This window comes from Carassius carassius, chromosome 9 (assembly GCF_963082965.1).
Source record: "Carassius carassius chromosome 9, fCarCar2.1, whole genome shotgun sequence".
Taxonomy (NCBI): Eukaryota; Metazoa; Chordata; class Actinopteri; order Cypriniformes; family Cyprinidae; genus Carassius; species Carassius carassius.
Window position 1 is genome coordinate 3,160,841 of NC_081763.1, and position 72,089 is coordinate 3,232,929.

Consider the following 72,089-nt stretch of genomic DNA (forward strand, 5'->3'; position numbering starts at 1 on the left):
AGGGAAAATTCAAAATAATCGACTTCCTGTTGGGATTAGGATTTCGTAGCAAGATACTTTTTTGTAGGTATTGGCGTTTTACATGTGTGTACCAATTTTTGTACATGTACGTGAAACATAGATCGAGGCGCACTCCGTTGAAAGTGTATAGGTGGCGCTATCGAGCCATTTTGCCACACCCGATGGAATATTGGCCTTCAGATCTGTTCAGGCCAGGACTTTTATCAAACATGTGAAGTTTGGGGAAGATCGGACATTTTATGCCTGAGTTATAACATCTTTTATTCCCATGGCGAGACTTTGAATTTTGTCACGGCGCCATGGACACGCCCCTTAACGAAAACTCAAGATCTTCACAACTTAACATCGCACAGGCCTTTAGATTAGACTGACCACAAAAAAGACATTGATGTCATAAAATTTCTAGGAGTAGTTAGTCGCAGTGTAAAATATGTCACTTCCTGTTGGCAATAGGTGGCGCTATGACTATAACTGAATATGGGCATGTCAATCTGTTCAGGTTCGGAGTCTCATCAAACATGTGAAGTTTGGGGCAGATTGGACATTGTATGTCTGAGTTATAGCAACTTCATTTTTCATGGCGAATCATCGAAATTCGCCAGGCCGCCACGGACACGCCCTTTAACGAAAACTCAAAATCTTCGCAATTTAACATCGCAAAGGCCTTTAGATTAGGCATACCAACTTTGGTGTTGATCTGAATTAATCTCTAGAAGGAGTTTGTTAAAATGCAACGCATGGAAAGGACAAAAATGACACAAAATTTGCTCATAAAATTTAAAATAACCGACTTCCTGTTGGGTTTCGGATTTTGCTCCAAGAGACTTTTTTGTAGGTATTGGAGAGATACATGTGTATACCAATTTTCATACATGTACGTGAAACGTAGCTCGAGGCGCACACCGTTGAACGTGTATAGGTGGTGCTGTCGAGCCATTTTGCCACACCCACTTCTGAAACCCATATCAGACGTAAATTTTCGCCAGTTCTGAGGTGTGTGCAAAGTTTCATGACTTTTCGAGCATGTTTAGGCTCTCAAAAATGGGATTCATCTTAGAGAAGAAGAATAATAATAATAATTAAAGCTGCAAGCAGCGATGAACAGGCCCTCGCACCCGGGCTCACCGGCAGCGAGTGGCTTTAGTAAATAGGTGAACGGTGAGAAATATGCATTTAAACTCATAAATATAAGTGGAATATATCAATGTTTATTCCATATATGTGCCAATCTTTCTGTTGCCAGCAGGTGGCGCTATCATTATAGTGGAAAATTGGCCTTCAGATGTGTTCAGCCCAGGACTCTTATCGAACATGCGAAGTCTGGGGAAGATCGAACATTTTATGCCTGAGTTACAACAACTTCTCTTGCTGTGGCGAGACATCAAATTTTGTCATGGCGCCATGGAAACGCCCTTTAACAAAAACTGAAGATCTCCGCAATTTAACATTGCACAGGCCTTTAGATTAGACTGACCACAAAAAAATACATTAATGTCAAAAGATTTCTAGGAGTAGTTTGTCGCAGCGTAAAACATGTCACTTCCTGTTGCCAGCAGGTGGCACTATGACTATAACTGAATATGGGCATGTAGATCTGTTAAGGGCAGAAGTCTTATCTAACATGTGAAGTTTGGGGCAGATTGGACATTGTATGTCTGAGTTACAGCAACTTCCTTTTCACGGCGAAACATCGAAATTTGCCAGGCCGCCATGGACACGCCCTTTAACGAAACCTCAAGATCTTCGCAATTTAACATCGCAAAGGCCTTTAGATTTAACTGACCAAGTTTGGTGTTGATCTGAATAAATCTCTAGGAGGAGTTTGTTAAAGTACAACCCCTGAAAATGGCAAAAACAACGCCAATTTTGCAGAGAAAATTCTAAATAACCGACTTCCTGTTGGGATTCGGATTTCATACCAAGAGACTTTTTTGTAGGTATTGGTGTGTTACATGTGTGTACCGATTTTTGTACATGTACGTGATACATAGCTTGAGGCGCACTCCGTTGAAAGTGTATATGCACTCAGTTGAAAGTGTATAGGTGGCGCTATCGAGCCATTTTGCCACACCCAATGGAATATTGGCCTTCAGATCTGTTCAGGCCAGGACCCTTATCACACATGTGAAGTTTGGGCAAGATCGGACATTTTATGCCTGAGTTATAACATCTTTTATTCCCATGGCGACACATCGAAATTCGTCACGGCGCCATGGACACGCCTTTTAACGAACACTCAAGATCTTCACAACTACACATCACACAGGTCTTTAGATTAGACTGACCACAAAAATAACATTGATGTCATAAAATTTCTAGGAGTAGTTTGTCACAGTGTAAAATATTTCACTTCCTGTTGCCAATAGGTGGCGCTATGACTATAACTAAATATTGGCATGTAGATCTGTTCAGGTCAAGAGTCTTATCCAACATGTGAAGTTTGGGGCAGATTGGACATTGTATGTCTGAGTTACAGCAACTTCCTTTTTCATGGGGAAACATCGAAATTTGTCAGGCCGCCATGGACACGCCCTTTAACGAAACCTCAAGTCCTTCGCAATTTAACATCGCAAAGGGGTTTAGATTACACTGACCAAGTTTGGTGTTCATCTGAATAAATCTCTAGGAGGAGTTTGTTAAAGTACAACCCCTGAAAATGGCAAAAACAACACCAATTTTGCAGGGTAAATTCAAAATAATCGACTTCCTGTTGGGATTAGGATTTCGTACCAAGATAATTTTTTGTAGGTATTGGTGTGTTACATGTGTGTACCAATTTTTGTACATGTACGTGAAACATAGATCGAGGCGCACTCCGTTGAAAGTGTATAGGTGGCGCTATCGAGCCATTTTGCCACACCCGATGGAATATTGGCCTTCAGATCTGTTCAGGCCAGGACTTTTATCAAACATGTGAAGTTTGGGGAAGATCGGACATTTTATGCCTGAGTTATAACATCTTTTATTCCCATGGCAAGACTTTGAATTTTGTCACGGCGCCATGGACACGCCCCTTAACGAAAACTCAAGATCTTCACAACTTAACATCGCACAGGCCTTTAGATTAGACTGACCACAAAAAAGACATTGATGTCAAAAAATTTCTAGGAGTAGTGTGTCGAAGTGTAAAATATGTCACTTCCTGTTGCCTATAGGTGGCGCTATGACTATAACTGAATATGGGCATGTAAATATGTTCAGGTTCGGAGTCTCATCAAACATGTGAAGTTTGGGGCAGATTGGACATTGTATGTCTGAGTTATAGCAACTTCATTTTTCATGGCGAATCATCGAAATTCGCCAGGCCGCCACGGACACGCCCTTTAACGAAAACTCAAAATCTTCGCAATTTAACATCGCAAAGGCCTTTAGATTAGGCATACCAACTTTGGTGTTGATCTGAATTAATCTCTAGGAGGAGTTCGTTAAAATACAACACATGGAACTGACAAAAATGACACAAAATTTGCTCATAAAATTAAAAATAACCGACTTCCTGTTGAGTTTCGGATTTTGCTCCAAGAGACTTTTTTGTAGGTATTGGAGAGATACATGTGTATACCAATTTTCATACATGTACGTGAAACGTAGCTCGAGGCGCACACCGTTGAACGTGTATAGGTGGCGCTGTCGAGCCATTTTGCCACACCCACTTCTGAAACCCATATCAGACGTAAATTTTCGCCAGTTCTGAGGTGTGTGCAAAGTTTCATGACTTTTCGAGCATGTTTAGGCTCTCAAAAATGCGATTCATCTTAGAGAATAATAATAATAATAATAATAAACGGAGCAATTCCAAGAGGGTCCTCACACCATCGGTGCTCGGGCCCTAATTAAAGCTGCAGGCAGCGATGAACGGGCCCTTGCACCCGGGCTCACCGGCAGCGAGTGGCTTTAGTAAATAGGTGAACGGTGAGAAATATGCGTTTAAACTCATAAATATAAGTAGAATATATCAATGTTTATTCCATATATGTGCAAATCTTCCTGTTGCCAGCAGGTGGCGCTATCACTATAATGGAATATTGGCCTTCAGAAGTGTTCAGGGCTGCACTTTTATCGAACATGTGAAGTTTGGGGAAGATCAAACATTTTATGCCCGAGTTACAACAACTTCTCTTGCTGTGGCGAGACATCAAATTTTGTCATTTTTGCCATGGACACGCTCTTTAACAAAAACTCAAGATTGCCACAATTTAACAGTACACAGGCCTTTAGATTAGACTGACCACAAAAATACATTAATGTCAAAAAATCTCTAGGAGTAGTTTGTCTCAGCGTAAAATATGTCACTTCCTGTTGCCCGCAGGTGGCGCTATGACTATAACTGAATATGGGCATGTAGATCTGTTAAGGGCAGAAGTCGTATCTAACATTCAAAGTTAGGGGCAGATTGGACATTGTATGTCTGAGTTACAGCAACTTCCTTTTTCATGGCGAAACATCGAAATTTGTCAGGCCGCCATGGACACGTCCTTTAACGAAACCTCAAGTCCTTCGCAATTTAACATCGCAAATGGCTTTAGATTACACTGACCAAGTTTGGTGTTCATCCGAATAAATCTCTAGGAGGAGTTCGTTAAAGTACAACCCCTGAAAATGGCAAAAACAACACCAATTTTGCAGGGAAAATTCAAAATAATCGACTTCCTGTTGGGATTAGGATTTCGTAGCAAGATACTTTTTTGTAGGTATTGGCGTTTTACATGTGTGTACCAATTTTTGTACATGTACGTGAAACATAGATCGAGGCGCACTCCGTTGAAAGTGTATAGGTGGCGCTATCGAGCCATTTTGCCACACCCGATGGAATATTGGCCTTCAGATCTGTTCAGGCCAGGACTTTTATCAAACATGTGAAGTTTGGGGAAGATCGGACATTTTATGCCTGAGTTATAACATCTTTTATTCCCATGGCGAGACTTTGAATTTTGTCACGGCGCCATGGACACGCCCCTTAACGAAAACTCAAGATCTTCACAACTTAACATCGCACAGGCCTTTAGATTAGACTGACCACAAAAAAGACATTGATGTCATAAAATTTCTAGGAGTAGTTAGTCGCAGTGTAAAATATGTCACTTCCTGTTGGCAATAGGTGGCGCTATGACTATAACTGAATATGGGCATGTCAATCTGTTCAGGTTCGGAGTCTCATCAAACATGTGAAGTTTGGGGCAGATTGGACATTGTATGTCTGAGTTATAGCAACTTCATTTTTCATGGCGAATCATCGAAATTCGCCAGGCCGCCACGGACACGCCCTTTAACGAAAACTCAATATCTTCGCAATTTAACATCGCAAAGGCCTTTAGATTAGGCATACCAACTTTGGTGTTGATCTGAATTAATCTCTAGGAGGAGTTCGTTAAAATACAACGCATGGAAATGACAAAAATGACACAAAATTTGCTCATAAAATTAAAAATAACTGACTTCCTGTTGGGTTTCGGATTTTATTCCAAGAGACTTTTTTGTAGGTATTGGAGAGATACATGTGTATACCAATTTTCATACATGTACGTGAAACGTAGCTCGAGGCGCACACCGTTGAACGTGTATAGGTGGCGCTGTCGAGCCATTTTGCCACACCCACTTCTGAAACCCATATCAGACGTAAATTTTCGCCAGTTCTGAGGTGTGTGCAAAGTTTCATGACTTTTCGAGCATGCTTAGGCCCTCAAAAATGCGATTCATCTTAGAGAATAATAATAATAATAATAATAATAATAAACGGATCAATTCCAAGAGGGTCCTCACACCATCGGTGCTCGGGCCCTAATTAAAGCTGCAAGCAGCGATGAACGGGCCCTCGCACCCGGGCTCACCGGCAGCGAGTGGCTTTAGTAAATAGGTGAACGGTGGGAAATATGCGTTTAAACTCATAAATATAAGTAGAAAATATCAATGTTTATTCCATATATGTTCCAATCTTCCTGTTGCCAGCAGATGGCGCTATCATTATAATGGAATATTGGCCTTCAGATGTGTTCAGGGCTGCACTCTTATCGAACATGTGAAGTTTGGGGAAGATCAAACATTTTATGCCTGAGTTACAACAACTTCTCTTGCTGTGGCGAGACATAAAATTTTGTCATTTTTGCCATGGACACGCTCTTTAACAAAAACTCAAGATTGCCACAATTTAACATTACACAGGCCTTTAGATTAGACTGACCACAAAAATACATTAATGTCAAAAAATCTCTAGGAGTAGTTTGTCTCAGCGTAAAATGTGTCACTTCTTGTTGCCAATAGGTGGCGCTATGACTATAACTGAATATGGGCATGTAGATCTGTAAAGGGCAGAAGTCTTATCCAACATGTGAAGTTTGGAGCAGATTGGACATTGTATGTCTGAGTTACAGCAACTTCCTTTTTCATGGCGAAACATCGAAATTTGTCACGCCGCCATGGACACGCCCTTTAACGAAACCTCAAGTCCTTCGCAATTTAACATCACAAATGGCTTTAGATTACACGGACCAAGTTTGGTGTTCATCTGAATAAATCTCTAGGAGGAGTTCGTTAAAGTACAACCCCTGAAAATGGCAAAAACAGCGCCAATTATGCAGAGAAAATTCTAAATAACCGACTTCCTGTTGGGATTCGGATTTCGTACCAAGAGACTTTTTTGTAGGTATTGGTGTGTTACATGTGTGTACCGATTTTTGTACATGTACGTGAAACATAGCTTGAGGCGCACTCCGTTGAAAGTGTATATGCACTCAGTTGAAAGTGTATAGGTGGCGCTATCGAGCAATTTTGCCACACCCAATGGAATATTGGCTTTCAGATCTGTTCAGGCCAGGACTCTTATCACACATGTGAAGTTTCGGGAGGATCGGACATTTTATGCCTGAGTTATAACATATTTTATTCCCTTGGCGAGACATCGAACTTCGTCATGGCGCCATGGACACGCCTTTTAACGAAAACTCAAGATCTTCACAATTTAACATCGCACAGGCCTTTAGATTAGACTGACCACAACAAAGACATTGATGTCATAAAATTTCTAGGAGTAGTTAGTCACAGTGTAAAATATGTCACTTCCTGTTGCCTATAGGTGGCGCTATGACTATAACTGAATATGGGCATGTCAATCTGTTCAGGTCAGGAGTCTTATTAAACATGTGAAGTTTTGGACACATTGGACATTGTATGTCTGAGTTATAGCAACTTCATTTTTCATGGCGAATCATCGAAATTCGCCAGGCCGCCACGGACACGCCCTTTAACGAAAACTCAAAATCTTCGCAATTTAACATCGCAAAGGCCTTAAGATTAGGCATACCAACTTTGGTGTTGATCTGAAATAATCTCTAGGAGGAGTTCGTTAAAATACAACGCATGGAAATGACAAAAATGACACAAAATTTGCTCATAAAATTAAAAATAACCGACCTCCTGTTGGGTTTCGGATTTTGCTCCAAGAGACTTTTTTGTAGGTATTGGAGAGATACATGTGTATACCAATTTTCATACATGTACGTGAAACGTAGCTCGAGGCGCACACCGTTGAACGTGTATAGGTGGCGCTGTCGAGCCATTTTGCCACACCCACTTCTGAAACCCATATCAGACGTAAATTTTCGCCAGTTCTGAGGTGTGTGCAAAGTTTCATGACTTTTCGAGCATGTTTAGTCTCTCAAAAATGCGATTCATCTTAGAGAATAATAATAATAATAATAATAATAATAATAATAATAAACGGAGCAATTCCAAGAGGGTCCTCACACCATCGGTGCTCGGGCCCTAATTAAAGCTGCAAGCAACGATGAACGGGCCCTCGCACCCGGGCTCACCGCCAACGAGAGTCTTTAGTAAATTGGCGAACGGCGAGATATATGCATTTAAAGTCGTAAATATAAGTGGAATATGTCAAAATCATTTATATGTGCCAGTCGTCCTGTTGCCAGCAGGTGGCGCTATCATTATAATGGAATATTGGCCTTCAGATGTGTTCAGGCCAGGACTCTTATCACAAATGTGAAGTTTGGGGAAGATCGGACATTTTATGCCTGAGTTACAACAACTTCTTTTCCTGTGGCGAGACATCAAATTTTGTCATGGTGCCATGGACACACCCTTTAATAAAAACTCAAGATCTCCATAATTTAACATTGCGCAGGCCTTAAGATTAGACTTACCACAAAAATACATTAATGTCAAAAAATCTCTAGGAGTAGTTTGTCTCAGCGTAAAATATGTCACTCCCTGTTGCCAGCAGGTGGCGCTATGACTATAATTGAATATGGGCATGTAGATCTGTTAAGGGCAGAAGTCTTATCTAACATGCAAAATTTGGGGCACATTGGACATTGTATGTCTGAGTTACAGCAACTTCCTTTTTCATGGCGAAACATCGAAATTTGTCAGGTCGCCATGGACACGCTCTTTAATGAAACCTCAAGTCTTTCGCAATTTAAATTCGCAAAGGCCTTTAGATTTAACTGACCAAGTTTGATGTTGATCTGAATAAATCTCTAGGAGGAGTTCGTTAAAGAACAACCCCTGAAAATGCCAAAAACAACACCAATTTTGCAGAGAACATTCGAAATAACTGACTTTCTGTTTGGATTCGGATTTCATACCAAGAGACTTTTTCGTAGATATTGGTGTGTTACATGTGTGTACCGATTTTTGTACATGTACGTGAAACATAGCTTGAGGCGCACTCCGTTGAAAGTGTATATGCACTCAGTTGAAAGTGTATAGGTGGCGCTATCGAGCCATTTTGCCACACCCAATGGAATATTGGCCTTCAAATCTGTTCAGGCCAGGACCCTTATCACACATGTGAAGTTTGGGCAAGATCGGACATTTTATGCCTGAGTAATAACATCTTTTATTCCCATGGCGACACATCGAACTTCGTCACGGCGCCATGGACATGCCTTTTAACGAAAACTCAAGATCTTCACAACTAAACATCACACAGGTCTTTAGATTAGACTGACCACAAAAATAACATTGAAGTCATAACATTTCTAAGAGTAGTTTGTCGCAGTGTAAAATATTTCACTTCCTGTTGCCAATAGGTGGCGCTATGACTATAACTGAAAATTGGCATGTAGATCTGTTCAGGTCAAGAGTCTTATCCAACATGTGAAGTTTGGGGCAGATTGGACATTGTATGTCTGAGTTACAGCAACTTCCTTTTTCATGGCGAAACATCGAAATTTGTCAGGCCGCCATGGACACGCCCTTTAACGAAACCTCAAGTCCTTCGCAATTTAACATCGCAAAGGGCTTTAGATTACACTGACCAAGTTTGGTGTTCATCTGAATAAATCTCTAGGAGGAGTTCGTTAAAGTACAACCCCTGAAAATGGCAAAAACAACACCAATTTTGCAGGGAAAATTCAAAATAATCGACTTCCTGTTGGGATTAGGATTTCGTACCAAGATTCTTTTTTGTAGATATTGGTGTGTTACATGTGTGTACCAATTTTTGTACATGTACGTGAAACATAGATCGAGGCGCACTCCGTTGAAAGTGTATAGGTGGCGCTATCGAGCCATTTTGCCACACCCGATGGAATATTGGCCTTCAGATCTGTTCAGGCCAGGACTCTTATCAATCATGTGAAGTTTGGGGAAGATTGAACATTTTATGCCTGAGTTACAACAACTTCTCTTGCTGTGGCGAGACATCAAATTTTGTCATGGCGCCATGGACACGTCCTTAATGATAAATCCCCTGTGATGTTTGTACTGGCTACTGTATACAGGCCACCAGGGCACCATACAGACTTTATTAAAGAGTTCGGTGATTTTACATCCGAGTTAGTTCTGGCTGGAGATAAAGGTTTAATAGTTGGTGTTTTTAATATCCATGTTGATAATGAAAAAGATGCATTGGGATCATTCTGAACTCTATTGGGGTTAGACAACACGTTTCAGGACCTACTCATTGTCGAAATCATACTCTCGATTTAATACTGTCAAATGCAATTGATGTTGATAGTGTTGAAATGATTCAGCCAAGTGATATCTCTGATCATTATTTAGTTCTGTGCAAACTTCATATAGCCAAAATTGTAAATTCTACTTCTTGTTACAAGTATGGAAGAACCATCACTTCTAACACAAAAGACTGCTTTTTAAGTTATCTTCCTGATGTATCCAAATTCCTTAGCATATCCAAAACCTCAGAACAACTTGATGATGTAACAGAAACTATGGACTCTCTCTTTTCTAGCACTTTAAATAAAGTTGCTCCTCTACGCTTAAGGAAGGATAAGGAAAACAGTCTGACACCATGGTATAATGAGCATACTCGCACCCTAAAGAGAGCAGCCCGAAAAATGGAGCGCAGCTGGAGGAAAACAAAACTAGAGGTATTTCGTATTGCTTGGCAGGAAAGTAACATATCCTACAGAAAAGCATTAAAAACTGCTAGATCTGATTACTTTTCTTCTCTTTTAGAAGAAAACAAACATAACCCCAGGTATTTATTCAATACAGTGGCTAAATTAACGAAAAATAAAGCCTCAACAAGTGTTGACATTTCCCAACACCACAGCAGTAATGACTTTATGAACTACTTTACTTCTAAAATCTATACTATTAGAGATAAAATTGCAACCATTCAGCCGTCAGCTACAGTATCACATCAGACAGTGCACTATAGACCCCCTGAGGAACAGTTCCACTCATTCTCTACTATAGGAGAGGAAGAATTGTATAAACTTGTTAAATCATCTAAACCAACATGTATGTTAGACCCTATACCATCTAAGCTCCTAAAAAAGGTGCTTCCAGAAGTCATAGATCCTCTTCTGACTATTATTAATTCCTCATTGTCATTAGGATATGTCCCCAAAACCTTCAAACTGGCTGTTATTAAGCCTCTCATCAAAAAACCACAACTTGACCCCAAAGAACTAGTTAATTATAGACCAATCTGGAATCTCCCTTTTCTGTCCAAGATACTAGAAAAGGTGGTATCCACACAATTATATTCCTTCTTAGAGAAAAATGGTATATGTGAGGATTTCCAGTCAGGATTTAGACCGTATCATAGTACTGAGACTGCTCTCCTTAGAGTTACAAATGATCTGCTCTTATCATCTGATCGTGGGTCTATCTCTCTATTACTTTTATTGGATCTTAGTGCTGCGTTTGACACAATTGACCACAACATTCTTTTGCATAGACTTGAACACTTTGTTGGAATTAATGGAAGTGCATTAGCATGGTTTAAATCGTAATTATATGACCGCCATCAGTTCGTAGCAGTGAATGAAGATGTATCATATCGATCAAAAGTGCATTATGGAGTACTCAAGGCTCAGGACAAGGGCCGCTACTCTTCATGCTTTATATGTTACCCTTGGGAGATATCATCAGGAAACATGGTGTTAGCTTTCACTGTTATGCTGATGATACTCAGCTCTATATTTCTTCGCAGCCCGGTGAAACACACCAATTTGAAAAACTAATGGATTGCACAGTTGATATAAAAAACTGGATGACGAGTAATTTCTTACTGCTAAATTCTGAAAAAACAGAGGTGTTAATTATAGGACCTAAAAACTCTGCTTGTAATAACCTAGAACACTGTCTAAGACTTGATGGTTGCTCTGTCAATTCTTCGTCATCAGTTAGGAACCTAGGTGTGCTATTTGATCGCAATCTTTCCATAGAAAGCCACGTTTCTAGCATTTGTAAAACTGCATTTTTCCATCTCAAAAATATATCTAAATTATGGCCTATGCTCTCAATGTCAAATGCAGAAATGTTAATCCATGCATTTATGACCTCAAGGTTAGATTATTGTAATGCTTTATTGGGTGGTTGTTCTGCACGCTTAGTAAACAAACTACAGCTAGTCCAAAATGCAGCAGCAAGAGTTCTTACTAGAACCGGGAAGTATGACCATATTAGGGATATGCCAGTATCTAATTTTCCTGTTGCGGTTAATTGATAATGCTTTTATCACGGTATACGGTATTAACACGGTATTTAAATTTAGTTTTAAAAAAGTGGTCATAATACAGTATAACAGGTTAAATTACTTTTTTTCTTATAACAACAAAAACTAAACATTTAAAACAAAGCAATACAGAAAAATATATAAAAGTTAAATGTTTTACACATTAAAGTGCAAAAGAACAATAAAAAGCAATAGGTATCATTTTACAGTAAGACCTCATTAGTTAACCTTAGTTGATGCATTAACATTCAAGGCAAGGCAAGTTTATTTAAAGCACATTTCGTACACAATGGTAATTCAAAAAGAAAGTTAAAAAAAAAGTCATGAAGAAAAATAATCACAAAAATAAAACAAGCAATTTAAGAACATGAAAATGATTTAAAAATTGACTTAAAATGAACTTAAAACAGTTTAAAAATAGAAAATGATTTTACATAAAATACAGTGCAATACATCAAATATAGTGTAATCAGTTCAGACATCGCATAGTGCTCATTCAATAAATGCACAGCTAAACAATGAGCAATAGCTACATTTACTATAGAAGTTACTAATCTTAGTTAAAAAATACAAGTCTTAGTTCATGTTAGCTCATTAAATAACACAGTTGCAACTCTCAATTTTAACAATGTGTTATTACATATTGGAATACCTAAGATTAATGAATGTTCAGAAAAATTTTTTTCATTGGCAGTTTATGTTAATTAATGAAGCCATAATGTAAAGTGTGAATGAACAATAAAAGATCAAAACACTTTCAAACAATATCTAGGGCATTTGTAGTCCAGATAAAAAAAAAAGAATGTTTTGAAGGTAAATAGCCTATTAAGTCAAAATATTTCAGTAGCTCTGTAATGGCTCTGGAGCGGAGTGATTCTGACTGGAGCGAGGAGCGAGTCTGACACAGAGACGTGCTGCCGAGCAGAGTATGAGCCCAGTGGTGCGATTCTGACTGTAGCGAGGAGCGAGTCTGACACAGAGACGTGCTGCTGAGCAGAGTATGAGCGGAGCGGTGTGATTCTGACTGGAGCGAGGAGTGAGTCTGACACAGAGACCTGCTGCCGAGCAGAGTATGAGCGGAGCGGAGCAGAGCAGAGTATGAGCGGAGCGGAGTGATTCTGACTGGAGCGAGTCTGACACGGAGACGTGCTGCAGAGCAGAATATGAGCGGAGTGGAGTGATTCTGACTGGAGCGAGTCTGCCACAGAGACGTGCTGCCGAGCAGAGTATGAGCGGAGCGGAGTGATTCTGACTGGAGTGAGGAGCGAGTCTGCCACAGAGACGTGCTGCCGAGCAGAGTATGAGCGGAGCGGTGTGATTCTGACTGAAGCGAGGAGCGAGTCTGACACAGAGACGTGCTGCCGGGCAGAGTATGAGCGGAGCGGAGTGATTCTGACTGGAGCGAGGAGCGATTCTGACACAGAGACGTGCTGCTGAGCAGAGTATGAGCGGAGCGGAGCGGAGCAGAGCGGAGTATGAGCGGAGCGGAGTGATTCTGACTGGAGCGAGGAGCGAGTCTGACACGGAGACGTGCTGCCGAGCAGAGTATGAGCGGAGCGGAGTGATTCTGACTGGAGTGAGGAGCGAGTCTGCCACAGAGACGTGCTGCCGAGCAGAGTATGAACGGAGCGGAGTGATTCTGACTGGAGCGAGGAGCGAGTTTGCCACAGAGACGTGCTGCCGAGCAGAGTATGAGCGGAGCGGTGTGATTCTGACTGAAGCGAGGAGCGAGTTTGCCACAGAGACGTGCTGCCGAGCAGAGTATGAGCGGAGCGGAGTGATTCTGACTGGAGCGAGGAGCGAGTCTGACACGGAGACGTGCTGCAGAGCAGAATATGAGCGGAGTGGAGTGATTCTGACTGGAGCGAGTCTGCCACAGAGACGTGCTGCCGAGCAGAGTATGAACGGAGCGGAGTGATTCTGACTGGAGCGAGGAGCGAGTTTGCCACAGAGACGTGCTGCCGAGCAGAGTATGAGCGGAGCGGTGTGATTCTGACTGAAGCGAGGAGCGAGTTTTCCACAGAGACGTGCTGCCGAGCAGAGTATGAGCGGAGCGGAGTGATTCTGACTGGAGCGAGGAGCGAGTTTGCCACAGAGACGTGCTGCCGAGCAGAGTATGAGCGGAGCGGTGTGATTCTGACTGGAGCGAGGAGCGAGTCTGAGACTGAGACGTGCTGCCGAGCAGAGTATGAGTGGAGTGGTGTGATTCTGACTGGAGCGAGGAGCGAGTTTGCCACAGAGACGTGCTGCCGAGCAGAGTATGAGCAGAGCGGTGTGATTCTGACTGGAGTGAGGAGCGAGTCTGACACAGAGACGTGCTGCAGAGCAGAATATGAGCGGAGTGGAGTGATTCTGACTGGAGCGAGGAGCGAGTTTGCCACAGAGACGTGCTGCTGAGCAGAGTATGAGCGGAGCGGAGTGATTCTGACTGAAGCGAAGAGCGAGTCTGACACAGAGACGTGCTGCCGAGCAGAGTATGAGCGGAGCGGAGTGATTTCGACTGGAGCGAGGAGCGAGTTTGCCACAGCGACGTGCTGCTGAGCAGAGTATGAGCGGAGCAGAGTGATTCTGACTGGAGCGAGGAGCGAGATTGCCACAGAGACGTGCTGCCGGGCAGAGTATGAGCAGAGCGGTGTGATTCTGACTGGAGCGAGGAGCAAGTCTGACACAGAGACGTGCTGCCGAACAGAGTATGAGCGGAGCGGTGTGATTCTGACTGGAGCGAGTCTGACACAGAGACGTGCTGCCGAGCAGAGTATGAGCAGAGCGGAGTGATTCTGACTGGAGCGAGGAGAGAGTCTGACACAGAGATGTGCTGCTGAGCAGAGTATGAGCGGAGCGGAGTGATTCTGACTGGAGCGAGGAGCGAGTCTGACACAGAGACGTGCTGCCGAGCAGAGTATGAGTGGAGCGAAGCGGAGTGATTCTGACTGGAGCGAGGAGCGAGTCTGACACAGAGACGTGCTGCCGAGCAGAGTATGAGCAGAGCGGTGTGATTCTGACTGGAGCGAGGAGCGAGTCTGACACAGAGACGTGCTGCCAAACTGAGTATGAGCGGAGCGGAGTGATTCTGACTGAAGCGAGGAGCGAGTCTGACACAGAGACGTGCTGCCGAGCAGAGTATGAGCATAGCGGTGTGATTCTGACTGGAGCGAGGAGCGAGTCTGACACAGAGACAAGCTGCAGAGCAGAATATGAGCGGAGCGGAGTGATTCTGACTGGAGCGAGGAGCGAGTCTGACACAGAGACGTGCTGCCGAGCAGAGTATGAGCGGAGCGGAGTGATTCTGACTGGAGCGAGTAGCGAGTCTGACACAGAGACGTGCTGCCGAGCAGAGTATGAGCGGAGCGGAGTGATTCTGACTGGAGCGAGGAGCGAGTCTGACACAGAGACGTGCTGCCGAGCAGAGTATGAGCAGAGCGGAGTGATTCTGACTGGAGCGAGGATCGAGTCTGACACAGAGACGTGCTGCAGAGCAGAGTATGAGCAGAGCGGAGTGATTCTGACTGGAGTGAGGAGCGAGTCTGAGACAGAGATGTGCTGCCGAACAGAGTATGAGCGAAGCGGTGTGATTCTGACTGGAGCGAGGAGCGAGTCTGACACAGAGACGTGCTGCCGAACAGAGTATGAGCGGAGCGGTGTGATTCTGACTGGAGCGAGGAGCGAGTCTGACACAGAGACGTGCTGCCGAGCAGAGTATGAGCAGAGCGGAGTGATTCTGACTGGAGCGAGGATCGAGTCTGACACAGAGACGTGCTGCCGAGCAGAGTATGAGCGGAGCGGTGTGATTCTGACTGGAGCGAGGAGCGAGTCTGACACAGAGACGTGTTGCCGAGCAGAGTATGAGCGGAGCGGAGTGATTCTGACTGGAGCGAGGAGCGAGTCTGACACAGAGACGTGCTGCCGAGCAGAGTATGAGCGGAGCGGAGTGATTCTGACTGGAGCGAGGAGCGAGTCTGACACAGAGACCTGCTGCCGAGCAGAGTATGAGCAGAGCGGTGTGATTCTGACTGGAGCGAGGAGCGAGTCTGACACAGAGACGTGCTGCCGAGCAGAGTATGAGCGGAGTGGAGTGATTCTGACTGGAGCGAGGAGCGAGTCTGACACAGAGACGTGCTGCCGAGCAGAGTATGAGCGGAGCAGTGTGATTCTGACTGGAGCGAGTCTGACACAGAGACGTGCTGCCGAGCAGAGTATGAGCAGAGCGGTGTGATTCTGACTGGAGCGAGTAGTGAGTCTGACACAGAGACGTGCTGCAGAGCAGAGTATGAGCAGAGCGGTGTGATTCTAACTGGAGCGAGGAGCGAGTTTGACACATAGACGTGCTGCCGAGCAGAGTATGAGCAGAGCGGAGTGATTCTGACTGGAGCGAGGAGCGAGTCTGACACAGAGACGTGCTGCCGAGCAGAGTATGAGCAGAGCGGAGTGATTCTGACTGGAGCGAGGAGCGAGTCTGACACAGAGACCTGCTGCCGAGCAGAATATGAGCGGAGCGGAGTGATTCTGACTGGAGCGAGGAGCGAGTCTGACACAGAGACGTGCTGCCGAGCAGAATATGAGCGGAGCGGAGTGATTCTGACTGGAGCGAGGAGCGAGTCTGACACAGAGACCTGCTGCCGAGCAGAGTATGAGCAGAGCGGTGTGATTCTGACTGGAGCGAGGAGCGAGTCTGACACAGAGACGTGCTGCCGAGCAGAGTATGAGCGGAGCGGTGTGATTCTGACTGGAGCGAGGAGCGAGTCTGACACAGAGACGTTTCGCAGAGCAGAATATGAGCGGAGCGGAGTGATTCTGACTGGAGCGAGGAGCGAGTCTGACACAGAGACGTTTCGCAGAGCAGAATATGAGCGGAGCGGAGTGATTCTGACTGAAGCGAGGAGCGAGTCTGACACAGAGACGTGCTGCCGAGCAGAGTATGAGCATAGCGGTGTGATTCTGACTGGAGCGAGGAGCGAGTCTGACACAGAGACGAGCTGCAGAGCAGAATATGAGCGGAGCGGAGTGATTCTGACTGGAGCGAGGAGCGAGTGACACATAGACGTGCTGCCGAGCAGAGTATGAGCGGAGCGGTGTGATTCTGACTGGAGCGAGGAGCGAGTCTGCCACAGAGACGTGCTGCCGAGCAGAGTATGAGCAGAGCGGAGTGATTCTGACTGGAGCGAGGAGCGAGTCTGACACAGAGATGTGCTGCTGAGCAGAGTATGAGCGGAGCGGAGTGATTCTGACTGGAGCGAGTAGCGAGTCTGACACAGAGACGTGCTGCCGAGCAGAGTATGAGCGGAGCAGAGTGATTCTGACTGGAGCGAGGAGCGAGTCTGACACAGAGACGTGCTGCCGAGCAGAGTATGAGCAGAGCGGAGTGATTCTGACTGGAGCGAGGATCGAGTCTGACACAGAGACGTGCTGCCGAGCAGAGTATGAGCGGAGCGGAGTGATTCTGACTGGAGTGAGGAGCGAGTCTGAGACAGAGATGTGCTGCCGAACAGAGTATGAGCGAAGCGGTGTGATTCTGACTGGAGCGAGGAGCGAGTCTGACACAGAGACGTGCTGCAGAGCAGAGTATGAGCAGAGCGGAGTGATTCTGACTGGAGTGAGGAGCGAGTCTGAGACAGAGATGTGCTGCCGAACAGAGTATGAGCGAAGCGGTGTGATTCTGACTGGAGCGAGGAGCGAGTCTGACACAGAGACGTGCTGCCGAACAGAGTATGAGCGGAGCGGTGTGATTCTGACTGGAGCGAGGAGCGAGTCTGACACAGAGACGTGCTGCCGAGCAGAGTATGAGCAGAGCGGAGTGATTCTGACTGGAGCGAGGATCGAGTCTGATACAGAGACGTGCTGCCGAGCAGAGTATGAGCAGAGCGGTGTGATTCTGACTGGAGCGAGGAGCGAGTCTGACACAGAGACGTGTTGCCGAGCAGAGTATGAGCGGAGCGGAGTGATTCAGACTGGAGCGAGGAGCGAGTCTGACACAGAGACGTGCTGCCGAGCAGAGTATGAGCGGAGCGGAGTGATTCTGACTGGAGCGAGGAGCGAGTCTGACACAGAGACCTGCTGCCGAGCAGAGTATGAGCAGAGCGGTGTGATTCTGACTGGAGCGAGGAGCGAGTCTGACACAGAGACGTGCTGCCGAGCAGAGTATGAGCGGAGTGGAGTGATTCTGACTGGAGCGAGGAGCGAGTCTGACACAGAGACGTGCTGCCGAGCAGAGTATGAGCGGAGCGGAGTGATTCTGACTGGAGCGAGGAGCGAGTCTTTCACAGAGACGTGCTGCCGAGCAGAGTATGAGCGGAGCAGTGTGATTCTGACTGGAGCGAGTCTGACACAGAGACGTGCTGCCGAGCAGAGTATGAGCAGAGCGGTGTGATTCTGACTGGAGCCAGTAGTGAGTCTGACACAGAGACGTGCTGCAGAGCAGAGTATGAGCAGAGCGGTGTGATTCTAACTGGAGCGAGGAGCGAGTTTGACACATAGACGTGCTTCCGAGCAGAGTATGAGCAGAGCGGAGTGATTCTGACTGGAGCGAGGAGCGAGTCTGACACAGAGACGTGCTGCCGAGCAGAGTATGAGCAGAGCGGAGTGATTCTGACTGGAGCGAGGAGCGAGTCTGACACAGAGACCTGCTGCCGAGCAGAATATGAGCGGAGCGGAGTGATTCTGACTGGAGCGAGGAGCGAGTCTGACACAGAGACGTGCTGCCGAGCAGAATATGAGCGGAGCGGAGTGATTCTGACTGGAGCGAGGAGCGAGTCTGACACAGAGACCTGCTGCCGAGCAGAGTATGAGCAGAGCGGTGTGATTCTGACTGGAGCGAGGAGCGAGTCTGACACAGAGACGTGCTGCCGAGCAGAGTATGAGCGGAGCGGTGTGATTCTGACTGGAGCGAGGAGCGAGTCTGACACAGAGACGTTTCGCAGAGCAGAATATGAGCGGAGCGGAGTGATTCTGACTGGAGCGAGGAGCGAGTCTGACACAGAGACGTTTCGCAGAGCAGAATATGAGCGGAGCGGAGTGATTCTGACTGGAGCGAGGAGCGAGTTTGACACATAGACGTGCTGCCGAGCAGAGTATGAGCGGAGCGGTGTGATTCTGACTGGAGCGAGGATCGAGTCTGACACAGAGACGTACTGCCGAGCAGAGTATGAGTGGAGTGATTCTGACTGGAGCGAGTCTGACACAGAGACGTGCTGCTGAGCAGAGAATGAGCAGAGCAGAGTGATTCTGACTGGAGCGAGGAGCGAGTCTGACACAGAGACGTGCTGCCGAGCAGAATATGAGCGGAGCGGAGTGATTCTGACTGGAGCGAGGAGCGAGTTTGACACAGAGACGTGCTGCCGAGCAGAGTATGAGCGGAGCGGAGTGATTCTGACTGGAGCGAGTCTGAGACAGAGACGTGCTGCCGAACAGAGTATGAGCAGAGCGGTGTGATTCTGACTGGAGCGAGGAGCGAGTCTGACACAGAGACGTGCTGCCGAGCAGAGTATGAGCGGAGCGGTGTGATTCTGACTGGAGCGAGGAGCGAGTCTGACACAGAGACGTTTCGCAGAGCAGAATATGAGCGGAGCGGAGTGATTCTGACTGGAGCGAGGAGCGAGTCTGACACAGAGACGTTTCGCAGAGCAGAATATGAGCGGAGCGGAGTGATTCTGACTGGAGCGAGGAGCGAGTTTGACACATAGACGTGCTGCCGAGCAGAGTATGAGCGGAGCGGTGTGATTCTGACTGGAGCGAGGATCGAGTCTGACACAGAGACGTACTGCCGAGCAGAGTATGAGTGGAGTGATTCTGACTGGAGCGAGTCTGACACAGAGACGTGCTGCTGAGCAGAGAATGAGCAGAGCAGAGTGATTCTGACTGGAGCGAGGAGCGAGTCTGACACAGAGACGTGCTGCCGAGCAGAATATGAGCGGAGCGGAGTGATTCTGACTGGAGCGAGGAGCGAGTTTGACACAGAGACGTGCTGCCGAGCAGAGTATGAGCGGAGCGGAGTGATTCTGACTGGAGCGAGTCTGAGACAGAGACGTGCTGCCGAACAGAGTATGAGCGGAGCGGTGTGATTCTGACTGGAGCGAGTCTGAGACAGAGACGTGCTGCCGAACAGAGTATGAGCGGAGCGGTGTGATTCTGACTGGAGCGAGGAGCGAGTCTGACACAGAGACCTGCTGCCGAGCAGAGTATGAGCGGAGCGGAGTGATTCTGACTGGAGCGAGTCTGAGACAGAGACGTGCTGCCGAACAGAGTATGAGCGGAGCGGTGTGATTCTGACTGGAGCGAGGAGCGAGTCTGACACAGAGACGTGCTGCCGAGCAGAGTATGAGCAGAGCGGAGTGATTCTGACTGGAGCGAGGAGCGATTCTGACACAGAGACGTGCTGCCGAGCAGAATATGAGCGGAGCGGAGTGATTCTGACTGTAGCGAGGAGCGAGTTTGACACAGAGACGTGCTGCCGAGCAGAGTATGAGCAGAGCGGAGTGATTCTGACTGGAGCGAGGATCGAGTTTGACACAGAGACGTGCTGCCGAGCAGAGTATGAGCGGAGCGGTGTGATTCTGACTGGAGCGAGGAGCGATTCTGACACAGAGACGTGCTGCCGAGCAGAATATGAGCGGAGCGGAGTGATTCTGACTGTAGCGAGGAGCGAGTTTGACACAGAGACGTGCTGCAGAGTATGAGCAGAATGGAGTGATTCTGACTGGAGCGAGTCTGAGACAGAGACGTGCTGCCGAGCAGAGTATGAGCAGAACGGAGTGATTCTGACTGGAGCGAGGAGCGAGTCTGACACAGAGACGTGCTGCCGAGCAGAGTATGAGCGGAGCAGAGTGATTCTGACTGGAGCAAGTCTGACACAGAGACGTGCTGCCGAGCAGAATATGAGCGGAGTGGAGTGATTCTGACTGGAGCGAGGAGCGAGTCTGACACAGAGACGTGCTGCCGAACGGAGTATGAGCGGAGTGGAGTGATTCTGACTGGAGCGAGTAGCGAGTCTGACACAGAGACGTGCTGCCGAGCAGAGTATGAGCAGAGCGGAGTGATTCTGACTGGAGCGAGGAGCGAGTCTGACACAGAGACGTGCTGCCGAACAGAGTATGAGCGGAGTGGTGTGATTCTGACTGGAGCGAGGAGCGAGTCTGACACAGAGACGTGCTGCTGAGCAGAGTATGAGCAGAGCGGTGTGATTCTGACTGAAGCGAGGAGCGAGTCTGACACAGAGACGTGCTGCAGAGCAGAGTATGAGCGGAGCGGTGTGATTCTGACTGGAGCAAGTCTGACACAGAGACGTGCTGCCGAACGGAGTATGAGCAGAGCGGAGTGATTCTGACTGGAGCGAGTCTGACACAGAGACGTGCTGCAGAGCAGAGTATGAGCAGAGTGGAGTGATTCTGACTGGAGCGAGGAGCGAGTCTGACACAGAGACGTGCTGCCGAGCAGAGTATGAGCAGAGCGGTGTGATTCTGACTGGAGCGAGGAGCGAGTCTGACACAGAGACGTGCTGCTGAGCAGAGTATGAGCAGAGCGGTGTGATTCTGACTGAAGCGAGGAGCGAGTCTGACACAGAGACGTGCTGCAGAGCAGAGTATGAGCGGAGCGGTGTGATTCTGACTGGAGCGAGTCTGACACAGAGACGTGCTGCAGAGCAGAGTATGAGCAGAGTGGAGTGATTCTGACTGGAGCGAGGAGCGAGTCTGACACAGAGACGTGCTGCCGAGCAGAGTATGAGCAGAGCGGAGTGATTCTGACTGGAGCGAGTCTGACACAGAGACGTGTCTGACAAAGAGACTTTGTGCAGCGTGGTTCTTACTCGCTCCTAGTGCGTTCCATCACGAGTACAATTCATGCCAACAGCCCATAATATAATTGCATATTCAGCAAGAATTGACGTTAAACATATTTAGCTATAGCTTGATGGAAAAGGTTATAATGACTGCAATAGTTGAGCAGGAAGTTACAGGTTATAGGAGTTTGTCTGTTCCTTTTACTAATTATTTTCGGGTTAAAGCATGATTTAAACTGATACAGTGCATTCACACGCAATGGCTTTCGCAATAATGCGTTCAAACAAATGTAGTCTTACAGTGCTACTTCATTATCAGTATCTGATTTTTAATAATTTAGAAATCTGTAAAAAAATCCTTCGATCTTTTTAGATAAAATAACTGATGAAAATGTACTGTTTTTTCATCAAAAATAAAATTTGCACAGCAGAAAGCAGCAATTATAGATTTAATGGTGACAATGTTATTAGTTTGGCATGTGGTAGGGAAAACAAGTTTACACACAATAGCCTAAGCCACTTTGAAACCCTCCTGTTATTTTCATTTTTTTATATGCTACATTATTAACATAACATTTCAAACATACTGAAATACTTTATCCATGGAGTGAAGGCGGAGCGGTGTTTCTGGATTCAGTGAGCGCGGAGCAGAGTGATTATTAAATGCTCTGAGCGTGGAGGGGAAGTTGTTGCTGCTCCGTTCCGCTCACAGACTCTGCCGCCGAGTGAGAGAGATGTTTCACCCGACAAAATGAAGACGTCCGCGGCAGCACAAGCACAGCATATCCGCCAATAAGCAACCTGCAGCAATGCTCGTTACTCGGCTCGCCAAGCTTTACTTTTGTAGGTCGCAAAAATAATTACATTTTGTAATTTGCTTTGGTATGTGATGGTTGGGGGTGGTTTGGCTGTATTTGTTTGTTCGGGTGAGGGTTATGGCAAAAATTTATTTAATTTTTTTGTGTGTGAAAGTATTATGATTGTATCATGATTGTTTGTCATGTTGGTTTTCTCATTTTGCAAGCTGTTTGACCATTACAGCCAAACTAATTTCCCTATCAAAAAGACAAAGCTTGTTACATTAAGGTATCAAAATATGAAACCTGACTCGACTCTGGAGCGTCCACTGGGACCTGACTCGACTCTGGAGCGTCAATTGGGACCTGACTCGACTCTGGAGCGTCAACTGGGACCTGACTCGACTCTGGAAAGTCAACTGTGGCTGCCATCTTGTGCAGTGGCGATGGGCTGGCGGCCACCTTGTTAGGAGACACAGGCGTAGATTCGACCATCTTGTCTGGAGACACAAGTGTGGCTGGTGTATCCCATGAACCACGATGGTGTAGGTACTTGGTGAAACCCCAAAAGTCCAGGACCTCCAGCCCCTTCATCTCCCACCGAGGCACAAGGTAATCCAGGCAGTGATTAAACAAATCCTTTAGTGCCTCGTCGTTATACTCCAGCCCTACTGCCATGGTCCAAAATGCTTGAGCCAAACCACCCACCTCCCTCCCCCTTTGACGAAGAGTGGTCAAGTTCAAGAGTCCCCACCTCCGCTCCTCCATAGTGTCTGGGGAACGGATTCAAAATCCCAACCGCTGGATCTGGGCATGATGGAGTCCTTCTGCCACAGAATGCACACAAATAAAATCCAAAAGCAGTGTTTTTAATAGGGTAATCCAGAATTACCAGGCAAAGGTCAAAATCTGGGTAATCAGTCCAACACAAGAAACACGAACAAGTCAGGGAACATGAGAATACAGGCTGACATTAAACAAAGGACTCCATGACAATGACAGAAACAAACAGGGTATATATGGACAGGTGCAAACAATGTGAGTTGGAACAGCTGTGTGCAATTAAGTGATTAGTCCAGATAAGGGCTTGAGTGAAATGCAGTACTGAAGTGGGGTGACGATAAGGTGAAGTAAGACCCCTAGTGGATACCCAGGGATACACAGACCAGACACAGTGACATATTTAGCAGGAACATTCAAAAATTTAATGAACATATACAAATAAACACAATATACATTGATACTATTAAAGCAACAGTTTTAAAGTTTTTCAGTCAAGAGTATTGAGTGATTTTTCTCTTTGTGTTTGTTTTATTAACATTAAAGGAATAATTCACCCAAACATTAAAATAGGTTAGTGTTTTGTTTTTTATATCTTCATGTACCCACTCAAAAATAGTTTTAAACCTTGAGTTTTCTTCTTCTGCTAAACATAAACACTATTTTGAAGTAGGTCGAAAACCAAACAGTTGCTGGTTCACAGTGACTTCCAGAGTATTTTCCCCCACTATCAAAGTTAATGACCAGCAACTGTTTGGTTATCAGCTTCTTCAAAATATATTATTTTGTGTGAAGCACAAGAAAGAAATTAATATACTGTAGTTTTGGGACAAAAAAAACAGAACGTACACGCATCTAATATACAGGCATGCATCTGTTAATTTAATTTTAGACATAACCAACTGAGCCTATACATAAACCTTGTGTGTTTTGACAGTATTAACTCAAAACATAACTTAGTTCAGTAATCAGGCACAGTTTAAAGGGTTCTTAGTTTTTGTTCTTAGTTTTTTTTAGGTTCTTAGTTTTTGAGTGTGCTCAAAAAAAGAAAGAAAAGAAAAAAAAAAAACGCATGTCAGAGCAGCACAAAAATAAAACATTTAAATAACCAGTAGGGCTTTAAAGCAAATGCAGAAAAAAAATATTTTGTGAATAAGTGCAGTGTCCTGTGAGAGGACACTGGGGATGTTAATGTATGCAGGGCCAAATGTGTGCCCTAAGCAGAATTGTATTGTTGTGCCCCCATTCCAAATTATTATGGAAGTATAAAAAAACACACTGTACTATAGGGTTCAAAATAAAACTAAATTCTAATAAATCTTATTATTTACAAATTACAGTTGTAGCTAGACAGTCACCTATTGCTATGAGTTTATTAATACAGTTGTCTGATTGATTTTATAGTCTCAAGCATTCAGATATTACACAAAATAAAATTTTACTTCAATAAAACCATGGATTAGTTTTTCTAAGGGTTGTGATGTCCACATGTTTTTGTTGAAGAAATTATAGAGGCTAGTATTTCTATCGCAAAAAGGTGGCTAAAAATGAAAGATTAAGTGGATATTTGAATTAAATGAATTAAACGGAACATTGAAACTCTAAGAGGATATTAAGGCAGATGCGGCATTAAAACACGTTATTAACTTAATGTTATCAAAATCCAAAAACAGTTTAACGGGTTTATAAAAGTACCTAAAAGTGATGCACGGGCCTCATCTTGGGCATTTTTTCTTTTCCTTAGCTCGGCTACTCGACTACTGTTATCTTTCCCAGCATAGTTATCCATCAGTTCTGATCGTTTGCAGTCAGCCATGAGCAGGGCCGGATTAACCATACGGGCAACTGGGCAATTGCCCAGGGGCCCAAGACCTCTAAAGGGCCCAGGGCAGCAAGGGCACGAGCAAAATACTGTATCTGGTAATCTCCCGCTTTACATTAAACAAACTGTCAACACGGGCTTCTGCGCTGCACAGAGAGGCGCTGCGCTGCCTATGACTTTGAACGTGAGTTGAGAGCGGTTGAGAGTCAGTCTCATGCGGAATGACCAATGAAGAGAGGGCCTCAAGTTAAGACCCTCTCCTCATTGGTCAGTCCGCATGAGGTTGGTCAAATGTTACGCCGAGCGGGTTACGTCAGGCGTTGCTACAACAGAAAAAAATCTGACATGGAGAAGCTAAATGGGAGCGCGAAGCGGAAATTAAAAAAGGAAAAGGACATCAGAAACGCAGAAAATGTAAAGTATATACCTAAAATAGGTAATTTCTTCACTCCTGTTAATGTTGCCGACAGTTCTGTTAAGTCAGCTTCCGTCAATGACGAGGACAACTCAGCTAGCCAGGACTTTTCTACAAGATGCCAAATGAAAGCAAACATGCACTTCCTCATTATTTAGGATTAAAATTGTGTGTTTTGCCAGGTTTTGTAGTATTTATTTTTATCTTGTCTTCTAGAGAGAAATTGTGTCACAGACACGGCTCTGCACTTTCTATTTTAGCTATTGGACATGAACTTGTTAGTGGCCTTGATTTTGAAGATGTTATACTGTACACCAGTTTGCACAGTCAAAGTCCAGAAAAAAGCCATTGTAAGATGTGTTTGCCAAATGAAGGCATTTCAAATTCAAACATGCACTTCCTCATTATTTAGGACTAAAATTGTGTGTTTTGCCAGATTATGTAGCATTTATTTCTGTCTTGTCTTCTTCAGAGAAATTGACAGATTTCTAAATGTTTATGTAGCACTACAATGTTTAACTGGTTAATTGTGCTGTGATATGTTGTTGTTCTATTTTAAAACAAGTTAAAATGAGCTTAGGATAAAAATGTTTATGAGCAGATAATAGTGATACTGCATTTTATTTATTTATTTTTTCCTTGAGGTGCCAGCTTTATTAAAATGCTGTATATTGTTGTGGAGGGAAAACTGGCAGATTTCAAATTGTTTGTGTTGGACTAATAACTTGATTGCCTTGTTGAATTCTGAGGAGACAGGGTCACCCTGTCAGGGTGATTTCTGCTTAAAATGAGCTGAGGACCAAAATGTTTCTTGATGTGTTGTCTGTGGTCTTCTGTTATAGCTCTATCAATTCAATACATTTCTATTGGGAATAAATGTTGTTAAATAAACAATGGTTTGAAAGTGGTTGCTTATTTATTCATTTTTGTGAAAATGGAGGATATTTCCCTCCCTCTCAATGTAGTGGGTCAATTTTACCAGATTATACAGATGCTGATGTGTTTTGTTTTCATAGCATCATATGTGAGTCAATGTCTTTGATAGGGGACATAGTAGTGCATTTGTAGTTCTATGAGCATTTAAATATTTGTAAATCAAAATACACCTGATGACAGTTAGAATTTGAAGTATTGAGTATATTTACTGTATATTACAGTAATATATTCTGTATATGACCATATTATGGTTATCCTGGGGTCGTGATGATGGGGCAATTGAATATTGTTGCCCAGGGTACAACAAAGTGTTAATCTGGCCCTGGCCATGAGGTGAGAGTGAGCACGCGGATCCGGGAATGGCGCGTCACTTGTGCCTCACCTGTCTACTGTCTTCACCGTGAAACACATTTATTTATGTATACGTATGTTTCTATACATAAAACAACATTTCTTTCATTTCTTTTGAGTAACTGGGATGGTGCCCCCCCTAGGAGCTGGCGGGGCACCATCGAGGGCAGACCAGACCACAATGGCACTTTAGCGTTCTATTTATGAAGAAATGTACTGACACTGTGTTCAGATGATTTGACACTGTAGTGTGATTTCATCAAGTTTAGACACACTTTTAGCGCAGTGGGGCACAGATGACAACTCTCGTGTCTGGTGTAAACACAGAAAGTGTCTGCTCTATTTACAAATAAGTTATATAAGGAAAAAAAAAAACCTAAACCAGCGGCATAGTGAAATGGAAATATAGACTAGAAAATACATTTACACTTGCTCTGTCCTCCGTCCATGACACTGACTTCACTGCGGAGCTGCAGTTTTAATCTGAACAGCTCTTAACGCTGAGTGGATGGTTAGATGCATGATGGGCTAGTATTAACAAAAAAAAAAAAAAGTAAAATAAAGGTATTTCCAGCATTAAGGTAATAACAATACTGCTTTTTTTCCATCTTGTCTCAGTTATATATTTGACTGGTAAATGAATGATAAAATAACTTGTTTTGTAAAAAAAGTCTTTGTCATTTGAATATTGATTTTAAGTAGGGGGGCAAAATTTTTTATTTAAATCGTAAATCAGATTTTTTTGTGAAAAAATCTGGGACCAGCACTAAAATTAAGTAAAGAAGGCTCCCTTTAAAATCACTTAAGTTGTCAATTAATAGTTATTTTTTAAATCGTGTGCATTTTGTTGATTTATAATGAGAGAACTTGAGTTTAATCGTGAGGACGGTTTATTAATCCGTCCATTCTTTAGAGTTTCAAAGATTTAACTAAATCGTGCAGGTTTAATTTATTTGTTTCTTGTTTTAGGCTAATTAGGCCTAAATAATGTGAACGAAATTATACAGTGCTTCACGTTTTACTAAAATAAAGGAAATAATTCATAAAACATGCAACAATTTCTTAATCAGTGTACAGACAAATATATTTTTCCCAAGAAGTTATCTGTCAAAATAAAGGACAGGGAACGAATAACAAAAATGCATGTTGTTTTATTAAAGGAATTTTAAAATATAAATTAAAATATAGGCCTAATATATGAAAATATTGACATTTTGCATATTAAGCCATAGGCTACCTAATAGGATACCATGTAGCTTCATCAGCGAATATTAAATATTATAACTACAGTGTTTTTCTTTCATTTTCCCCGACTGCAGCCATCAAATGTAACACATCGGTGAGGCAAAACTGACATCTATTTGCGAAAATGTGCTTTCAAAACAATGGGATATTCTTAGGATATTCTTACGCATTCAAAATTACAACCAACCAAAAAAACAGACCAACTGGAGGGGGTTGGGGTTTGTTCTGTATAGCTTGTGGGGGTTGAAATATGCTCAAGCACATGCATTAAGTTTGCCACAAAGCACAGGCAGAAGTAGCCTTATAATTGTGAAAAAGGACATTTTAATTATTTATTAATAAACAAATGCAAGATGAAATTCTCAGTGCTGACTCTCTCCACATGGATGTGCCTTTAGAAACAATTGCAACATTCACAGATTACATAATGCTTTCATTCTGAATTGGTTTGTTCAAAAGTAGACATTTCAAGCTTTCTGTAGATAAATTACTCATGTATGTGAGGCACCCCAATTTTAAGTTATTTCATTATCAGGTCGCAAGGGCGCCTCCCTGTCATGCACACGCATTAATAATTTTCACACAAATACTTGAATATAAATAATAGTAGAGCACATGACAGATGCAGTTATAACCTGTCAATTTTAGGCTATTTGATGTTTTAAAATGATCTTCAGCCGATGCCATTCCAATTCGTTGATCATTAGTTCTTAAACAAGATTAAATTGATGCATGACTTTTATGAACTTGTTTTAATAATTCTCTGTTGCATTAAATAATAAAGATGCATATAAATTCATATTTGCATATACTGTAAATCGATGTAGCTTAGCTCACTAAAATAGGCTACTACTTTAATTCTACTTTAATGCTCTGATGCAAAGTAAACCACAATTTCTTTAAAATGATATAACACATAATTAATTTTATATAAATAATACTGCACAGCTATTACATCAAGTCAAATCTAAAATATGGTGTAATATAAAAAATAAGCACAGCCTCATAGGTTGGTCATTTATCCTTCTTGAATTTGATTAAACTTTAATCTGTGAATATCAAATGTAAAACATCAGGAGGCAAAACTGACGTCTATTTGCGAAAATGTGCTTTGATGCACTTGTTTGATAACTTGTGGTTAAAGCGCCCCTCAGCGGTCAAAAGCTTCAAATGCACTTTACAAACGCTACGGCGGCGGTACATGTGGCGGTAGAAGGGGCATTTTGGATGGCCACCTACTGTACTTAAAAACCATTCGAGAAATTACAGTGAGTTAATTTCAAAACAATGGGATATTCTTAGGCTACAGTCTACGCATTCAAAATGACAAGAAAGACCTTTACACAAAGGCTCTTACTGAATTCTATTGTTATTAAAGGCTGTATTGCAGGGTAAATTTTTTTTACGAATTTGTGCAATTTGCTTGATGGTAATAAACATTTAAACTGTTATCCATTGTATTCTATGTTGTTGGGTATCACTAAACGGAATATAATACGAAAAAGTAGGTACTATCTTACAGCGGTCTCCTTTCCCCCATAATGCATTGCATCACGTCACGTTGGGGAGAGAATTTACCAAAGCCGCCTTGAGAGCATTGAGAGTGACTAGAGAGACGAGTAGTAGACGAGAGTATTCAGATAGCGCAGATTATAGATAAATAGATAAATACATAGATATATATAGATAGATAGACTACATATATAGATAGATATCGACCAACAGCGACCCAAACGCACTCACATCCCTACAGTACAAGCTTTTCAGCGCAGTTTCCATGGGACAGCACCCACACAAGCACCTGCCAAACACAGCGACACACACACGGCTACGTTTGCAACAACATTTCCACCGGAGGAAGAGATAAACGCTTAGAAACGTCCATATAGCTAGCATGATGCCTTCTATTTCTAGATGACAAAGACAACGTTTACCAGTTCTACGACACTATGACAAAGGTTACCGGTACTTATCTGAACTAACGTCATGATCACTGCCACTAGATATAAAGAAAACGTTGATTTTTCACTCGGTGCTACTCAATGACAGTAAAAAAAAATAAATAATAATAATAATAATATATATATATATATATATATATATGTGTGTGTGTGTGTGTGTGTGTCGTTATTGTGCACTGCTGCTCGTAGACTAGCTCCAGTGCTCATTGCTGCGATGCTAAACGATAGCAACTCACCAGGACACTTCACCAACTCTCCACTCATTCTCTTCGGACCATGCATTTAATAAGCTTTGACGGACATCAGTTCTTGGCAATTCCTCATTTGCCCTCTCACGTCTGGCAGGTTCGAAATTACACAGCTGCAGGTCATCATACATGTTGGCTCTTGCCACCTCTTCCTCATCCACCAGTCGCTATAACGTTAGTTCTGATGCTGCGTTCCAGGCAGGTTTTTGAGCTCGTAATCACTATTTCATACCACGACTAACGACTTTGTACCATTCCAGGCAAGTTACGCCAAACTTTCTGAGTGCAAGGAATTGTAACTAGATTATTATAATTTTTTTATTGCAACGGTACATTGACCTAAAATCGTTTTTTCAACGTGTACCACTTGCATAAACTGCATCCGTAGGCAGTATTATCCGTAAGGGCTGTCATTGTTGTTTCGCGTGCTGTGTGACCTCGGAACTCGGAGTACATCGATCTAGTACGAGACACGAGTTCACGGGTGGGAAGTCACGAGTTTGATTGCCGTTCCTGTGCACTTTCACGGGTTTAAGGTTGGAAAAACACGGGTTACGGGTTGCCTGGAACGCGGCATCATACTAGACTGAGGCTACCTTTCCTCGACTTCTCCCCAACGTGACGTCATCGCCGAGTTGCGTAAAAAAAACAGTTTAATACCAAAAACTTAAAAAATAGGTCTTTAAGACTATTTTTGAGACCTTTTAAAAATGATATACATATCTTGAGTGATTTATGTACCCATTAATCGAAAGTGGTGGTTAACCTGCAACATGGCCTTTAAACAGTCAATACATACACACACACACGGATTGAAAGCTAAATGTTTTCATTTCAGTTCATTCTTGGACAGAGACGAGTAGAGGTTTATGTACACATGAAACCAAAGAAAAGATTTAAGATTTTTATCTGTGATAACTCGGTTATGCATGTATCTCTCTAGTGTCTAACAGGAGGCTCTTTGCAGAGGCTGCTAACGTCACACAGAGACACTGAGTTAAAATCATAAACTCCAAACCCAGCATAGAGAGACTCTTTGAATGTGGTGTTGAGTGTGTGTAAGTGTGTGAGCGTGTGTGTGTCAGAGACACTGTAGAAGGACAAAATGCCAGCTGACACGTCCACATACACTCCTACTCTATTAGAAGAGTGTGAAGGAACAGATATATCAACTGAACTATAATTATGACGCATAGTGAACTTGGCTTCAGTGCACAACAGGCTCCAGGAGATTTGATTGCGTCCAAGCATACAGTCACGTCTACGTCCTTTCCTGCCGATTCCTTTATATGTCACTGATATAACAGCCTCAGCTCCACTCCATTCAGCCTCCCAGTAACAGCGTCCAGTCAGACTCTCTCTACACAGAATCTGGTACACATCAAATCTCTCTGGATGATCAGGATATGACTGGTCTTCTTCCATGTATGTCACCTTCCTGTTCTCCTCGGACATAATTAAATAATTGTTTGCTGTGTTTGGATCCAGTGTAAGAAAACAGGCATCTGAACACAAAAACAGAGACATTTTAACACAAAAGTCAAGGGTTGTGTGTGTGTGTGTGTGTGTGTGTGTGTGTTAGACATACATTTTTTTAGTCCTGCTGTAATCCTGGATTCTCCTCCATTATCCATGCTAAAAAAACACACACACACAATCACATTCAATAAGTGAAAAAAACACAATCATGATCATATTTTTAATTATGATTTAAGTTTCAATTATTATGAAAATTCAATATAAAATGGCGTTCAAACATGCTTTTAAGATACTAGCAATATGCTAAACATGTTAGAATTGAATTCAGAGACTGAACTTATCTAAAGTACAGAGATGTGCATTAACAATAGAGCATGAATGAACACAATAACTGTACCATGATAAAGAGTTTACATGAGAAAATAATGACAGCAAGATGTTACTCTGTTCAGACTGAACATGTTTCCGCAGAACATGGACTAAGCTTTTCATTTTCTTTGGTTTATAAATGTATTAACAAAAGTACAACTTTTCTATAAAGGGTCATTCTATGGAAATGTCCATTTCTCTGTCCCTAGCGTTTACAGAAATACTACACTTGAAAAACAATTAAGGATTACAATTTCTTTATATTTTAAAATAAAACAATGTGTTATTTGAACAATTACACCTTCTTGAGACATCAAGGTGGCAATATTTGTTTTTAATTAATTATAAAGAATCAAAGTGCTTTTAGGTCAAAAATAGGTTTTTCTACCATTTAAAATTCAATTATGTATTCATAACTATCAAATATATGATGTACATGACATATAAAAAGGCGAATAAATATTATAAACTCGGTCCCCTGGAATTGTGTCACTGGTGTTAACGTTTAACAGAAATCTGTGTAACACTTTAGAATAGGTAACACCTATTAGTTGCTTATTAGCATGCATATTCCTAGATTATTAGCCATGTATTAGTGCTAATTAAGAACATATTAATGCCTTACTTGACCTCTACTTGACCTTACTACATACCTAATCCTACCCAATACCTAAATCTAACAACTACCTTACTAACTATTAATAAGCAGCAATATAATAATTTATTGAGAGAAATGTCGTAGTTAATAGTTAACAAGTGTTACCTTTTCTAAAGTGTTACCAAAATCTATATATATATATATATATATATATATATATATGTATATATAAATCACACTGATGACATCACTTGACTTCCTCTCATCTCCTGAAGATCTATGAAAAAGGCCCATGTGAAGTCCACGGTCTCTTCAGTTATCAGAAATGTTCTTATTTATCTCATGACTTCATATGAAGCTTTTAGTGAAAGTCACTGCTATGACCTACTTTATTGATAGGGAATTGTAAAAAATTGGAATACAAATTAATTAAACTACTCAGTTTAGTGAGTATACCATGACTGACAATGTATGGTTTGATACCTTAAAGCAGACAATATGTAAAACACATTTTTCTTGAAAATGGTCTGTTCAGTTTATGTGTATGTTCTTTTGCTGACTGCTTTCACTAATTGCCAAATGTAACAGTTGAGTCAGTTGAACTACTTAATTATAGTTGAAGAATAAGGATCGTTGGTCTCATGTACATATCACTGGTGTTACTTTTTTTTCTGTTCCATTAAATAAAATGTGTCACATGTGACATGATAATAATTTTACATCCATTAAATTAAGATATAAAGGATTGCCCCATTACTTGTTTATAACAGTTTTTACAAATATTTTGATCGTTATAGCAAATACATGGTTGTGCAAATGAACTAACATCATTCAATCACACTTTTAACAAACCTGATTAAAATAAATAAAACAATCTAATTTGTTGCATTATCATTATTTTTCTGTAACTCTGACTAAATGTACTAAACTAATTTAAAAATCTTTAAAATTGCCAAAGAAGTAAAGTAACACTAATGACAAAAAATGGTACATGTGGTCTTTTAAAAAAATGCACAAAAAAGATAAAAAATCATTAAGCTGTCATTTATGTGTATTCATGAATTCAAAAGCTACTATAATAATGTGGTCTAAGTTTAAAAGTAAAAAAAAAAAACTTTTAAGACATCTTCCCATACTAAAAGTGTACATTTCTGAATTATATTTTACATAATATTTAAAATTTAATATTTATATTTTAACTTGTTCTTAACGAATTCTGTATCCATTATGGAAAACATGATTCGGGAACAAATAAGTGCTGAAGATGCTGGACTATTTGCATTGATGGTAGATGAGAGTAGGGACCTCAGCGAAACCGAACAATTGTCTGTAGTTGCATGCCACGTGGAAGAATTTCTTCATTTTACTCCAGCTGACGGGTTAGATGCTGAGTCACTTTTCACTACTGTCAAAGAGACTGTATTGTTCAGTGTTATGACGGCGCTGCCGTGATGTCTGGTGTTCACAATAGGGACCAGGAAAAATTCAGAGAAGAGGTCCCTCAGGCAATCTACATTCATTACCATGCACACCGCCTCAATCTTGTTTTAGTGGACTGTGTCAGAAAGGTAGCGGGCAATTTTTTGTTATTATTCAATACATTTACAAGTTTTCTCAGGCTCATTTGTCCATGCTCATTTCACTAAGAAACAAAGGGAATTTGACCATTCACAGCAGCCCATTAAACTTAAGAGACTGTGTGATACGAGATGGTCCTGCCAATACCAGTCTCTGATTCCAGTCTCAAATTCATGCAGATCGACTGACTCGTGGTCACTACTCTCACTCGTTGATGCTGAATTGATCCTCCACCTTAACTTTTTTGAGGATCTGTTACGCTCTGCTCTATGTCGGTAATCTCAAAAAAATCTCAAAAGCAGCTCCGACCACATTAGTTCCCAAGCACAATATAGGACAGGTTGATTATTGCTGTGGCGGGTTTGCAATAATCTATGATGTGTTTGCGTACAGAGACTTAAAAAATAAATAAAATTATACATGGAGAAAGGTGTCTGAGATTGTTCATGTTCCTGGTGAGTTCCTAAAATCTAATGATATAATAAATAATAGTACAGTAGTCCCAGTTTACTTTTAAATATTTCCTTGATTATACTTACATTAAGTAATGTTTATACTTGATTATATTTACATAAGTAACATTTTCAATGCAGGACTTGCATCAGAGTATTTTAACAGTGCTTTATACATTATTAGGTAAAGGCTCTTAATAATTCATCCACAACAATAGTTAATGAGGTTAACTTATAACGTTACCCTCATTGTGGTTAGTCTGCAAGAGATCAACAAGCTTGTTTGCTTTGCAGCCGCTTTAAATACAAGATAAGCATTTGATCTATGTCAGAGCGCTCACAAATCTTTCTGCAGTGTTGTAAGCAGAGCGGCCAGAATGATTTTTGACGCTCTCGACACCGGGAGTACGCACAGTAAGACTATCCCACGTTTTGAAATGAACTCTTTTTAAGAATGTTACAATGTTATATTATAATGTTATTGTTGTTTTACTTCATCCTTTCATCACCATTATTACCCATTCTCGTTGTCCACCTTCTGCAGATAACTAGCTATTTGAGTAAGACTACCCACAAGCCATTTATGGAATCCAAGGCAGCAATTCATGTGTCTGTGTCAAAACACCCCACAGAAGAGAGGAAATAGCTAACTGTTAACACAGCTGATTTACACGTAAAAAAGTGTGTTGTTTTACATGACCATTGATGAATTTTAACCAAAGTATTTTACAGACATTTCATGCAGAATCCAAAATAATTATACCAACTTGTGGAAAATGGGAATCCAATGCCCCCTTTAATGTTCTGCCATAAATTGCCTTTTGTATCCCTCTGAAGATAAAAAACTCATACAATTCTGATACAAAATAAATTTAGTAGAGAGTAGTGTGTTCATTGTGTATTGTCACCCAAATTATTTATTTAGTTTTTGTTGTAGCAGTTTAGCTATTTTTCTTCCCAGGTAGAACCTCTATGTTTGATGGTTTGGTCTGGCCCCCTCCTGAAGCCAAATCCTTCTTATTTTTATTTAAATTAAAACAGATCTTGGTGTTTGTGGTTGGGTGGCAGGGCTCAGACTATTTAAATCTGTTATATTGTTGTGTCTTTGTGTACATTTAATAAAAATAAAAACTGTTTCTGCTTAACATACTTTTTGTCCTGTGTGCAGTTTGGATGGTTCAGCAGCTTGACTCCTGAATCCCCTGGGTGATTGTAGCTCAGATCCAGCTTTCTCAGATGTGAGAGGTTTGAACTCAATGCTGAAGACAAATATCCACAGCCTTCCTTCGTCACCATACAACCAGACAACCTACAATCACACAGCAACAGTCCACATCACATTAGTTTAGCAATCATACATCACTAACACTCCAGTGAAGTACAAATGTACTTTTTGAATGTCAAAAACTAAACATGAAATATAAACAGTATCCAGTGTACACAACATCACTGTAATGGGTTCTGTTTGTGTTTGACACAGTGTTCACATCCAGTGAGGGGAAATATCAGCCATCGACTGAACACCAATGAGCAGGGCCTATAGTGTGATGATGTATAACTATTGATGCATGTCCTTCTCTGGAGGCAGACACATACAAATGTATATGCCTCTGTGACATCAAATACCCCATAGTTCCCAAAATCCCAATGCTTTGATTATAATGAGGACTATGAAACTTTCAGGATGTTTTAATAGTACGAAGACCTATTATATGTGAAAAGATAAAGGCAAATTTGATTTCTCAAATTTCTCACGCTTGTTAAGCATGGCACCTGATTACTAATTTACTATTTTTTGTTCCCTGTCATTTTGATTTTATTTGATATTTGATTCATCATGAGGCTCCTCTTACATCATATTTCGGGGTTCCCTTATGCAAATGCACACTCTTCAAAAATGGCAATTTTTAAGGATGTGTTAAAATTTACTGATTAATGCAAAATCACAGTGCTTGCATGAAATGGAGTTTGTGTTAGGTAGCATTTACTGGAAACTGAATAATTCTAAGACATGAGTTTCTTGTGTGTTAAAAGGTTAGTTAAGGTTAAAAGTAAAGGTTAGTCGTTCCAAAGCCGTGAGACCTCTGTTCATCTTCGGAACACAGTTTAAGATATTTTAGATTTAATCCGAGAGCTCCATTGAAAACGTATGTACGGTACACTGTCCATGTCCAGAAAGGTAAGAAAAACATCATCAAAGTAGTCCATGTGACATCATAGGGTCAGTTAGAATTTGTTGAAGCATCAAAAATACATTTTGGTCCAAAAACTTAATTCAGCATTGTCTTCTCTTGTGAGTGCGACTGGAGTGACAATAACAAAGAAAACATGTCAGCAGCGTCACTGCAGTGTTGTGAACGCACTCACAAAAGACCCAGAAGAGAAGACAATGCTGAATAAAGTCATAGTTTTTACTATTTTTGGACCAAAATGTATTTTCGATGCTTCAAATTATTCTAACTGACCCTCTGATGTCACATGGACTACTTTGATGATGTTTTTCTTACCTTTCTGGACATGGACAGTAGACCGTACACACAGCTTCAATGGAGGGACTGAGAGCTCTCAGACTAAATCTAAAATATCTTAAACTGTGTTCTGATGAACGGAGGTCTTACGGGTTTGGAACGACATGAGGGTCATTGATAACTTCATTTTTGGCTGAACTAACCCTTTAATGAATACAGTGTCATGCTTCACTCTCAAACTAAGTGTGGTAGCATGTTGTTAATTTTTTTAATTTAATAAAAAAAAATATTACAATTTACCTCAGTATTTCCATATTACAGTTTTTCTTCAGTCCATCAGAAAGGAGCTTCACACCTGAATCTGTCAGGTCATTGTTACTTAGGTCCAGTTCTCTGAGACAGGAGGTTGAGGATTGTAAAACTGATGACAAACTCTCACAAGATTGAGCAGTGAGATTACATATGGAAACTCTGAACAAGAAAAACACAGTAACTAAATACAGAATAAATTTTAGCAATGTGATTTTAATGATTAAATTGATGCAAAAACATAAATGAATAAAAATTAAAAAAAGTTTGGAATCAAACCTCAGTATCTCCAGTTTACAGACTGGACTCTTCAGTCCATTAGAAAGAAACTTCACTCCAGAATCCTTCAGGTCATTGTTATTCAGGTCCAGCTCTCTCAGGACAGTGTTTGAGGATTGTAGAGCTGACGACAAACTTTCACAGGACTGAACAGTGAGATTACAGCCACATAGCCTGTGAAGAGAACCAAACAGTGTCACTGATCTGCTCTCTGTTCCCCCAGATACCCTGTCTTTTACCCCCTTTTGGATAAAGACATGGACACATAATTGGTTTAAAAGAAAATCACTTTATTTATCTTGATGTGGCTGTGAGTTGGAGAGCTGTTGGATGCACACATACATAACCCTGCATACACAATTAAACTGTGGTGTCTCAGACCAGCCACCTGAGTACTAAACCTGTGGACATTTCATTTAATTTATATTTCTTTAACAAACTGTGGAATGTTATTTGGATCAACACACATGTTGGCAGCAATCTCTGTTAAAGGACCTGAAAGGGTTTGCTTAGTATTTTTATACCTTTGGTGTAATGCATGACAGAAGTGGAAGATAAAAAATATGGTGGGAATGGGTTTAAAGTTGATATTGTATGATGTTTATGCATGTAAATTTAAATAATTATAGCTGAAATTGTTGTGTTACTTGTCCTAGTGTATTTTAGAAAGTGCTGGTAACTTTTTCTTATTTTGTTCTTTTTGTGTTTCATGATTATTGAGACTGTATAAATTCTTATCCACTAGTGTGGCAAGTTAGTCTTTGGCTATGTCTACATTAATCTGGATACATTTGAAAAGGAGATTTTGTTTTAAAACCCTCTCCGTCAACATTCACATTTTCCGGAAGTTTCTCATTCACACTGAAATGTTTATAAAACATTCAATTTGCCTTGCTGCGCATGTGTGAAATGTCATAAAAGCTCACTGAAAGGATACAGACGTAACAGACATAATACGTTTTCATGCAATTCTTCTTGCAGGAGTAAATTGTTTTATATTATTTAATGTGAGAAAATTTTCTGTCATCTTTTCAGAACTGTGAGTGTACAAAGTAAATATCTTTAGCAACTGTGTGAAAGTAAATAGCATATTACAGGTTAAATTACAGACATAAACATTGTTTTCAAAAGCCTCTGTTTTCACAGTCCACACTATAAAGCGAAAACTAATGTATCTGCTTTGGAGAGCGTTTTCAAAAAGCGTAGTTTTCCTAGACAAAAATACCATCTCAGAATGGATGCAAAGCCAAAATGGAGAGAAAAATATGAGTTTTCAAACATAAATGTAATAGCATGGACGAGGCCTGTGACAAATGTTTAGTTGGTAAAGGTGCTGTTGAAGAGTATGGTCATTGAGTCAATGTAGTACTTGAGTATAGGTTTATTTTCTTTCTTTTTTCCCCCTTAAACATTGAAAGGTATAAAAAAAAACTCAAGTTAATAACTTATCTGTGCATTTGTGCTCAAAACTGCAGCAAATCAAACTTATTCATGTAAAATTTGATCCAGTTCAACTCATTGACTCTGGTCACAGAGATTCTCTTTATCAACACACTGAATCTGTCCTACTAAAATGAGGCAAGAACCGTGAGTAATATAATCCTCAGAGCACAGCATGCAAAATAAAGAAACTGTAATAAATGCAAGAAAGGGAACAGAAAGGGAAAGGGAATACAGAAAGGGAACATGGTTTTAAATTGACATTAAATGGTTAACTGAACTAAACTGTTCAAAATAGTCACTGTAAATTTCATTCTCATAATTGGAAAAATGCATGACAAAATTCAAGGTCTCCTGGGATTCTTGGAAACCCTTATTGTTTTCTCATCAGGTCTTTTCAGTAGATATTGCCTGGTTTGTGAACTAGGGGATATGTCATTCATACTACAATATATTATAAAAAAAAAAAGTCTGCTAGCTATAGTTAGGGAATGGCAATTCATCCACATATTTTAACAGTGATTCAGAGAATGTCAAACCTCAGTATGTTCAGTCGACAGTGTGAGCTCTTCAGTCCATCATAAAGCAGCTTCACTCCTGAATCCTGAAGGTCATTGCTACTCAGGTCCAGCTCTGTCAGATGAGAGTTTGATGATTGGAGAGCAAAAGATACAGTTTCCCAGCATGTTTTATCAAGACCACAGCTGTCAAATCTGTCAAAACAGAAGGTTTATGCTGATTACTTTCTGCAAAACTTGTTGTACCCTTCATAATCAGGAAAACAATATATTCCACTTAAAATGTTGACATTTTACTGTTTAGTGAAAATATTTGTTTAAATGGCAGTCAGTGAAATTACTCACAGGGCTTTCGTGCAGCATCTCACAGCTGGAACGAATCTCTTGTAATTTTCTTGTGATGATGTGAACCTCCTTGGGTTGAACTCATCCAGCACCTTCTCTGACATCAGCAGTATGTAGATTAGCACAGTGCACTTTGAAGATGAGAGTTTTCTTTCTTGATGTTCATTTGAACTGATGTATCTCTGAATTTCCTCATATAACGAATGATCCTTGAGCTCAAGTAAGCAGTAAAATAGGTTGACTGAAGCTTCATCTGAGATCGTGTAGCCATCTTGTACTTGTTTAATGTATTTAGTTGTTTTTTTGATGCTCTCTGTGGTGTCTTCAGTGTGTTTGATCAGACCTTCGAGCAGGTCTTGACTGGATTCCAGTGTAATGCCCATCAGAAACCGCAGAAACAGGTCCAGATATCCTCCTTCACTCAATGTGGCTTTAGCAATAGCCTTCTGCAGTAGCTCCTGCAATGTGATACTTTCTTCTGGCTCATCAAAGAAATACTGAAGCTCCTGCATATTCTTGTTCAGGTAACAGATGAACACATGCACTGCAGCGAGAAACTCTTGAACACTCAGATGCACAAAGCTGAAAACCTTCTTGTAGTGAATAACATTTTTCTTCTGAAGGATCTCAGCGATCATTCCTGTGAACTCAGTGTCTTTACTTACATCAATACCACATGCTTTCAGATCTGTCTCTAAGAACATGACTGATTTCTTCTTCAGCTGTTCAAACGCTAGCTTGGTTAACTTCAAAATCATCTCTCTATTTGATTGTAAGTGCTTGGCACATTCTATTTCTCCTTGTTCTTCATATTTTTGATTCTTGATGTTCATCTGTATCAGCATGAAGTGAATGTACATTTCAGTGAGTGTTGTGCTTATGTTCTCTGCACTGTTCTCAATGAGAATATCCTGAAGTACTGTGGCTGTGATCCAGCAGAACACAGGAATGTGGCACATGATGTAGAGACTACGAGACGTCTTAATGTGCGAGATGATTCTGGAGGCCACAGTCTCATCTGTGATTCTCTTCCTGAAGTACTCCTCCTTATGCTGGTCAGTGAATCCTCGCACCTCTGTGAACAAACCTACGCACTGACGAGGGATTTGATTGGCTGCTGCTGGTCGTGAGGTCACCCAGACAAGAGCCGATGGAAGCAGATTCCCTTCGACCAGATTCATAAACAGCACATCTAGAGATTTTCTCTCAACAGGGTCTCTTACAGGTATACCTGTAAACTTCAAAGCTAGACGACTCTCATCAAGTCCATCAAATATAAATGCTAGATTGCATTCCTTATATAGCTTTGTTTTCTCCATGTCCTTCAGTTCAGGATAAAATTCCAGCAGAAGCTCATGAAGACTGACATCTTTATCCATCATTAAGTTTATCTCTCGGAACAAAAGCAGGAACACACAGTCTACATCCTGATTGGCTTTTCCTTCAGCCCAGTCCAGGATGAACTTGTGCACAGAGATTGTTTTTCCAATGCCAGCAATGCCCTTGGTCAGCACAATTTTTTTCTGATTTTTTTTTCTCAGTTCAGTAAATATATCATTGCATTTGATTGGTTTGTCCTGTGGTACTTTGTTGTTGAAAGCGTAAGCAATATTCAAAATCTCATGTTCCTGATTGACATCTTTCATATCTCCCTCTGTGATGAAGATTTCCATGTAAACAGCCTTGAGATCTGCTTCATTTTCTTCTTGGCCCTCAAAAATACATTCTGCTTTACTCTTCATGGTGCATTTGTGAGTTTCCAAAAATCTTTTGAGAATCATATCTGTTATAATAGATGACATTTTAAGAGTTATAATAGATGACATTTAAAAAGTCATACACCGACCGTGATTTTTAAATTGAAAATTGTGATGGGGGGGGGGGGGGTGTACATAGTTTTGAATACACCTGATAAAACTGCACCTTGTTTCTCTGCCATCTCGGTCTCTGAGATTTTTTGTGTATCTGTGAAGAGGAATATACAAATATACAGTCAAAACTTATTATTCAAGTGATGTTTGTTTCTTGTCCTTTTATTCCTAACTGCAATGTTAAATTTGTATTTGTTCAAGTTATATTTCATACTTGTAATTTGTGTCAACAAGTAAGAAATTATTATTTCTTTAACATTTTTTTTCTCGGTGTGCTCTCTGAGGGGGACAACATCTTTCTATGCAAAGTATAAATTGTGTAAATTGCTCAGTAAATTAATAATTTAAGATAAGACTTTCTTCATATGACAATTCTTTAAATCTGCGCAGACCACTAATGACAGAGAGGGACTGAGAAGCAATCGTTATTTAAGAGTAAGAGAAATCTAATTCTTACATAAATTTTTGTAGAACATAGGTTCAATATCACTAAGCATGTTCACTTATCAAGTTATTAACTGACTGCTAATAAGCAGTGTTTCTCAGAAAGCATATCTACTGTGATAGTACCATTTCCTGCAGTGTTGTAGTTGATGGTCACTGGGCCTGAGATAGTGTTTCCACTGAGTACAGTAGCATTTACAGTTGCTCCCTTCTGAGCGTTCAGATCAACACTGACTCCAGTGTGAGTACTGCTGCTCATTTGGACTAGAATACAAACAGAGAGATTAATTACCTTTCCAAAATGACAACTTTAACATTACTGATATTATGTTCTTCATTACCTTGCTCGTGTTTCACCTTTTCTTCTTCCTGCTCAACTAGTGTGTCACAATGCTGCTTAACTGATGCCATTGTCCTTCACTGACTCACTGCTGTTGGATAAGAAGAAAATGGGTTTTAATAGCTCCATGGCTCCAGACACTTTCCAAAAATAAAAAAATAAACTATTGGTAAACAAGTAAATGATTTATAGAAACAATTATAAAATATATTATGAGTTATTAAATGCCTGTGTATGGATGTATTATTTATTATGTTTAAATAAACATAATATTGGGTCTCAACTAAGAATCATGTAAAATAATTAAAGCTGGACCAGAATATTAGATTATGATTGAACGTCATGATTCAGTTCAACTGGAAGAGAAGACAAAATCTTAAAATTAATCACAAAATATGCACATTTACTTGGAAAATACTTGCAAATATGGCAATCATAAAAAACGTAGAGTAGGCCAGCCTAATAAAAATTTCTCTATATTAAAATTATTGTTCTTAACAAACCTGTGTGTTTTGTATCACTAGTGCAGTATCTGTTCTTGGAGCATTTAAGCTTTGTAGTTTATTAAAGGGATACTCCACTCCAAAATGGAAAGTTTGTCATTAATCACTTACCTCCATGTCATTCCAAACCTGTACATTACAGTGCCACATGCTGGTCTGGCCCGTATACTACATCGTTTTGAGTTGGTCTCAGTGGTTTTGTGTGTACGTAGATATTTCTTGAGATAACGACGTGTTTACAGTATTTTTGTTTTAGAATAAAACTTTATGTTTGTATGTTTTCCATGTAGTGACACGTGATGAATTCTATTTTAGGAATGGTTTTATTTTCTGTGATGTCACGGCAGAAGCAACATACAAAAAAATATGACAGTGATAATCTCCGGTAATGATTATGTGCTTTATTCAATGTTAAAAGTGTCTAATGTGTATTTAGATATTATTTTGCATTATCTTTATAGCCATATTGAAAGCAACAATAGATATTTTATCTCAGATCCTGGAAATAATTTAAGGCCAACTTGTACATTAAAACAGTGTATCACAACTGTTCGGAACCGAATTGTGTATCCCGAGACATGTTTTTATTTTATCTGGTTTTTTATAGCAACAACGTTGTGTTAGTATGCCAATGCTAAAAGCAACATTAACAGCAATACAGATGTTATCTTACAACATGTTGCCGTCACACTGGATTATATTGGTCCTTAAGGGGGAAGTCATGGCCTAATGCTTAGAGATTCAACTCTTAATCCAAAGGTTGTGGGTTCAAGTCTCGGATCGGCAGGAATTGTAGCTGGGGGGAGTGAATGTACAGCGCTCAAATGCTCTAAATGGCTGCCCACTGCTCCATGTGTGTGTTCACTGCTGTGTGTCTGTTCAGTTTGTGTGTGTGTGTGCGTTCACTGCTGTGTGTGTGCACTTTAGATGGGTTAAATGCAGAGCACAAATTCTGAGTATGGGTCACCATACTTGGCTGTAAATCAGGGCTCAGAACCAGTTCAAGGAACGAAAACGAAAACTGGAAAATTTATTGATATTGAGATTGGCCATTGGCCATCATTCCATTTAATATTTGAAATTGGCTGTCAACCAATCCTGAATTCCAGTAGTAGCCTACAGCATATCCAAAGCCACAGGGGACGTGAGTCACTTGCATTTTTTAACTATCCCGCCCCCTCACCCAAGATGAGTAAATGAATGAAATATAATGGTTTATTTAAAAAATATACTTGCCAAATGCATAGGCTTTCTAGCATTATGATGCTACTATAGCAACAATTTAGGACAATCCGTTTCACAAAGTCACATTTAAATTGTTACTCTGACACAAATTCCTGTACAAGCGGTGCAACTAAGAAAGCAGCACTAGTACGCTATGATTAAATATTTTTTTATGCTGTTCAAGTTGTTGTAACTTAAAATGTATTTATTGTGTCAGGGAATCGGTCGCAGTGAGCTTGTTTCATTGTAAAGCAGATATAATTAAGTATTTCTGGTGGTTGTGGTGGTATTAATATTCGTGGTTGACCTTCTGCCTAAAACTGCTCACATATTTATTTCCTGGATGTCAGATTTTTGAATTTGTGGCTATGCGATTTGCCATCTGTATTTACAAAGTAGGTCAATTTACTCAAAACACATTTGTCATTCCCTGCTGTACTTCTCCATTGTATTTAAATGTACATGTGCTACTCGATGTCGAATGCTGTGCTCTCGTCTCAGGTTTTTAGCAGCTTCTTGTGCATAATTATCGTGTATAATAGTCTACATTATTCTAGAAAACACTGTGCTCAAGTTAGAGGTCTGCAAGCCCGTCGGGTCCCAAGTCCATTCGGGCCAGGCTCGGGCCAATTTTTCTTTTTTTTACAGATCTGGCTCGGTCGGCCTTGGGCTCATTCTATCTCCTTTTGTTCTGCCCATATACACGCAGAGCACACATAGGATACTGTATGAAATACTGTTTTGATGATTATAGGCTATTATAAATATTATACATCGCCTATGCAATACGAAACGCATACACGGCACACCCATTAACAGGTGACAGTTGACCCTGCAGCGCATCAGGGAGAATCTGGAGAGTGGGGAGTTAGTGAAAGTTTCCCAGTGCTTTGGGAAAAGCTGAAAAAGTTTTGATTTGATTACTACGACAAACAACGAGCTAATTGGTCATGTGCAATGCTCACCATTTCCTCATTAGACGCGCCTTTAAGAAACTGATATTTATGAATTATGATTATAATAAAGTAGTTTTTGTTTTTGATATATTTTATTTAGTTAAGTACTAATTTAAAGTTATCTATAGATATATTTAGCATGTCTGCTAAGCATGTATTCACTGAGTTTCGGTAATCGCTCCTGTTCAAGACAGGACGGCAAAAAGCGCATCATGTTGGTTATATTTATTTTATAAAAGCAAAATGTTTTGTTGATATTATGAGTGAACAAAAATAAAAGTAGTCCATTTACAGTTATGAATGATGAATTACTCTTACCTTATGAGTAAAAATGACGGCGTATCCTTGGAAAAATGCAAGTGACCACGCTGGCGTCTCCATGTACTGAAGCGTCTCCGCACAAACTATTGGATATAGCGCACATTTATCTAGGTTTAATGTTTAAACGTTGTTAAATGCTTAAACTGTTATAGTACATCTATACATTTTATTAAGTCAAGTCATGATGATTTGAGAAGGCTAAATTGATGAAACATATATGATCAGCTTACTGTCTCCCACTGGCCCTTGGTTGTTACTTTAAAAAGCGTCTTGGCACAGGACCGGGCTCGGGCCTAAATTTGAGGCCTGTGCAGGGTTCTAGCTCAAGTTCAAAAGAAATTCATCTTCTAAAACACGTCTCTAGACCTTGCACTTAAAAAAAACACTTCCACTGACCTGCCTCGCGACCAAATCTCTTATCTGTGTGAACCATGTATTCTTATAGCTGTAATAGCCTAATATCGGTCCGATAAATACCACAAAAGGTTCATTATTTTATTTTATTTATTTATTTTTACTTTGTGTTATTTCATCGCCCCTTTCATCACTTCAGACGCCCCCTCATCAGTTCACGAGTGAAATGTCTGATCTGCTGTGAACTCATGATCAAAATAATAACTGTTTAAATATAATGTTTGTAAACATTTTGCTTTAAACTACAGGCATTGTAGCCTTCATTATTTCAGAAAGTAATAGGGTTTATAAAATGTGACTTGAGCCGCGAGTGTTTCTTGTTTGTTTGTTTGTTTTTTTACAGTGCAGCAGACATTTTTAAATATCTTAAAAATACTTTGATGTCTTTCATGTGTTGATTTATTTATTTGGCCAGAATCTAGAAAAGATGATGCTGTATTGGCTGTGACTAAGCGCAGTGGGTTATTGGCTAAAGTTAGATCTCTATTTTTTCCTTTTCTTTTTCAGTAAAGAAAACACTGTACTTTAGTATTATTATTATATTATTATTATTAGGCAAATTATAGGCAAATAATATTATTTTTAAAAAAGAACGTTGTTAACCAGTATTTCGGTTAATCCAGTTAATGTTAAAATATTGATTCTGCTCAGAGTGAACCCGACTGATTTATTTTTTCCGTTTTTAAGCCCTGCTGTAAATCACTTTCACTTTCACTTTTCTTATGAGGCAGTGGCAGAAACAGAGGAAGCTAGAGTGTGTGGCTTTATTCCGTCCCTGCTGGTCTCAAAACAACCTTGTTTCTACAAGACATTCAGCATGTTTCCTGTAAGCATGTCTAAACATGTTTCTACAAGACATGAGAAAGAAATCTGAGCGGTCAGACTGAAACAGATGTCCAGAAAAGCGACGTGAATTGGATTTCAAACCATACTGTATATGAAGCACATATTTAGTTCACACTTTCTCAATATTATCAGATTCCAGAGTCTTTGAGCAAATATTAAGAATGAAATGGTAACCTGTAAAAACTCCAAAAACATTATAAGATTTTCATGAACTTACCATTTGAACTTCAGTTTTAGACGTGCATCGGTGTCACTTCAGCTAAACAAACCGAAAGTTAAAGAATGATCAAAGCCGTGACTCATTTCCTCATTCCCTCTGAGTGAATCATGTGTCCTCCTGGAGAGAGCGATGCAATCCCTCAATACGGAGCCACACCCTCTCTTTCTCTGTGTGTGAGTGTGTGTGTGTGTCAGAGAGCTGCACGGGTCCGATTTTGTAAATCCGCACCCGCCTGTACCCGCAGTGCTTAAAACCGCATCCGACTCGTTTTCCGACAGCTGCACTAATTAAAATCCGCACCCGACCCGCTTAAAATAAAACCGACACCCGACCCGCACCTGAAATCAAATCAGTTAAGCCAATCACATAAGACACACTTTTTTCAAATTTTATTGCCAGGTCATACAGAAGTTATTACACGGCCTTTGGCATTAACACAAGGACAACCTCAACCGAAGCTGTCAAAAAGCCTGTACATAAAGAACATGGCTAACGTTACCACAAAACGGAGTAACGCAATTTCGTCTAGCCTACATCAGACAATGTTGGGTGTAGACCTATAGTAGGCTGTGTTATGTATCCTGATTGACTTCATGATTAGTTAAAACTGTTTTGCACAAGCTTCGCCACAGAGTTAGCAATTTCAGACAGTACAGGACAGCATCTGTCTGATTCACTTCACGTCTGTGGGCAGTACGCACAGCTCAGTGTGGCCCAGGCACAGCGCCAGGATTACAGTTCTGGATGGGCCAGACCAACTGTGCGTGGGCCTTAAATTAAAAATAAAAAAAAAGATTATCCAATATAAAACGCATGTGGACTGATATTTTTCCAATGTCTGGACTCCTTTATTAATGGAGTATATAAATAGACGTTTCAATATATTGGTATTAAATGCATTTTGTGAGAATTTATATTTCGCGTTTTTATTGCAAATGTCGAAATACGTGCTCTTTGGTCCATCAGTGCTTGAGTCACTGATCACATTAGAATAAAATATCTCATAATAAAATACAAAATTGACTGATTTATGAATGTATATGCATAGTTCTCATCAGTTGGAAATACAGATAAACGCTTTCATTCGTTGTATTTTTGATCCTGAAAGAAAACAGAACAAAAGAGCGAATCATACCACCATCTGAGGTTGTGCTTCAAGTCGAACGGTTCACAGCTGAGCGTCGCGAGAGGCGCACATGCACACTAAAAAATAATGGTTCTTCAGCGGTTCTTCAGGGGTTCTTTGTGGTGGATATGGTGCTATATAGCACCACTGCCATGCAAATAACCTGTTAAGCCCCTAATTCTTAGTGATATTAGTTCTCTAATATCCTAAGTGTTTTAGCTTTAGTTGGTGATAGGATTAGAAAAATGACATTAAAATACTGTGATTTTCCTGAACAAAAGGCACATATCCAATCAAGGCCTCCACACAAGACTTTTTGACCACAGAAATTTTTAGATATATACCGAAATTATGTCACAAACTTCAATTAAAACGTATATTCATATTCATCAATTGCTCTTTGTTATTTGTGTAGGTATATAGGCCTCAAATAATTAGCCTAAAATGAGTGAGGAGAAAAGTTATGTTTAAAAACGTGTTTCAATTTCTACTGACAAAATGTGTAAATGTGTCAAAAAATATTTAAGTTCAATAAAAGAAATTATAAAAACATGATACATATATATATATATATATATAATTTTTTTTATTATATTTATTATATTATGTTTTATTATAATTATATATATATATATAAACCTATGCGAGTATGCGCCGAATAGTGTGCAGTGCACTGTGCAGTTCAAGTGCACGTGAGCGAGGGCGAGCGCCGGCCGCATTCCTCAAAGAACACTCTAGAAAAACTGGACCGTTGGACTCGACGTCTATCAAAACCAGGACGACGACGATGACGAACACATTTCTAAAAAGAGACAGAAGATTTATTTCGAGGTGAGTGTCATAGCGCATACTGCGACTGAAATATACAATTAACGTTAAGTTACTTTCTCAGGGGAAACTTTTTTATTGTATTTTGCAAAAGTTTTACCGTGTTTTGTGACATTAATGCTAAGTTTAGTATCAATCTAATGTTCGCTGACTGAGGAGCCTGACCAACCGTGTTTTGGCTAATAAATATGTTGTTTCACAAACACTGAACTGTAAGTTAACTGGGGTCGTTCTTTTCTTGACTTTCTCCAGATATAAATAATGTAATAACACTACCGTTTAATATGATCTAATTCCCCAGTGGGGGATTCTTTTTATAGCTAGCTGGATCGTTACCATGGATACTGTGTAGTCTATTTACATGTAACGTTAGCGTTAGTGTCTCGCCTGTTAGTGTACATTTAAAGGATTAAGTTAGTTCACCTCAAAATGAAAATGTACTTATAATTTACTAACCCCGATGACATACAGGTTTTCCATGTCTTTATTTCTTCAGTGGAAAACAAATAATAATTTTTGAGGGATACACATTCAGACTTTAATGTCAACCAACTATCCCAATGTTCAATAAGGTTCAAATGTCCGTGTCAAATCATAAAATACTGTCAACATGCACAAAATATTTAAATTATTAATGTTTGTCATCACTGGGCTGGTGTAGATAGGTCTATAAGTTACTCTACAGGCTTACATTCATCCTATTGTTGTAATTAGTTTTTGTTATTTTCTCTCTTTCTTCAGGTTATGACAGACTTCACGGGTTGGACTGTCCTTTTATCCTCATATTTTTAAAGTTGCTGGTCCCAATGTTGTAGTTTGAGAGTTTGTAACAATTTAACTATCCCAATAGGTTGATGCAGGAGAAGATGAACGAAGCATCAGGGAACATCTCCGAGTAATAAAGGAGGAAACAGAGAAGCTTAGACCAAACTTAGAGCTTCTTAAAGAAAGGATGGCGCTGATAAAAATCTACCAGATAAATTTTTATGTCTAACCACAGCACGGAGGAGATTATCTCTGAGTTTCCATGTTTCAGACTGGCCAAAATGGTAAGTACAGTAGTGTATAATTGCCTCCTTAGTTATGAATTATGACTAATGAGTTATGAGTTATATATGTCTTTTCTACTTTGCCTTCATCTTAACATAAGCTCCTTTGGGGTATGAGAGACCGTACCAACGTTGATGTGGACCAACATATTCTCTCTCAGCTCTCGGTAATGGCACCTAAAGTCCCCTGATGGAGAAGTTCAGGTGTGTGGTTGATGACTGTGAAGATGACAGACTGAAAAAAGGTAATCAGACTAAATCTAAAATATCTTAAACTGTGTTCTGAAGATGAACCGAGGTCTTACGGGTTTGGAACGACATGAGGGGGAGTTATTAATGACATAATTTTGATTATTGGGTGAACTAACCCTTTAAATTCACTGTAAAACAGCTTCAATGGGCTTATTGTTTTATTCAACTATTTAAGGTTTGCCTTTCAAATAAATGAGAAGATGGTTAATGCTATTATCCCCTCTTTCCCCCAGGGCCATGCTCAGAACTGCCCTCCTGACACACCAACAACTAAAAAGGTGCTCAAAGGCTGCAGGGAGGGTCATCCCATGCAATACGACCACATTGTCGTCATGTTGGATGACCAGTCCATTACTGAGGAGAGTGAGGACATCTCAATGACACTTGGCCTCATCCTTTGTATATATTTTCTGTTTGGGATCCAATATCTTAAAGGACTGAAGAAGACACTGACCTTCCTGGAGTGCTTTGTCTTAAAAATGAAGGATGCAGCCAGACTTCCTGTCACAATTAAAAGAGTGTACAACTCAGTCTGTGCATAGAGTCTCTCTCTCTCTCTCTCTCTCTCTCTCTCTCTCTCTTTCTCTTTCTGGGGCCTATTCCAATTTCTTTTTTTTCTAACTTCTTTAGTCAATGTTAATGTTAAAAAGCACTGATTATATTTGAAACTAAAATAAATAAATTAAACTATTTTAAAAGTGTAATGTATTTTGTTTATCCGTAAGCTTTTAGTACAGGATTTTGAATCTTTCAATCCACGATTTGGTATAAAAGCGTCATTTAGAAGCATATTGACTCAAACATTGTAGTAAATGGCATGATAATGGCCTACTACCTAAAAAAAAGGTTCTATAAAGCACCATTTGCCAAATGTGTCATGAAGCTTAAGTGCCATTAATGCCAAAAGAGGTTCCCCTATAACGAGCAAAAGAACCACTGTTGAGCACCATTTTTGTTGAAGAAATTGTTAACAATCAAGGTGCTTTATAGCACCTCTTATGGTTCTACATAGCACCATTTGACAAAGGTGCTGTACAGCACCTTTAAAGATAAGTGCTATATGGCACTTAAAGTGGTTCCCCTATGATTACGAGCCAAAAAAACAACTTTAGTGCTATTTAGCACCTTTTCTTTTTTGAGTGTGTGAATGAGCTGCACAAAGTCATTTTCAGATGCAATTAAAAAAAAAAACCCTGGATAGCCTAGATTAGGCCCATATTCACAAGTGTGTTAGCTATGGAATGAAATATCTGATTTTCCGATTGTCAAATACATGCAAGTGGAAGTGTATTTTTGTTTAAACACCTTTATAACGATCGCGTTAGTTGAGCTGAATGCGCGATATAATTTTATGACACAAATTTTGAAATGTAGGCTTAAATCAAACACATTTTAATTCAGATTCTGTATATATATATATATAAACGGAAAACAAAAACAACGAAAAAAAACACTGCTGGCTGATCTTTTACGTATGTTAACTAATGACTCATGCAGCCGTACGTGCGGTTGTGATTTTTTTAAAGTGGAACGTAGGCCTATTTTTACGTTTGCCCGTGTTTAGACCCGTGTTTCCCCTGTGTCCGACCCGACCCGCACCCGTATCCGTATCCGACACAGTTGGATTTCACGATTTCAGATCAAACAATTTTAAATATTAGTAAAAGATAACACAAGTGAACACAACATGCAGTTTTTAAATGAAGGGTTTTTATTATTTAACCCTTAAAGACCTAGAACATTTCTGGGGCGCCTGACACACCTGCACTTTTCTGTGTTTTTCAGACCTATTCTAGCAGTCAGCATCAAGTGCCATATATCATTATAAACAGGAGGACTTACAGTTTAAGTCTAACTAATTCAAAGTCTCAATTTTACTTTTGTTTTCTCAAAGAATGAATGAAATTACAGAATTTTATGAAAAATGCAAGCAACAGCTGGTTGTTTTTTACTGTGTACTCAAACAGAAACTCCTAAAGTTTGGATATTTTTCTTTAGAAAGTTGTGTCTGGGTGTTTTACACTTCCAAATAAAATTTTGTTTACATATACCATTCCCCAAGCAAATTATAGCCATTTATTACAATATTGTTATCTGCGCTTTTAAGTTAAAAAAACAGGCCTTCTTCGTTAAAGGGTAACTAAACCCCTGGTAAGAGGCTGACTCCACCCTACTGGCAATATTTGAAAAATGCTGAAAAGTGGGCAGAGCACAGCAGAGATAGAGGGGATGAACCGAAGTCAGGGCTGAGTGGGTGCAGCTCACTGTCCCTGGTAAAGAATGTGTGTTGTAGGGAGATACCCAAGGTATATCTATGAAATATGGCAAGACCAAGAGTGTTAAGTCCAGTTAATTAATTTAATAAGTACTATACACAAAACAGAGTTCATACAGTTAAACAAAAAAAAAAAAAAGGTACAAAATAAAATGCAGCAGATTCAATGACTGTGGAAACTTTAACAATTGAAAGGTTACTATGAGAAAGATACCTTATTCAAACATTTTATGTACCTTGTACAATACCTTAAAAATAAAACACAGACAACCTCAACATACCAAATAATAAATAAATCATCCAAAATAAGTAGTAATAACATTCTCATGTTGTAGGTAGTACACAGGTGTGACCAGATTGGCTGGGTAGGCTGTGTAACAGCACATCCAGGCTTTGAGCCGGTAGCACTAAACCCCTGTGTGTTACCAGCAGTATATGGCACTTACGTCCAGATATATGGGGAGATGGAAGAGACCGTTATAAACAGGTTAGTTCCAGGAAGAAAGATCAAAGTTTATATAAATAAATAGGAAAAAATTAAATGCATTTAAAATGAAATAAATAAAAAATTACCCTCCACTTTAACATACATGTGCATCCCCTCTCTTTCAGCATTTATAGACACCTTGCATATCGCAATGTCGTTAGGTGGTGTTGGGGGTCCCTTGGCCAACATGTTCGGGTGGTCATACCATCGTGTGCTGTGACACGGATCAGGGAAGAGTTTCCTGAAGAAGGACCATACAGGGGTTTCCTTCCCCCATTGCGTTTTTGAATATATATTTGTATTATATTAAAATGTAATTAAAACGAATTATAAAGAAGCATTTTTAACTTGTGACAGTACACAATAATAATAATAATACAAAAATCAGCTACAAAACTCAAAATGAATATGTACCAACCTATTTCTACCCTCTAAATTTGAATCAGTAGCACTTACACACGGACCAAAAGCCATTTTGTTCAATATTGTAGATGACAGACATGTCAAAGCTGCCAGAGTGGGTATAACATCCATACCAAGCTTTAAGTAGTTCTTTACCTTGTGTTTGAATGGAAGCTTTCTGAACTTATTGGTAACGACGTTGTTGAAAAGTAAGAGCCGGTGTTAAACAGGCTGATTCCATAAAGTAGGGATGCACCGATCCAATACTCAGTTCATGATACACGATAACCGACCTCGTGTGTTTTTAAAGAACCTTGACCGGTGTCTGCTCACTGCCTCCTCCTTGTCGGGCCGAATAAACTGAGCACACAGTTTTTCTGGCACAGCCAATTGTCCAGAGAAGTCCAGGTATGGTTGAGGTATATAACCATGTAGGTTATATAATTTTAAAGATTTTTTCCAATATTGTGCAGCCCTAATTCAGTATAGGCTATATGATAAAATTTAGTTTGTGATATATTAACCTTTTAGGGGCATCTTAAAATATACACTTTATGCAATCTTCACATATAATTGTCTACCACTTTAACTGAAATTTTCTGTTAGAAATACTGGTTGTACTTTCGTTCTATTCAAAATGCTAACCTTTTCCCATATGCCAAGGGTCGAAAAAGTGTCTAATGTCCTTTTTTTGCTCCCTCATAAACGTCTGTACCCCTGTGTGACGGTCAGTCACCAAAGACTGGACCACAACACCTCTTTCCTCAAGAAGAGACAGGCTTTTTTCAAATCCCTCCTTCTCCATTCGTTGGCTGTTTCCAATTTCATTGCTTCTTAGATCAATGCACAGTATACAGTAATTCACATAACAAAATGTTTTTATTGTGTAGTTGTTTACCTGGACTAGTTGGATGTCTATGACCCTATTGGCTTTGAGATCCATCATGGTGTAGCTGCCGTATTTTGCTGAATGTCCTAAAATCGTGTTATTTGTACAAAGCCAACGTCAACAAAGCCTGACAGCAGTTACATATATACACACACACACACACACACACACATATAATAAATGAGTTATTACCAGGTGAATCAGCTCTCATGTCCCCACCAAGAGTCACAGCCCCATTAGCAATGGCATTTTCAATAGCTTCATCCTGGTCAATCTTCCACTGCCAGTTTATGGTTGGGATAAGGAGCTTGGCCTGATGTTTGTGGAAGCACGACCCCGAGATCCCCTGGATTTTGAAGGCATCCAAGAACTAACAGTAATAAAATACAGCTTCATGTAATAACCTGAGGGGTGACGTGAAAATATGACAGTGCTATGTTATTATCTCTCACCTTTGATATCTGACAAAACGATGAGCCAGTGAACAGAACAGCTGCACAGAGCTGTAGGTTTCCCGCTGGTATATTGTTTACCATTGGCTGTCTCGGCCAATCACTGGAGTACTCACAGTAAGCACAGTGTTGTTTGACACGGAGAAGTGTCCCAATGGTTGTTTGTGAAACAACCACACTCCGGGTGCAGACAGGGCATCTTCTAAAAAGCTCCAGCAGTTTATCTTCATAAACAATGTACTTAGTCACTTTGTGGTGTAATACTTCATTGGAGACTGTAAAATAAAAATAAAATTTAAATAAAAGCCTAAATAAACATATTATGGTTATGTAATGTTTATGTATCAGAAATAACTTAATGAAGTATTTAAAAACAAGTAATAGCTAAATTAGAACATTCAAATATAGCCTAAATGTAAAACCTAATGGGACTGAAGGCATTACCTTGTACCGTTCATGGAGCTCTCACTTCTGTCTTGGTGGTAGCTGGAGTCATCAGACACCTCACATCTTTTCCTCTTTATTGGTGTAGATGAGGCTCCATCAGTGTGCCTGTGTCACACCACACACTCCTGTTAGGCTCTGGACTGGGTGGCTGCACAAATTAATAATAGATTTGTTATCATTAAGCAGCGAAAGTACAAAACAAAATTATATAATCTTTACTATATGATGAAACATTCAAAAGCTCCATAGTATTTTGAAAAACACCTTTGCTTCTCCTCACTGGCTTCATGTTAGCCTGCACACCTGCAGACCTGGAGCTGACTGGTTCAGTCTGACACCCAATCTTTCTGGTCATAGGAAGCTAAAAAAAAAAAATATATATATATATTACAGTGTTATATTAAGTCATTTTAGAGATTTAAAATTGTTTATAAATACTATTAGTTAATTAACTCACAAACTTCTGAGATAAATTTCTCCAGGATTATTACGATTACGTTATTATTATTCATCACATGGTTGAAAGACGACGTACATTACATGAATCTGATTAGTTTTATTGAGTTAATGTTAATAGCGTAAGGCACTGCGTCGCTTTTCAGCGCGAGCTGTGTGGAAAAGCCCATTTCCACCTCCATTGCGTTGGAGAATCAATCCCGCGTAAAATGCAGTTTGCACACTCGAGCTCTAGGCGGGAACTTGCGGTCTTCCAGGCCAAGTGCATGCAACCACTGGCGCTTAATTTTAAAGTCTACTGGAAAACTATGCAGTCCAGCAGTGCTGTCGCAACCAGCAACACTACACCTGCGTACCATCCTGATCACGGTAAATAAATCTATGCTAACTTGAAGCTATCCTAACTGATGCAATACTCTGCTACTAACTAACTGTGCTTCTAACAATACTAACGTTACACTAACAACTATGCTAATTAACTACAAAAGCTACATGAAATAATGTAAATAACTATATAAATGCTATGCTAAATAGATGCTAAAATACTCTATCCTGATCGTTTTCAATACTCGCATTTCCAACTCCTGACTCAATACAGTGATTTTGACGGAACAAGATCGTTTTATACTGCCGAGGGCGTGGTTTTATACTGCCGAGGGCGTGGTTTTATACTGCCGAGGGCGTGGTTTTATACTGCCGAGGGCGTGGTTTTATACTGCCGAGGGCCTGGTTTTATACTGCCGAGGGCGTGGTTTTATACTGCCGAGGGCGTGGTTTTATACTGCCGAGGGCGTGGTTTTATACTGCCGAGGGCGTGGTTTTATACTGTCAAGGGCGTGGTTTTATACTGCCGAGGGCGTGGTTTTATACTGCCGAGGGCGTGGTTTTATACTGCCGAGGGCGTGGTTTTATACTGCCGAGGGCGTGGTTTTATACTGCCGAGGGCCTGGTTTTATACTGCCGAGGGCGTGGTAGCTCGTACCAGGGGCGTAGTGAGCTGGAGACTGCATACGTCACTTGCCACCGCAAACATTCAATAGGAAAAATCAACTGCAGTAGCCACCGTTTAACCTGAAGAGGGCAGCACTCCCACGTTTTTACACCATATATTGTAGAATTAAAACACTTTATACTCAAATGTCAAAAAAGTTACTCGAATCAATGAACAGCACTAATAAAGCCCCATTTTTACAGATTATTAACTAAAAAAAGTTGGTTTCGGGTTTAGTTACTCTTTAACTAACAATAGAGATGTGTCCAAAAACATTTTAATGAGTAAAGAAAATGGAAAGAGTGTTATTTGATAACAAAACCAAACAAAACAAGTTTTTTTCTTCTTCTGAGAAATATATTTTCAATCTGAGTATGAACTATACACACAAACTATGCAGCATAGGCTATAGTAAAACAACTGCACAAATTGTCTTCAACAATTCAGTTCACAAACTACACAAAATGAGTGAAATATTCAGAGTGCAACAGAAAAACAGTGCAAACTATCTTTTTGAACTATATATTTTGTATAATTATTTAATTATAATAGACATAATATAAATGAGAGATACGATGGCTGTAATATGTGTCAAAATCGATTTTATCTATTTACAGTTCATATATGATGCCGCAGAACTGTCAGGTTACAAACACTCATTTAGAAGAGCAAAGAAAATCATAGAGGTTTGGGGAAACTTCAGGGTGAGTAAATGATGACAATATTCATTTCGGGTTGAACTATCCTTCATGGGATATTATAAATCTGCAGAAAATAGCATAAAAGGTATGTGGGGAACCTTCATGCTTTGTGGTGGGGGCATGTTCGAGTACTGTACTGTAACAGAAGCCCAGTAGTGTCACCTCTGTATGTGATTTGTAGTTGCAGGAGGTGAGGATGGTTTGGTAAAGTGCCCGTCCTGGACTTCAAGTTAAACAGCAAATCAACAGCAGTGGAGGTTTCTCTGTGGAGAGATGAGGCTCTTATCGAGCCTGACCCACCTACAAACACCAAACAGAACGGAAGAATAAAACTCAACTGTTTTTGTGATGGGCGTGATCGTGCTTCTGGGGGTCGATTACAAGGAGTACATTGAACAACTGCCACTGAAAATGAAAATAAAACATATGAACAACTGGGTGCTGAGCATCGAAGAATAGAATTTGAAAAGAAAGTTCTGTGTTAAATGATGCAAGTTAAAATTGTGTAGGTTAAGGGAGTATTTCCCCCCCATTATTAAAGATTATTTGTATATGTTTTGCAATTGGTTTCCAATAGTTATGTTGTTTACTCTGTATTTCTCAAAAAAATATTATTTTTCCCCTCGTATTTGGTTCAATTAAACTCATTAGATAATTCTCAGTTGTGCCAGTTTTGATTCTTTTCACACATACACATCCTAGGCTATATATTACTGACAATACAATAACCTCATATGATAACTATTAGATTTAATCATGACAGTATGTTAAGTTACAGAACTTAACAGGTTTAACAACATTTGTAGGACCAAAAAAAGTACTCTGAACATTTAAATAAAAAAGCATTACACAAAACATGTATAACATAACCATTTTTAATCATTATTTAACATCAAATGTGTAAGTGTTGAGTGTTTTATAAATAGATTGCCAATTAAATCTAGGATACTGTGATAAACACCACGGTAAGACTAATGTGATTCAGCAATCATCAGTGATATCATACTCTCCTGGTGCTGCCACGTGCTAGCGACAGCACCTTCAGTATTTAGTCTAAGCCTTCATGAAAGTTTCTTGAGAGCCCTCGTTTAGTTTCCACAGTAATATTAATATGCAGATGAAACCATTTAATAAACAGTAAATACATTTAAGCATGCTTACCATTTAAACTTAGGTTTATATTTACATTTAGTCATTTAGCAGACGCTTTTATTCAAAGTTAGCTTAACACAGTACACGTAGCAAGGGCTTTTAAATAATATAATAAATAAAAAGAAAAAAGATAGAATAGAAAAAGAATAGAGCAAGCTAGTGTTAGAGGTCTATTTTATAATTGTATAATAATGAAAAGAAAATAGATAGAATACAAAAAGATTAGAAAGCTAGTTAGATTTTTTTTTTTTTAAACAAGCAAGAGTGCAAGTCTAAAAGCCAAAGTGTTTTTTTTTGTCTTACATTTTTTATCTAGTTATTATTATTATAAAACTGTAATATAATAATAGAACCATATTTTTATATTTATTGTTGTATTTCCCCTTTTCCATTTGTGTATTACTTTACCTAGTTAACGTCCTCTATAATTATTATTAATATAGTACCATATACTTTGCAAATACTGTAAACACCTGACAATTCTGTTGACTTTATGATTGTATCTACACCCATGTGCGTGATTAATGAGCATGTTTTCATTTACAAATGATACACAAATGAATTATTCTTGAACAAAACACTATAGTTTTTATAATTATAGTCTATTAGTTATCTGAAATAAAATTAAATATGCATAAAATTAAACCTTTAAACTGCACTTTCAGTAAAAATTACTCACACAGCATAAAGCGTTATTGGCATGTTGAACATTTACAGTAGGCTATTATTTACAAAATTACTCTGAATGTAAAAGAAATCGAAATGAAGGCGAAATGAATCTTGCACAGTCAGGCCAAAACCACTCTGAGAGATTCGTGTCAAAGAGGAGCTACTCTAAACAGTATTCAGATCCAGTGCTGGAAGACTGTGTCCATGACCTGGTAAAATAAATTAAGAGGCTCAGGGGAAAACACAATGGAAATGGAATACAGTTGCACATAAAAGCATTTATTTGTGATGCTCCAGCAAGAGCTTTCCTGAAAAACATAATGTACCACACTGGATGCCACAGCTGTGAGAAGTGTGAAGAGGAGGGTGAATGGTTGGGTATTCAACAGCAAAGACACATTCCCTACAGGACAGATGAAAAGTTCAATCCAATGGACCACAGATTATAACACCAGAATGGGGAGACACCACTGATCAGAGCAGGCATCCCATGTGTCCGCTCTTTTGTGCTTGATTATATGAACTTGTTTGTCTTGGAGTAGTGAGACACATCCTTTGTTACCTGTGCAGGACCCTAATCCTCATAGACTCTCTCCGAGACAGAGAGCTGAACTCTAGATTGAGGAACACAGTGCTGAGTGAGATGGCGAGGAAGCCCAGATCCCTTCAGGAGATGGAGAGATGGAAAGCCACTGAGTCCTGACAGTTTCTACTGTACACCGTACCAGTGCTACTCCATGAAACTGTGGACCCAGATTGGTACCACCACTTCCTTTGCCTGACCATTTCAATGTCGATGTTTCTTTCTGCAAACCACTTCCTGCCATATGCAGCAGACCTCAATCATTTTGTCATCAACAGCTCTGAGGTCTATGGAAATAAATTCACTGTGTACAATGTGCATGCCATGGATCACCTCCATTAAGATGTTGCACGTTTTGATTTTTCATTAAATGATATACTTGCTTTCCCTTTTGAGAAGCTTGTCAAGACCGGCCATAAACTTTTGGTGCAAGTAGCCTAGCCTCTTTGAAAAGCCTTGCCAGTCTAAACCCCTGGACACTGCTTTTGATGGCAGTACCCACAGCATGGCTAAAACACAGCTACTACAAAGCCAGGACTTGAAAACAAAAGCTGTATGTCTACCACACTGTGGAGGATATGCCATCTTCCCTTTCTAGCATGATATAGAATGAAAAAAATAACAAAAAGTATTATTGTATCATTGTATAATGGACAACAAAGGGTCAGCCTCCTAAAAAGCTTGCTAGATCAGAGAAGGAGACAGTGGCAGAGATGGTGGAGAAGTCGACAAGGGAGACAGTAGAGGAGAAAGAAAAGAGACCATAGAGATGACAGTTGAAGGGACCACAGAGGAGACAGCGGATGAGTCAGTGGACAAGACAGGGAAGAAAACATTAAGTAGAGCAGCCACCTTTAGGTGTACTTTTACAAGTGAGTGGTCAACCAAATGGCCATTCATCTCCATAGGCACTACCAGCTACTTCTACTGGAGCTCTGTTTGCTGGAGAACTCATGTGCCCATCAAGATGTGACCGACATTAACATCCATATGAAAAGTAAAGGGCATCAGGCCAAAGAACAGGCTCTTCAGTCAACATAGGGCATTGCACAGTTTTATGCTCCAGCTTCTGTTGGTGGCATGATGGCACAAGAGGCCAAGGTACATGGTACATATTTAAAAAAAAGGACTAGTGGTAATGTTAGCTGAATTTTCTCATTGAAGAAGAACAACTGCACACTCCATTGAGCACAGGATACCTATGCTTAAGGGAATGTGGAGTTGTTCTTCTGCAATAATATTGTTTTTCTTCAACTTGCACCTCTATAGGTGTGCGTTTGCTTTACTTCAATAGCTGAATTTTCTTAACATTGTACATTATATTAAAAATGTAAAAACCTCTTATGTTGCATGGAATGCTTATGATTTCGTGATCTAATTAACCGTCTCTGTTGCAGACAAGGAGAGCTGAGGTAAAGGTGGATGATAATGTGCCATTTGCAGGAGCAGATCATTTCATCCCATTGGTGAAGAAGTGCTTTAAAGATTGCATCACTGCACAGAATTTCAAGTGTGCGAGCACCAAAACAACATGCATTATCAATGAAACAGTGGCACCACATTTTAGAAATGAATTGGTGATGAAGATGAGAGAAAATCCTTTCACAAACGATACAGGTATTACTTTGACAACTGTTGTATACTGAATATTTGTTTTCAACGTGTATGCTTTCCATGACCTATCCATTTAATGGCAAGTAACATAATTTGTTGTGCTGTATTGTAATGAATCTGTAAACAAAATGGATTGTGATTAACTGGTCATGTACTGGAGGTAACTGGATTTGATCCAGAGGATCTGATCGTGGATACTGGTTTAGGGGAAGCACCAACTGTAAAGGACACATGTCAGGTTTGTGTAAAATATTATTTCAGTTATTTAAAGCATATCATATTTTTCTATTCAAATTTTTCTATTTAATATTTATCTTAACATGAATGTATGAATTTAACTGCACTCATGCCATCACTGAGCCTCATTAAAGTGTAACTAAACCCCTGCTCAGAGCCTGACTCCACCCACTGACAATATTTGAAAAATGCTGAAAAGTGGGCAGATCACAGCAGAGATAGAGGGAACGAACCGAGGGCGGGGCTGAGCGGGTGGGGCGTGATCCTGAGACTCGCAGTGACGGATTGATTGACAGCTGCTGTCAGAGACGCTAAAATGGAGAGTGACTGTAATGACGCAAGTAGCTTTGCAACAGAGCGATCATTTGAAGTAGAGGACTTTTCTCCCCCACTTTTACCTGAAGTGGAGGGTGTCTAGGTGTCTGTTCATATCAATTCGAGCCGCTGGCTCAAACTGCGGTCTTAACTCCCGCACCCCGTCGCTTCTCAGCGCGAGCTGTGTGGAGAAGCCCATTTCCATTGCGTTGGAGAAGCAATCCCGTGTAAAATGCAGTTTGCACACTCCAGCTCTAGGCGGGAACTCACGGTCTTCCAGGCCAAATGCATGCAACCACTGGCGCTTAATTTTACAGTCTGCTGGTAAACTATGCAGTCCAGCAGTGCTGTCGCAACCAGCAACACACCTCCGTACCATCCTGACCACTGTACTAAATACAGATAAATCTACGCTAACTTGAAGATCTAAATAACTATATAATTGCTATGCTAAATAGATGCTATATTAGTCTATCCTGGTCGTTACCAATACTCGCAATTCCAGCTCCTGACTCACTACAGTGATTTTGATGGTTTTATACTGCTAAGGGTGTGGTAGCTCGTACCAAGGGGCGTGGTGAGCTGGAAACTGCTTACGTCACTTGCCACCCCAACATCCAATAGGAAAAATCAACTGCAGTAGCCACCGTTCAACCTGAAGAGGGCAGCACTCACACGTTTTTACACCATATATTGTAGAATTAAAACACTTTATACTCAAATGTAAAAAAAGTTACTCGAATCAATGAACAGCACTAATAAAGCCCCATTTTTACAGATTATTAACTAAAAAAAGTTGGTTTAGGGTTTAGTTACTCTTTAAATGTCTGTAAATATACCTATATATATATATATATATATATATATATATATATATATATATATATATATATATACCTTAAACTTTGTGTCATGCACGTCTGTGCAAAATAATTTTGTTAACACTGATTTTATTTGATCAGTAGGCTGACTCATTGTTATTAAATAAAAGCTTATAAATATACACTTTTTAATTTGATACAAGATGACATAATTTTCAATAAAGTTATAAAAAATGACATTAGTACAGGAGGACCCCCTGTCCTGCACATTTCGCATGTCGCCCTAATCAGATACACCCAATTTAGTTTTGCAGTTTTCACTAACGAGCTGATGATTGGAATCAAACGGGTGTGTGATTTTATTTAAAGTTATTATATACAGTTATTCATTGTAATGTGTTAATGTTTTATATCATACAGTGGTCACTAAATATTTTAACAATAATTTTGTGGCATGTAGTTTTAGTCAATATAAGAACATGTTGGTGAAGTAATGCCATAGAATTTGCAGTGTGAAGTGAAGTGACATACAGCCATGTATGGTGACCCATACTCAGAATTCGTGCTCTGCATTTAACCCATCCAAAGTGCGCGCGCCACCCCCAAGAGAGAACTGAAAACAAAAATAATTTTAAAAAATAAATAAAAATCTGTGTGATTTTGAGACCATTGCTCACCTGTAGCTCACTCTGTAACTTGTACAGACCATGTCCCCGCCGTCTCCTCCCAAACCCTTTTCTTTATTTTTTTTTACAGTAAAGTTGATGTGGAAATCATTCCAAACACTATCATTGCAATTTTCTTCCTGCACATCGTCTGCTATGTTTATTCTGAAGTCTCGCGGTATTTCCTGTGTTCACAGTCGAGACTCTGGTTGAGAATCTGTTTGTGTGTGGTGTGCTGTCTTTGGCACATCATGGCACACCACACACTACAGGAGCAGAACGGTTAAATCTAGGATTTTTATCCTCATGTTTGTGGTCTATCACGTTTTGAAAATCTTATAAGATGTAAAAAATATTTTAGTGTGTACCCAGCTTAAGGAAAGGAGAGGTATAAATAGACAATCACTCTCATGTGTGAACAATAAATTAATCTTAGTCCAACTAACAATGAAATTTGAATTAAAAATCACTCCATCAGAACACATAGTTCGTCCACTTGTATAAACACCACATCATCTACAGAAAACAACTCCAATATTGACTTGGATCATAATTTGCTGAAACAGGAAGTCTGTTGGATTCATAGATTGAACACTTTGATTCATGGTTTGAATGTGGATTTGATCGGAGTGGTTTTCTGTAGATGATGTGGTGATGTGTTTTTGTAAGTTGATGTTTAGTCGGTCAATGTTTATACAAGTGGACGAACTATGTGTTCTGATGGAGTGAGTTTTAACCCCCCCCCCCCCCCCACCCCCCCATAGCGTAAAGAGGTAACTGGAGGATTAGATTCAATTTAATGTGCAGCTATTGCGTTTAGAGTTATTAACAAAGACAGACAAAAGTTCAAAAAGACACTTTTGTTTTTACTACAAAATATAGTAGATGTGCAGAACAAATTAAAGTAATAATTAATCGACATGGCATAACATACATAATAAACAAATTTTACTACTAATAATATAATCTTAAGATAACAGAATTATAAAGTTTGTTTTAGGTTGAGTGTGACTTACGTTTTGATGTCAAGGACTTCTCAAAATTGATTAATTATATTCTGAAAAATGCATATTTCATGAGCTTCTTCAGTTCACCTGTATTTCTAAGTCATATCTCCCTTCATAAGCTTCACTTCTGTTCTGTAGAGTTTCTTTCTGTCCTCCTGAAATCACAGAACAGTCTGTATTAAAATTTGTTTACCATGAAAGATCAAAACGTGTTTGAACTTGTTTTCAGCCGATGTAAGTGACGTCATCGACTCAGTAAATCAGCCTTTTCCAACAACACACTGACAAAACGTCCACAGAGCTATCAAAATCTCTCATTTACACACGAAGATTTGGTTAAAAACCCAGAGTTTCTCAAACAACAACTCAATCTATAGAGGTAGCGTAACTGAAGATGCTAACGGATTTTTTCGAAGACACTAAACCATTTCTATAAAATAAATATTTAATGGAAACTTGTTGGGTGCTGCCCCTTTAAGAACGTTGTTCCGTGGCTCATGTGATGATGGTGCATTCACACCAGAAGCGAATGAAGTTAAGCGCAAGTGATTACATGTTAAGTCAATGCAAAGACACGATAGACAACGCGCGGTGCGAATCGAGCCAGTTGAAAAATCTTAACTTTGGCGAAAATTCGCGCCGCTGTAAGTAATCAGAAGCCTGCTCTAGTAGTGACGTGATTCCGACATAACGAGCGGAGGGAAAATCATCGTCGCTGTGTGTGGATGTCTGGAGCTGTGTGAAAGTTATCCACCGCTTACCAGAGAAGGCGCTATTGTTCCCCTGCTGGATTATAAGGTGAGACAGAAGATATAACATGTATTGATGTATTTTAAACACTAGAAATGTTAATTTAGAAATAAATGAATAAATACAAATAATAAAAAAAAGTCAGAAAAAAAACTCTTTCCATTATCTGACAGGAAATTTCATTTTCTGAGGAAAAAATTTACTTCATTAGAAATTTTATCAATGACTTTCAGTATATAAATCAACTAAATGAATAAATAAATAGGTTCCTGTGAAATATTAAGTTAAAAAAGAGAGAGGTAATTCTCTGAGGTAAATTTTTATTTCACAAGCAATGTATTTGTGCGATTAACTTATTAATTGGAAGTTGATTAACATTTCTTGCGATGTAAATATTTATTACATAAAAAAAAATTGTTAGGTATTGGAAAAGGGGCCGTCTATAGGGTTATGGCTAAGGTTGAGTTCATTTTCTGAGGTAAAACTTTACTTCATTAGAAATTTAATCATTGACTTTAATAAATAAATCTAAACTAAACTATAAATACAACAACATGAATGAATAAATACATTCATGTGAAATATGAAGTAAAAAAAAAAGATAATTTCACAAATTAATGAAACAATATAAAGAAAACTAAAAAAAGATATTATGCAATGAAGTACAGTAATAGAAATATGGAAAGAAAAATATATAAATAGTAAATTAGTAATAACATGTTATAAGTAGGCTATATATACAGGTCATGAATCATGATATTTTCATGTTTTATAAAGTCAATGGAAACATTATGAAAGTTATAACCATACCTTTTTTGTATTATTCTTAGGATGGCAACCCCCTACAGTCAGCAAGCACCGCTAAAAGTGAAGTGTGTGGGTAGCCGCAGGAGCCAAAAGGCTTTAAATTTTGTCACAAAAGACAATATAATTGATGTTGGAGCATACAAGGTGACCACACTGTCAGCCCTTACTGATGGACAGACATGGTACACCTCAATAAAAAATGGAAGGGACCCAGAGTTTGAAGAGGGTGGGTCATATATCATAAAAAATTTTACCCTCTCAAAACAATATGGCCGGCAGTGTATTTATTTAAACCGGTCAAGCAGGAAATTTAAAACCTCCCCATTGGCCATAACCGAGGAGGCAGAGAGAGCTGCTAAAGAGGTCCTCTATCCTCCTTCCCCATTTGTAACTGGGGAAGAACAGGAGATCTTCACAAGACCTAGGTACCTGAGTCTGCGGGGCAATATTGAGAAAGTTAGTGAATTTAAAAGCACAATTGAATATCTAGTACATTATCCTGGTTTACTTAACCTAGGAAAATGTAAGCTATTATAATTGTGTTTCTCAATTACAGTTCTAGAGTACCCTAACACTCTTATTTGAGATACACATTTAGATTAATTAACCTTGATTGGGAATACATAGAAAATATTCAGTGTTGGGATACCTGAACCAGGGCTGAGAAACACTCATCTGTGACACTGGGCTGTTGTTTTCCAGTTGCAAGTGGCCAGGATGACTCGGGCCCAGTATCCCCTCCTGGACCTTTCTTTGAGGTCTGGAACAAAACTCCTGGAGGTAACTTTGTGGAGAGAAGAGGCGTTGATGGACCTGTACATCGGGGATAAGGTGGAGGTCAGCCACCTAAAGGCAAAAATTGAGCCCAATGGAGGAGGCAAATTTGACTCCTCCAACTATACGACTGTCAAGGTAAACAAATATAAATGTCAAAGGTTATCAAAGACAAGTAAACAGTCATTAATAAAAAATAAGAACAAATAATAAAACTGCAAGCATTGAAATCTTGTGAAACGTAATCGATGCATTTTTACTGTTTATAATAATCTAACTGTAACACTAACCTTAACCCTAAGTGTGGATGTTTTTTATTTATTTTTCACCAGATCGTTGAGCGCCAGATCCTTGAAGCAGTGCTGACAATTATTGGAGTGTCTGAGGATGATAATAATATGCTCATCCTGTTGGACAATGAACTAGAAGACTATGCTGTACCAAGCCATTTTTACCATGGCAGTATAAATGACTTGGTACAGCAGCTGCCAATTACATTGAAAGTCCAGCATATCCATCATCGTGTGCTGAAACTTGAGGCCGTGGATACAACTGAGGATGCAGAATCCCTGGACCTTATCGAGGCAGCAGAAGCCGCAGAATCCCTAGAAATTTAAATCACTGAGGCTTAAAATGCGTCTGTGTCACGATCATCGACTTTTAATTTGATTAGGTTTTGTTTTCTTAAGTTCTGATTGTTTTCTATTTCTAAATGTTCTCAGTACTTTACATATTATTAAAGACTGTTTGTTTGAATATCATGTTGTATGCTTCTTTGCATTCACCCTATTACATTACAGTTTGTTTGTTTTTATGGGGTATTAGAATGGGTTTTTTCAATTTGGATAACATTGTGTAAATTACGAAAAACGTAAAATGCATGATCTGTTCTCTGATTGTTTCAGGAAAATAATAATAATAATAATAATGTAGTGTTTAAATAAATTAATGAAAAAATGTTTCTGGATAGTGTTGCTGTCAATGTGTAAACAGGTGACAGACAGGCGTATGACCGATCTAAATTATCCAAATTTGTTGCCCATTTCTTAGCAACATTGCTCAAAAAGTTGCCCCATGTATTTACTTTCAGAGTGTACGCTTTCACTACGTGATTTGGTCGAGAATGAAAGCCCCTAAAATTCAACATTAGAGGCAAAAATGCCCTCTCCATGTCTTTTTTATTTATATAATTTAACAGACGAATTTATCTATTATCATCTCGAAGAGTAGCGATTTTATACAACAGTTATTAGTAATTAACTTACATTTTAGACACAGGGTTATCCGTTTTTGCTTATATTTCGTAAACGAAAATAATGCGCTCCTTGCACATAGCAACCTGACATCATATCCGCAACGGGTAGATGCGGCCCGCTCTCTTCCTGTTTGGCGAAATATGGCGGCGGCGGCGGTGTAAACAGCGAAAATGAGCCTTAAAAAAGATAAAGTTTTTTTCCAGAGGCAACAGAGAAAATATCATGAACATTGTTGTGTTCCCACATGCACGTCATCATCTAAATTCAACAGCGTTTTAAGTTACCACGGATTTCCCAGCGATGTTGAACTCAGAAAGCGGTGGCTGGTGAATATTCGTCGTGATGAGTTCATTGTCACAGGACACAGCAAAGTCTGTAGTTTGCACTTCACACCGGAGCAGATCATTCAGCCGAAAACACCGGAGGGGAAAAGGCAACTAAAGAGAGGATCTGTCCCGGTATTGTTCCAGTGGAATGCTTACTCCATCCCATCACCAAGACTGAGCGTTTGGGACAGAGTAAGCAAACTTCAGCCTGAGCTGGCATCAGCAGAAGATGGGCAACATATGGACTGCACTCCTGCTGCTGATCATGACTATTCGTCTGTCCCAGAACCCGCTTTCATTGACTCGGTAATCGACGAAAACAGGAATTTAAAAGAAGAAAATGACTCATTAAAGAAAGAGATACAGGAGATGAAAATTAGCTGTAAATTTGGATTACACAGATTCGCCCACTCTGACGACGACATTCGATTCTATACAAGGTAAGTGGCTTATACACGGTAAGATGCGAACAAGATACCCCTGACCTTAATAACTTGGACCATACGTGACCATATTGTAACGTTGTGTACTCTTTCTGTTCCTTTCCCATAGATTTCCCAGTTACCATCACCTTATTTTGGAGATTGGTTGAACCATCAGTGCATAAAATGGTTCGTGCGTCGAGGGCCAAAGCTGCTGAAAAATTGAATGAAGCAGTAACATCTGTCCGTCCCACACACACGGTTGTTTTTTGCAGTTGTCATTAATAATAATGTTGTCATTAATGATAATCATTAATTAATATTTTTCTGCAAAATATAAATATTCTTTAGATTATTTGATTTATTATTGTGGTTTTTCAAAGCAAACCTTCAAATTAATGTGAGAGATGAAAATGACATCTGACTGCATTTACCACAACATTCTGATATTAGATTATTAAAAATCAATAAATAAGTAAGGTGCCTGAGTAGCCCATTATATTTAATTGCACATCCTTTTATCTATTAGACTAGAGAGGTTACATTAGGTTTAATGATGTTTGTGTGTGTGTGTGTTTTCTCACCAGAGACAATCATTGCAACCCATCGATGAGCTAGTCCTTTTCCTAATGTACTTGTCCGTTGGTTTAAAGGAGCAGGACTTGGCAAACCGTTTCAACATTCACATCTCTACTGTAAGCCGCATTATCTGTTCGTGGACCAACTACCTGTACACACTCTTGGGCTCGGTGGCCATCTGGATTGAGCCTGAAGACGTTAAAGCTTGCCTTCCTGATGATTTCAAAGACTTCTCCGATACTCAGATAATTGTTGACTGTACAGAGCTCAAGTGCCAGACGCCATCCTCGCCTCTCCTCCAAAGTGAGATGTTTTCTAAGTACAAATCTCACTGTACAATGAAAGGACTTATCGGGATCGCCCCTCATGGTCCAGTGACCTTCATCTCTTCACTCTATGAGGGGTCAATAAGTGATAAAGAACTCTTTAGGCGGTCAGGGTTGGCTGACCTTTTAACTGATGACATGGCCGTGATGGTTGATAAAGGTTTCCTGATCACTGACTGTGTGAAGTCTAAAGTGTACTGTCCACCTTTTCTCAACAAAAAAAGCCAGATGCCAGCACCCAGTGTCCTCCAAACACAGAAAATTGCTCGTGTAAGAGTGCACGTTGAGCGAGTCATCCGAAGGGTAAAGGAGAATAAACTTTTTGATTCGGTTATTCCTTTGTCAATTGTCAATGTCACCTTTATTTATATAGCGCTTTAAAAATACATTGCGTCAAAGCAACTGAACAACATTCATTAGGAAAACAGTGTCAATAATGCAAAAATGATAGTTAAAGGCAGTTCATCATTGGATTCAGTGATGTCATCTCTGTTCAGTTAAATAGTGTCTGTGCATTTATTTGCAATCAAGTCAACGATATCGCTGTAGATGAAGTGTCCCCAACTAAGCAAGCCAGAGGCGACAGCGGCAAGGAACCGAAACTCCATCGGTGACAGAATGGAGAAAAAAACCTTGGGAGAAACCAGGCTCAGTTGGGGGGCCAGTTCTCCTCTGACCAGACGAAACCAGTAGTTCAATTCCAGGCTGCAGCAAAGTCAGATTGTGCAGAAGAATCATCTGTTTCCTGTGGTCTTGTCCTGGTGCTCCTCTGAGACAAGGTCTTTACAGGGGATCTGTATCTGGGGCTCTAGTTGTCCTGGTCTCCGCTGTCTTTCAGGGATGTAGAGGTCCTTTCTAGGTGCTGATCCACCATCTGGTCTGGATACGTACTGGATCCGGGTGACTGCAGTGACCCTCTGATCTGGATACAGACTGGATCTGGTGGCTACGGTGACCTCGGAACAAGAGAGAAACAGACAAATATTAGCGTAGATGCCATTCTTCCAATGATGCAGCAAGTACATAGGTTGCCATGGGAAGCGTTTCCGGCTCCGGTTTACCTAATTAATGCAGCCCAAAAATCCCCTAACGGATCTGGACAATAAAAGCATATTAGTATGTTATGTGTATGCCAGGTTAAAGAGATGGGTCTTTAATCTAGATTTAAACTGCAAGAGTGTGTCTGCCTCCCGAACAATGTCAGGTAGGTTATTCCAGAGCCTGGGCGCCAAATAGGAAAAGGATCTGCCGCCTGCAGTTGATCTTGATATTCTAGGTATTATCAAATTGCCTGAGTTTTGAGAACGTAGCGGACGTAGAGGATTATAATGTAAAAGGAGCTCATTCAAATACTGAGGTGCTAAACCATTCAGGGCTTTATAAGTAATAAGCAATATTTTAAAATCTATGCGATGCTTGATAGGGAGCCAGTGCAGTGTTGACAGGACCGGGCTAATATGGTCATACTTCCTGGTTCTAGTAAGAACTCTTGCTGCTGCATTTTGGACTAGCTGTAGTTTGTTTACTAAGCGTGCAGAACAACCACCCAATAAAGCATTACAATAATCTAACCTTGAGGTCATAAATGCATGGATTAACATTTCTGCATTTGACATTGAGAGCATAGGCCGTAATTTAGATATATTTTTGAGATGGAAAAATGCAGTTTTACAAATGCTAGAAACGTGGCTTTCTAAGGAAAGATTGCGATCAAGTAGCACACCTAGGTTCCTAACTGATGACGAAGAATTGACAGAGCAACCATCAAGTCTTAGACAGTGTTCCAGGTTATTACAAGCAGAGTTTTTAGGTCCTATAATTAACACCTCTGTTTTTTCAGAATTTAGCAGTAAGAAATTACTCGTCATCAGGTTTTTATATCGACTATGCAATCCATTAGTTTTTCAAATTGGTGTGTTTCACCGGGCTGCGAAGAAATATAGAGCTGAGTATCATCAGCACAACAGTGAAAGCTAACACCATGTTTCCTGATGACATCTCCCAAGGGTAACATATAAAGCGTGAAGAGTAGCGGCCCCAGTACTGAGCCCTGAGGCACTCCATACTGCACCTGTGATCGACAGGACACATCCTCATTCACTGCCAGGAACCGATGGCGGTCATACAAGTACGACCCAAACCATGCCAATGCACTTCCACCGATGCCA

The 72,089-nt window shown here is 40.0% G+C and overlaps 1 protein-coding gene across 4 annotated transcripts; it reads right to left on the reverse strand.

Moving 5' to 3' along the window:
- Positions 1-31,106: 31,106 nt before the first annotated feature.
- On the reverse strand, positions 31,107-47,394 carry LOC132148757 (NACHT, LRR and PYD domains-containing protein 12-like). Of its 4 annotated transcripts, XM_059557451.1 has the most exons (12): positions 47,261-47,394; positions 45,781-45,866; positions 42,781-42,870; positions 42,566-42,703; positions 42,048-42,089; positions 40,125-41,907; positions 39,801-39,974; positions 37,822-37,995; positions 37,534-37,704; positions 35,916-36,074; positions 31,878-31,924; positions 31,107-31,794 (listed from the first exon to the last, which is right to left on the reverse strand). In XM_059557451.1, the coding sequence occupies exons 3-12, from the start codon at positions 42,848-42,850 to the stop codon at positions 31,229-31,231; spliced, it is 3,324 nt and encodes a 1,107-aa protein (XP_059413434.1). In that variant the 5' UTR covers positions 42,851-42,870; positions 45,781-45,866; positions 47,261-47,394; the 3' UTR covers positions 31,107-31,228. The 4 variants fall into 4 exon arrangements, with proteins under 4 accessions (XP_059413434.1, XP_059413433.1, XP_059413436.1 ...); XM_059557450.1 differs by lacking the exon at positions 45,781-45,866 and having other exon boundaries at positions 47,261-47,379; XM_059557453.1 differs by lacking the exons at positions 37,822-37,995; positions 45,781-45,866 and having other exon boundaries at positions 47,261-47,379.
- Between the last annotated feature and the right edge of the window lie 24,695 nt (positions 47,395-72,089).

Coding starts and splice junctions, on each gene's coding strand:
- LOC132148757 (XM_059557451.1), bottom strand. CDS start 42,850: ATGGCATCAGTTAAGCAGCATTGTGACACACTAGTTGAGCAGGAAGAA. Junction 42,704..42,780: donor AAAGGTGAAACACGAGCAAG/GTAATGAAGAAC, acceptor TTTGTATTCTAG/TCCAAATGAGCAGCAGTACT. Junction 37,705..37,821: donor TGTAAACTGGAGATACTGAG/GTTTGATTCCAA, acceptor TTTCTTGTTCAG/AGTTTCCATATGTAATCTCA.